This window comes from Ochotona curzoniae, unplaced genomic scaffold, assembly GCF_017591425.1.
Source record: "Ochotona curzoniae isolate NIBS_2020 unplaced genomic scaffold, NIBS_Ocur_1.0 contig_4612, whole genome shotgun sequence".
Taxonomy (NCBI): Eukaryota; Metazoa; Chordata; class Mammalia; order Lagomorpha; family Ochotonidae; genus Ochotona; species Ochotona curzoniae.
The window spans coordinates 13,048,050-13,120,138 of NW_024466343.1; the positions used below are offsets into that span (position 1 = coordinate 13,048,050).

The following is a 72,089-nucleotide window of genomic DNA, read 5'->3' on the forward strand; positions in this document are numbered from 1 at the left end:
ATTCTATACAGTAACCTATCTGGAAGCTAACATAAAATTGTTCACATGATAGTTTATTCTTTAGCATAGTGACTTGATAACATCATCACCAGCTAAAATTTAAGCCACAGAAGGTCAGAGGCTAGCATTTCACCTGACAGAAGATTCTTGGTAAGTGAAGAATAAACAAATCAAAGAATACAAATGAAAAGAGTTTGGTCTACTAGAGTATCTGTAAGTGTTCTGAATCCATAAATGTGACAAGACTGATTGATTCTGAACTTACAGATGCTGTGGAATTCTATGGTCTAATTACCCAAGATCCTAACATAACATTTTCCAATAAGAAAACGCATGTCACATTGAGAAATAGAGAACGGAAATTGTCACTGCCCTCACTTCTTTGAGAGAACAATGACAGATTATGTGCTACATTCTAAATAGAAAATTGTATCAATAGGCCAAGATTCCTGGGGGAGAAAGGATGACAAAGCATAGTGTCAACATGGCTTTCATCTTCAGACTCAGATTAAAGGTCAAGAGCATACAAGTTGTGCTCAATGTGCTCTATGACAATGGGACTGGATGCTGTCACTGACGAGACATACAGATCCTCCACCGTTCTCATCAGAATGCCCCCTTGTGTCATATAATTCAAGTCAAATACAAACTTGAAAATGGCAGCAACATGGCCCTTGAGTCACACCATCTGATCTCATTTAAGTCACTAGGACTAGAAATGAGACTATTGTCCTAGACATATACAAAAAGACAGAAGAGTACAGGAAGATTTCAAACAGTTCTAAATCGCAAGCTGAGAGTGGGTAGAAGTCCCCTTACATCTACATAAGAACTCCCAGTAAAACAAAGAGCTACTCTTTGATGGGAATTAGTGCTAAATTAGTGCTAAATCCTGGAAGTTAAAAGCTTCCACATATAGTCTATGCTCTCCAGAAGATTATAAGGGACAATGAAATGTTAAGTAAACCATTTTGATTAAAAATGCTGAGTGTCAGGTAGGGGAGCCCAGCGATGTAGAAGTTTGAGTTAGGACACCTAGCAATGGTGACACCAGGGGCACTCTCTCAAGCCTTTCAAAGAATAGTTGCTGTCAAGATCTCAGTGAAACTTCTTAATGAGGACCACAATACCAAAACCATAGACTTTTTATATTCGTATGTGTGGGAGATCACCCCTGGATCGCTGGCTGCTTGCCCTATGTGGGAGGTCAAGGGCACATGGCACACTGTATTCCTGGGGGAAACCTCTGACAATGGTTTCAGCTAACTTATACCTCAACCTGGCCTGTTTGCTGGTCATGCAGGAGAGGGCAGTGGGCTGTACCTCAATCTCTTTTCTCTGTTCTTGGACAAGCTGTGCTGGGACTTCCTTGATAAGCAACTCTAAGAAGTGAAATGCCACTCACAGCCTATCTGCTAGCCACATATAGTAAACATGACTGAAGCATACCTTCCAGCCTGTGTGTTGTACATGATTCATGCTCTACCTGCTTGTGACCTGAAGATATGCTTGCTAGCTGTGCATGTTGAACATGACCTGTGACTTGATTAGAGAGTCCAGAGAGATAGAAATGCCTTCTAGCCAATTATAGTGTCGTTGTTGGATAGAAGGACTGTCAGGAAGGACTTTCTGCCTTTCCCTTTCTAACCTATGTAAGCTTGTGCTTGTGTTACAATAAACAGACCTGCTTGACTAGACGGTCTCGATGGTACTTGTGGCCAGAGGATATCATTTTCTCACCCCTTCAGTGGTTTCAAGGACCTGTTGGGATGAAAACACCCTGAGATTTATGGTTGCTTAGTCACTTTGTATTTTAATTTGGAAGGCATATAGGGGGTGCCAAGCACCATGCTAAAGAACCCCAAAAATGTTTGTTTATGCATATGAATCTGCAAATGACTCACAGTCTCCATTACCAAAGTTACAGGTCATTCAAGAAAACCTGCAGGAGAACCATTGATTAGATTTATAGAAAGATAACTAATTAAGAGAGGACTTTGGGAAGTCTTGCCAGTGTGGAGCCATGGCCACTTGCAATCCTATCAGAGCCCTCCGTACTTGATATAAAGTGCACAGGCCAGGAACTCCTTAATCCTCGGGTCTAGATAACACATCAAAGAGAGGTGCTTCTCATAGACAGAAGTGCGGGAACTCCCATAGCCTCAAATCATCTCCCTTTCGCTGATGATATGTAAATTCCTCAAACCCTCTTCCCTTATGCCTGTCTGACCCTCAGTCTCTCCAAGTCTACTGACCATCAGTCAGTAGTCCATATGTATGATCATCAGCTCTGTGTGCCAAGCCCATATATACTAGACAGCAAACAGAAACCAATCATGAACAAATAACCAATTAAGTAAATAAGAGTATGTCTAACTGTGTCATAAAACAACTTTTTAAAAGTATGCCTAAATGATTTTATAGTATGACTGATTTGAGACTCACATCAAGACTGAGGCAGTAGATCCTTTGCTGCATTGTATAGGTAAGAAAATTGTGGCCCCATGGGTTATGTAATTGTCCACAGTCACTCAAGTTGATAGCAAAGCTGGCATTCATTCCACAGCTCACCTAGCACAAGTTCAGCGTGTGCTCATGAGGATACTCTAAGCTTCAGTAAACATGCCAACAACTTCTCTTGTGACTTTTCCCTGGAACGTTGGTCTGATTATTGGTGTCTTAGATTGCTTGAGTTTCCTTTAAAAAAATAACATAGACTTGGTAGCTTCAACAATGAAATATTTTTTTTTTCACAGTCCTGGAGGCTGAGAAATCCAAGATTGAAGTGCCACCAAGGGCTCTCTTCCTGACCAGTAAACAGCCACCTTCTCACCGTGTTGTTACAATATAGAGATAGGGTGTCTTTTGTTGTTGTTGTTGCTGTTTTTTTCTCATTGAATTTTGTTTTAATGGACTTACAGAACTTTGAAAGATTTTTGACCAAAACATCTGTTTCCATTTAAAAAGTACTGATTTTAGGGCCCGGCGTGGTGGCGCAAGTGGTTAAGGTCCTCGCCTTGCACGCCTGGGATCCCATATGGGTGCCGGTTCTATCCCAGCAGCCCCGCCTCCCTTCCAGCTCCCTGCCTTGCACGCCCGGGAGAGCAGTCAAGGACAGCCCAAGGCTTTGGGACCCTGCACCCGCGTGGGAGACCCAGAAGAGTCTCCTGGCTTTGGATCGGGATAGCATCGGCCGTTGCACTCACTTGGGGAGTGAATCATTTGACGGAGGGTCTTCCTCTCTGTCTCTCCTCTCTGTATATCCGCCTTTCCAATAAAAAAATAATAAAAATAAATCTTTAAAAAAATTTTAAAAAGTACTGATTTTAAAAATTAGTAACTTCAAACTGCCACACCAAAAAAAGAAAAGACAAAAAAAAAGCATTCTCCTTTTCTTCTGGAGGTCTTACAATGCATTGTTATCATTAACCAGTCTTTTACTATTAAACTTAAATGACCAATGACGATGAAACAATTTTGAGACCATTCTTCCACCACTGGTTTGATGGAGGTGGCAGATATTAGGGATAATGCTCATTTAGCCTTCTGAGCTTGCTGGGCAGACTTGGTGACCTTGCTGACTCCAGCAGCCTTCTTATTCATTGCTTTGATGATACCTATGGCGACTATTTCATATCCTGGACAACAAAACAACCCAGAGCAGGATAGTCAGAGAAGCTTTCAGCACACATGGGCTTGCCAGGGACCATGTCAACAATGGCAGCATCACCAGATTTCAGGAATTTAAGGCCATCTGCCAACATCTTTCCAGAATGATGATCGCTCCTTTCCTTCAACTCAGCAAACTTGCAAGTGGTATGAGTTGTGTGACAATCCGGCACAGGGGCTTAGCCAGCATTGATTTGACCTGGATGGTTTGGGATGATTCCCTGAGCAATGAAGCCAGGGGTTTCCATTGGTGGATGATATTTGCTGTCACCAGCAACCTTGCCATGACAAGCATAGTTGGCTTACATGTTCTTGACATTGAAGCACACATTTTAACTGGAAAAAGCTTCACTCAAAGCTTTGTGATACATTTCAAAAACTTGAATTCAGTTGTAATATTACCTGCAGCAGAGTTTACCACCATCCCAGTTTATAGAACATCAATCTCCACTTGGCCCACAGGGACAGTACCAAAATGTAGACATCCTGCAAGGGTAGACACAGGGGCTTGACGGTCAGTCTAGTTGGTGGGAAGTTGCAATCCAGGACTTCCAGCAGTGTGGTTCCACTGGCATTGCTGTCTTGGCAGATGACTTTCCATCCTTTGAACCTGGGCATATTAGCACTTGGCTCCACACTGTTGTCATCATTCCAACCAGAAATTGGCACAAATGCTACTGTGTCAGGGTTATAGCCAATTTTCTTAATGTAGGTGCTGACTTCCTTAACGATTTCCTCGTATATCTTCTGGCTGTAGGGCAGCTCAGTGGAATCCATTTTGTTAACACCAACGATTAGTTGTTTCACACCCAGCATGTAAGCCAGAAGAGCATGCTCGCAGTCTGTCCATTTATGAAGATACCAGCTTTGAATCCCCCAACATCAGCAGCAACAATCAGGATAGCACAGTCAGCCAAACATGTGCCTGTAATCATGTTTTAGCTAACGTCTCTGAGTCCTAGGGCATCAATGATACTCACAGTTAGAGCCTTGCTGTTATAAACTCATTTAACCTTAGTTATATCCAAAAGAACCTACCTCCAAATAGTCACATGTGGGTTAAGCTTCAACATAGGGATTGGAGGTGGCTGAGACACACAGTTCATTCTGTAACAGCTGGCTCCTTAGAAAAATCACAAAATCCCTTAAAACCAGCTGGCTGGTCCCAAGGTCAATCTCCTTCAATCCAATCTGGCTTTCTCCCCTTTTTGTATCAAGACTGCTCCCTTGTGATTGTGTATTTACAGAGCGAGTGCTTATAATACCATCTTCTAAGAACAGATACGAGAATTTGATGGTAAGCTAAGTAGATGTAATGTTATCCCATCTCTCCTGAGATCCACATATGCTTACAGTCAAGGGGAAAGTAACAAATAAAGGTGAGAGGCCATAAGGAAATGAGAGATTTTGCAAATGTTCTGGAAGTTGAAGGTTTTGAAACAATGCAGAGGAAATTGCAGCCTTCTTGATATGAGGGTCACAGTAACCAACAAGGCAGCTGACATGCCCAGAGGAATCCTCACGTACAAATGTGACCATTGAATTGGAGCATAGAAAAAAAGAGGGGGATAGAGAAAAAGGGAACTTCTCACCTCCCTCCCCAATCTAGGTACACAGAATGATTGGAAGACATAAGAATACATCCAGTTTTGTTTTGTTTTTTTTTGATTTATTTTTATTATTTTTTCATTGGAAAGGCGGATATACAGAGAGGAGAGACAGAGAGGAAGATCTTCCGTCCGATGATTCACTCCCCAAGTGAGCGCAATGGCCAATGCTATGCCCATCCGAAGCCAGGAGCCTCTTCCGGGTCTCCCACGCGGGTGCAGGGTCCCAAAGCCTTGGGTCGTCCTCCACTGCTCTCCCGGGCCACAGGCAGGGAGCTGGAAGGGAGGCGGGGCTGCTGGGATAGAACCGGCGCCCATATGGGATCCCAGGCGTGCAAGGAGAGGACTTTAACCACTTGCGCCACCGCGCCGGGCCCAAGTTTTAATAAAACATGAAGCCATACTCTACATCCATGGGAAAATTTTCTAAACAGAATTAGGATGGCTGATGTAATTTTAACTGGACCAGAAATTCTGTAGCATTTTGGCTCCATCGATTGACATCTGCAGTCACATATACAAAGCTCCCAGCCAGCCTTTGTGTGGACTTTCTTAAGTATGAGTGGAAAGCCAAGACATCTGAGAAAATGCAAAAGCATGAAGATGAAGCACCATGACATGAAAACTAGAAAGAAAAAAGAGAGAATACAGAAGGATTCTACGAGCTAAGAGAAAGTTTTACAATAGCTGAATTTTGACTTCAGAGTTTTGGTATCACAACTATTTTGGGTGGGGCTGCTCTAACAGAATACTGTAAAATATAAGGGGGAACTAATTGGAATTTCTCAAAACTTTGGAGAATACAAATTCAAAATAAGATGCAAGCATTGTCTAGTTATCATCAAGACCCCATTGCAAATTTTCGGATTGGTGAGTTCTTTGTATATTCACGTAATAGAAAGTAAGGAGAAAGAGAGAGAATGCCCATTATGGCTTCTCTTTCAAGAGCAATAATGCTGTCAGGAAGAATCCCCTCACATTATCTAATTTCTTCTAAGGTCCATCAAATATTATCACATTGGATTACAATTATAACATGAACTGGAGCACAGAGTACATAACAATGGCATTCAAAACTGCATTGCCTTTGCAAAACAAAAATAAGCGTATTTAGAAAAGGAATAAGGAGGAGCTTTTGGAAGCTGAACTATGATTGTTAGAGCACAAATGCTCACCATAGTTTATATTTTATTATATTTTGTTTTCTTGATGCATTTTTTTCTGAAATCATGTTACTTACTTATTTACTTCTCTATTTTCTGTATCTACACTAAATTACAAAGTGATCAACAAGCATTTCTGGAATTAAGTTAAAACAAAAAAGGGTATCATCAAAGAAATGTAGGAGTCAAAGGATAGTCAACATGTGAGTATTAAGAATTTCAGAAGGGCCCAGTGCAGTAGCTTAGCAGCTAAAGTCCTCTCCTTGTTCATGCCAGGATCCCATATGCGGTGTCGTTTCATGCCCAGCCATCCCACTTCCCATCCAGCTCCCTGCTTATGGCCTGGGAAAGCAGTCGAGGAGATCCCAAAGCCTTGGGACTCTGCACCCACATGGGAGAACTGGAAAAAGCTCCTGGCTCCTGGCTTCAGATTGGCTCAGCTCCAGCCATTGTGTCCACTTGGTGAGTGAACCAGCAGAAGGAAAATCTTTCTCTTTGTCTCTCCTTCTCTTTGTATAACTGCTTTTCCAATAAAAATAAATAAATCTAAAAAAAAAAAACTTTAAAATGAATTTCAGAAAAAGTCACTCAAGAAAGCAAACAAAGTTTCAATGAAACAATTCTATGTGTATCTCCCAAGAAAGTACTGCGACCAAGGTGAGTAAAAAAAAGGCTGATTATTGTGGAATTCCAGACTGATAATAAAGAGGATATGCTAACAGCAACACATGGAGAAGGAGTAAAGAAAAGAACATTCATACAGGAGCAACAATCAGAGGAGTATTAGACTTTTCATCAGCAGTGACCAAATCGCTCTCAGTGCCTTGAAGCACTGAAACTAACTCTGAATCTAATAGGGATGAATAATTTTGATTGAATTAAATCAATCAAGATCAACTGCAGTAAATTCTATTGAGGTCGATCCTTCCTAAATGCGTAGCTACCGCACAATGTAAGGTGGGAAGAATAAATACTTGTCTGAATAATAATCACATTATAACAAAAATTAAAGCAAGTGTGGGGAACAGAAAACGATGCGCCCAAAACCAGGAGAACAAAGAGGACAAGTTACATGCTAGTGTCTTTACAACAGACTTGTAAAACATGAAGTGCACACTGCAACATAGCCTGGGTGGTTCTAGAAAGAAGGACTATAAAGAGGAATACTTTCACAGAACAGAGGGTCCATCGGAGATAGTGGAAGAACTATAAATATGACAAATAACTTAGAATGATGATAAGGCAGACATTGTAACGGGGAATTCTGAAAGAGTCAAAAACTTTTACAACAAAGAAATGAAATCATTGCACACTGCTCTATTATTCACCATAAGTCAACATACGGCCATCACAACCTAACTGCTTCAAGGTGACCTTAAGTATTCAGACTCATTCTATAGATTATACATGAGAATAATGTTTGCTATAGAACAGAGTATGAATTGTTATCAACGCTGACAATCTAAAAATAAAAGCTCAAGATCCAGATGAAAGGGAGAAAACAGGTTTAAAAGAAGGTGAGGCGGTATTGGTATCCTTATAAATTTGAAAGTTAAGAAAATTACAATTAGTTGAGCAACAAGCTCTAATCAACAGAGGAACTAGAATAATATATTTATTTAGAAAAAATAAGGAATAGAGAGGGAGCTGTATGTGAGCTAAACACTCAATCATGTTGAGGGGAATCAAGAGGAAACATCCAAATTAGATACAGTATCAAGAAACAAGCACACAAACATAGTTTGAAGACATTAAGGTTATTGCTAGAAAACAAAAACTGAAATCCTCAAAGGTTATATCCTCAGGTGTGATGAACATGGAATTTAACATTGCAACCAAGATATTTTGTAGTGAAATAATAATACTTAGTAACACATAATAACACAAGACAACTTGTCCTGGACCAGATATAAACCAGGCCTGTCCAGTATATGAAGCTATACTTGTTAAAGGGAGAGAATTTCAAAATCTGTCTATTCAGAAGAACCATTAGGGGTGTCCCAGGAAAGCCATGGCTGAGAGTACAGGGGTTTTTCTTAGATTGTGATAGTTTAAACAAATACATGTCATCCTCTGATGACCACCAAAGTCACTCCAGAAGTACTGGCATGGTATAGCCTAGTGGCTAAAATCCTCAGCTTGCATGCACCAGGATCCCATATGAGTGCTGGTTTGTATACTGGCTGCTCCATGTCCTTTATAGCATCCTGTTTGTGGCCTGCAAAAGAGTAGAGGAAGTACCAAGGCCTTGGGACCCTGAATCTGCACAGGAGACCCAGAAGAAGCTCTTAGCTCCTGGCTTCTGATTGGCTCAGCTCTGACTTTTGGGGCCACTTGGTGAGTGAACCAGTAGATGGAAAATCTATCTGTCTCTTCTTCTCTTTGTATATCTAATTTTCCAATAAAAATATGTTTTTTTAAACAAAATAGAAAGGAATAAGTCACTTCCGAAAATAATAAAGTCAGAAATGTAGTGTAGAAAGTGCCCTAGGAGAATTTTTGAGAGCCAATTCTGCCAGGAACTTCCTTCTGCATCAGGACAATTTCCCATGGAGTTTTTAGCTTCTCCTCCGATTGTTTCTTCCTCCCTTTTCATCCAACTCCAATATGGTTCATTTCAACCTCACAATATGAGTCATGCTTAGTGTGTTCACTACCCCATGTGAGAGTGTAGTCAAAAGCAACCCTAGAATTGGAATCTTACAGTGTCGCATCTTATCACTAGTGGTGTTTTACAAACCCTAGTAGAACATGCTCAATTTAGGCAGTGCACCGACTTCTTGGACAGATAAATAAGATCAGAAGTAGGCACTATAATTAACCTTTATGCTTATAGTAGTGAGATTTAAAACTTCCAGAAAAAAATAGGTAATTCTGACATTATTGTGGACACAACAAAAACTACAATTTAAGCATATGACATGCCTCTGACATATTTACATTTTAAGTTCAATATTTCATGGTTTCAAACTTTTCATACACTGGTTCCAACATAAATAACTTTGAGTTAGCTAACTGACTTCTTCCAGCATTATTGAAGTCTGTTACTTACGTGTATTATCTGTTCTAACAGGCATGTTTTTGTTCACATTTACCTAATGATTAGTGAGTCTCAGTGCCTTTACATTATTTGTGTAATCCTCTGGGAAAATGTCTTTACATGTCCATTGTCCATTTTTCAGTTGGGCTTCTTCTTGATATTCAATTCAATGAGTTTCTGATATATTTTGAATATATGTGTGTGTATTCCCTATCAAATCTGTACATTATAAAGAATTCCTCCCATTCTGTAGATGTCAATTAACTTCTTTTCTTGGTTATGTAGAAGTTTGCAATTTGCTATACTCTCATTGGTTTATTTTTCATTTAGATCCTATGGTTTTAGTGTTATTGTGATAACTAGTTTTTCAAGAGGAAAATTTGCAACAAGTTTACTCACTTCTAAGTTGGAATTATGAAAAAACACTATAGCACCAAAAGCAGACATGTCAGAGATATGAACTCACTCTCATGATGAATTCTGAAAACTTGAGAAGCTCTCTATGCAAAGTCCAATCACCTGTGTGAAAAAAGCAACAAAGAAGTAGACCGTGTGTAGCCAGAAGATCTAACAGTCACCCACACTCTTTCAAGTGTTTCCAAGGGCTGACATGAAGCTCGTGATTTTACAAATAGTAAAATCATGAGCTCGCTTGGCCTAAATTTCCAGCTTGACAGTAAGGAATCAGCACTTTGGAGCCAATGCTATCCTGACTGGTCTGAGGAGCTCTGATTAAGGACTCCTTTTCCTGTACAGCACATCTGGTCCTGCTAGTTCGGAGACCAATATGAGATCCATGAGATCTGACAGTCCTGAATTCTCTAGAAGCAGTCTCCTCGCCTACAAGGAAAGATCACAGCAGCTCTTCTGTCCCAGGCTTATTGTGACTACCAAATGAGGTTCACAGATTCAGCCACTTATTTAGCGCTGAACATAAAATGTTTAAGAAATAGTTCTTAGTTCTTTCCTTAATATTAATGATAACAGGTTATGTGGTAATATGCCTTTCTTGAATTTCTACTGGTTGAGTCATTGTCTATTCTGTACCATCACAGATAAGAACTGCTGCTGTTGCAAAAAAAAAAAAAGGCCCTTTGAAACTCTGAGGTTAGATACAAATAGTTAATGAATCAATCAAACTGCCTTAGCTATGAGGCTTGATGTCGTATCTTCAATGAGCTATTTGTCAGTTTTGGGACTTTAGGTGAGTTTTCATTTTCTCTGAAATTAGTATTTCTCACCTGAAAACCAAAAATAATTACATATACTCCACAAGTTGGTTCTAAGAGTAAATGATGTGGAGCCAGTGTGGTAGTTCATTAATTAGGTTAAGTTACTAGCTGGGATGCCAGCATTCCATGTGCGGACTGTTACAAGGCCTGTCTGCTCTACTGCTATTCCAGCTCCTACTAACTCTCTTGAGAAAGCAGTAGAAGGTAACCCAACTACTTGGACTCCTGCCACTCATCAGGAGACCCAAGTGAAGTTTTAAGTTCCTGCCTTTAGCTTGGCCCATGCAGTTGTCCACTGAAGTCATGTATGATGCGTCAAAATTCTGAAGCCCAGGCCTCGCCAACAAAGATGGTTTCAGTTGACCTGGTATTGTTTTTTTTTTTTTGTTTGTTTGTTTGTTTGATTGGTTGGTTGATCTTTGTTTTGTTTTTTACATTTCCGATGAGATTCTAATTTTCAGCCAAAGATGATAATGCCTGATCATTGTCTATTTGCATCCAACAAAACCAGGATGAAGACTAGGCTGGGGAGGAGGAAGTATAATTCTCCAAGAGATTGCTCCCCAATAACTGGTTCTAGCTGTCAAAATCAAACTCTATTTAAAGAATATTATATCCCCCAGTGTAAGCGGCATATTTATGACCATTTCCTCTGTTCATTGCTAGCTCTGAGTCTTTGCTGAGTGCTATGGAATAGCTGTTATGCTTCTCTCCAGGTGGGTAAAATGATTCTGAAATATAATTTTGAGAGTACAATAAGGCAGAATACATTATATATGTATAAATTAGTAGCCGTCATAATAATAATGAGACTTCAGAAAGCACTTACTAAAAATGGCTTGACTTTCAAAGAGGCCGAAATAGTTTAATTTAAGGGTATATTTCCAGTCTAGTGTGGTGATCTGCTCATGTGGCTTCTATTGATGATAGTGCTACTTGGGAGTTCTTATTCTGTAGGCGTGATAATCAAACACTACATTTAAAGGGTGACTTAAATATTGGCCTGCACATCAGTTGGGCAACACTCTCTTTCTGAGAGTTATTCATCTGCATTACGATGCTGAAGAACTAGAAATCAAGAAATTTTTGATCTCTCTAAATTCAAGCCAACGTTTTTTGTCCTTTCTGCCTTTGTCCTATTCTGCTTGTTCAAGAGAACAAGTTACAAGAATGGTGGGCATTTTTTTTTTTTTGTAGGTTTAATATATTGTGTTACTCGGATTCATTATGGTGCAAGAAAAAAAAAAACGCTCAAGGTGCCTTAAGTGTTGTGAGTAAGGTGGGAGCAGAACCTTTCGCATTGTTACAGCTAACAGGTCAGGAAGCTGCCTAGCCCAGTTTTTAAAAAGAGCCACCGCAAACTCAGCAAGCAGGTGCTGTGGGAAAATGGAGCAGGCCTTGCTGAGTCTGGTGGGCCTGGTGAGCAGAATCACTCAGAATCCAGTACTGCTATAGAGCTCAGGACTTTTCTTGAGGGTTCATTCTGGTAAGATTCTGTAGTCAGAAGTCTTATTAGGACTGAAAAAAATGCACTCTCTCATACCACCCTCAGCAAAAGAACTGCCTACAATGAGACACATGTGCACCGCCATGGAAAAGCTATGCCAAATGGTGGCTGCTTTAGCAATCAGTTCACACATCAACCCCTCAGGGACCTCTGCTTTTTCTTCAGGACTATTGCATTCTCCTTTCATCACTGACTTGCCAATCCAACCAAAAATAAGCTGGTCTGATTGATTAGGATACTATATTCTCAGTCATTCGACTGAAATCTTTACATCAAGGAATTCTGTGAATTGCCAGCCAACCTGCAGATGAATTTCCTCGTCCAATTTCATGGCTTTCTCTGCTCCATGAATTTGGATTTGTGATGAGTTAGATGGGTAATAGGCAGTTAGGTCAGACTGAGAAAATGGCAATGTTCCTTTAAGAAAAGACAAAGTACTTGCCTCCCCTTTCTGCCTCTCTGTAAAAATATGTCTTTCCAATAAAAATAAATAACTCTTTAAAAATGGAATAAAATATTAATTAAAGACCCAGAACTGGCAAGTTCTGCTGAGCAACTTCTCTCTTGAAGCTCTAACTGTTTTCACTTTGGTTCAATTTTGGTTTTTTACACTGTTCCTGCTCATGTGGAAGTTTTCAACACAAGAACTGAGATCATCTTCATCATCCCACATCAGCATGGTACTGTGACTCAGATCCAACTCAAATTCAACTAGAACCAGTGTCAAATAACCTTGCTGGATGAATAAGTAGATTGCTTCAACTTTTATTTTTCAGAGAACACCACTCTCTCCAACAGCAACTTTCTCTCTCTCTGTCTCTCTCTGTCTCTCTCTCTCTCTCTCTCTCTCTCTGTGTGTGTGTGTAGGTGTGTGTGTGTCTGTGTGTCTGTGTCTCTCTCTTTCCCTCTCAGTAGCTCCATATCATGCAATTCAAAGAGATTAGCATGGCTGTTTATCCTAAGATACAGCAGTCAGGCTTGTTGACTAAAGCTGGAGCAATTCCCTGGAGCTGATATTCTGTTCCCATTTCACATTTTCTTGTGTAGAATATCCCTCTGCAAGGGAATGGGAGAATCCCTTGAGATGACTAATGCATCTTACCTAGGGTACACAATGAGGCTTTCTGAAATTCTCTTGGCTGGTCCCCAGACCTTAGCATCTTAGAAAGGTGTTGGTCTGTGAAGTCACATTAATTGTCACCAACTCAATTTTAGGAAACCGAGGATAACTGTTTTTCTTCATAAATGGGGGCAAAGCAAAGCATGCATCTGACCAGGCAGAAACCCAATGCTATCATCTCACCAGTAAAGGGAAGTGAACACTCCTTGGGCATGCTGTTCTGATGAGCATCTCATGTTACAGACATGGAAGTCTGAGTAAGAGTGGGTAATATCTGATAGTCCCACCTGTGTGATCTTCCTTCCTTACGGGCTTCAGTGAATGTCCAGATGCCACAGGTAGTACAAGACTTTTAGAAAAGTCTCAAACTCAGGAAAGTTAAAGACTGATGGATGACTCCATTTTAATTTTCTTATTCCATTTGGGAAACCAACCATCTACTGTACACACGCCCTTGGGTGGCATCCTTAAGCACTGGGATTCCTTTGACCCACAGAACTTAAAGGGAAAACCCCTGATCTTTTTGTGTACCTATGACTGGCTTGACTATAAGCTAGAGAACAGAGAAAGCTGACATTTGAAAGGACATATTAAGTACAATTCTTTTCTTCAGCTAAATCTCTTCTCTCATAATCAGGGAAATGGGATGAGGCTCCTTATTCAAGGCTTTCTTAGTACTATGAGACAATGCATAACTTTATAAAACTTGCCAGGTTGACTTGCCTATTGTGGTGATCTTATCTCCATTAGGAACATAACTGCCTCTTGGTAATTGTCTACTTCCTCTTGTGCCCTCTGTGCACTTCCCAGGAGACCTGGGAAGTTTCACAGATGACCAAGATCGTTACAAAGAAAACTTCCCAAACTTAGCATGTGTGTAAGAGTTTGCTTGAAATCATGTAGTGCTACTCCCCAAACACTGACATGTCCCAAAGACATGTCAGCTTTACAGACAGCTGCAGAATTTAGGGATGAATTCAGTACAGCCCAGCACACTAATACCAAAATTATAATCCATGATTAAGAGGTACCTGTCCTGGAACTGCAACGTAGCAGGTAAAACTGCTGCCTGTGACACAAGCATTCTGTATGCGTGTTGTTTGGAGTCTCAGTTGTTTCTCTTTCAATCCAGATCCTTGCTAATGTGCTTAGGAAAACAGGGAAGAATAACTCAACTACTTGGGCTCCTGAATGTAAAAGCACCTGATGCCTGGTTCCTATCTTCAGAATTGCCCAGCTCTAGCTAATACAGCTATGTGATAAGTAAACCAATGGAGGGAGGGATGGATGCCTTTCAAATACATTAAATAACAATCCTTGGAAAATAACACTTTTTTTTAAACAAGATAGGTGTATATCCTATCCAGTTGATAGGAAAATCCCCAGGATGACTCTAATTGGACTCCTAATGATCTCTTAGATGTTTGAGAAGTCATTGTGTTATCTGTGATCTAGAGCGCTTAAAAGAAAACTGGATCCAAGCCCCTTAGTTTCTCTAAACTGCCCTTGATAGATTAGAGAACACAGAAAATAGCTTTACCTTCTCATATCATCTGAGGGAGACTTTAAAGAAATATACCTATTTAGATCCTGACTCTGTAGAACAGGTAACCGTACTACTAACAGAACAGTAGACGCAGTACTAACCCAATCTGACTCAGACATCAGGGGAAAACTCCAAAGGCTTGAAAAGCACCCAAGATAACCTCTAAAAGGTGGCCATCATCATCTTTTATAAACAAGATCAGGATGGGGCCAAATGACAGAATAAAAAAGATTTGAGTAGAAGTATACTCCTTGGGACAGCTCAGCTCCAGCAAGACCCCTGTGGATCTCCCTAGTGCTTTAACTACATGTCCAACAGACGCTTTATCAAAAAGGACCTCCAGGGCCATGTACTATTCTTAGAGAATTTCATTGGAAATTTGATCACCCTTGAAAGCCAAGAACTAGGGTAACACATTTCTGATAGACCTCCCATGTGTCACTGATGGGACCCAGGGCTCTCCTTACAGAACTCCTATTTACCATCAGGCAATTGATCACTTGCTGTTCTCAGTTTCTTCCCCATGAAAAGGCAAATACAATGGAAGGAACACCCAAGGAGTCATAAGAAGTTATGAAGGGAAACTCACTGGAAGACTTGGCTGCTTCTTCAATGGCAAGTAACACTTCTACTGCCAAATCACAGAGGATACTCAATCTGGAAAGAATTGTCATTAGAAGTTCAACCTCTAGTATCTCTGGAAAGACTCCATGAGCACTTACTTGAGGTTGTGTTCTGTAGCCTAGTGAATGGTCCCAATGTGAGGGGGGATAAATCAATTCCCTGCCTCATGCCAGTTGAAGATTCTTATAACTCTGCACCAAACTTTCTACTTAAGACAATACAAATGGTTCAGCAGGTTTTTTTTTAATTGGAGAAGGTTTCCAAAAGGCAAAGTTTTGGAGGGCGTGTGAGCTATACCTCAAAAGCAATCCTAGGAATCAAAAGTTCCCTATCCAGGAGAAAATTTGCAGTTGGATTTTACTCACATGCCTAAGAACAACAGTGCCCAGTACCTCCTAGTCTGGGTAGATATTTTACTGGATGGGTTGTGGCATTTCTCAGCAGAACGGATAGGCAGTAGAAGCAACAGAAACTGTTCTTTCAGAAATGAGCTTGTATTATTATTTGCTGTTTTTGTTGAAAAGGCAGATTTATAGAGAGAGAGACAAAAAGATCTTTCAAGCACTAGTTTATTTCCCAAATGATAGCAATTCCAGAGCTAAGCCAGGGGAAAAAAAAGGAGCTAGAAGCTTCTTCCAGGTCTCCTATGTGGGTACCGGGTCACAAGGCTTTGTGCCATTCTCAAATGCTTTCTCAGGTCATAAGAAGGGAGCTAAGTTTGAATCAGAGCAGCTGAGCCATGAGCTAGTGCTCATATGGGATGCTGGCTCTCCCAGGTGGAGGATTAGCCAGTTGAGTAATTATGCCAGCCCAAAGGGCCTTTCATTTAAGGTAATGGTGGCTTACGGCCTCTGATACCATCTCCATTGTTTATTAAGACCCGAATCCCCAAAGAAGTTAGGAAAGACTAATGATACACTTAAATGACACCTATAAAACCTATCTCAGAAGACTTTCCTACCCTGGGTAAATCGGTTACCTATGGCATTAATGCACACTAGAAATGTCCCCTTTGGATTTAGGACTAAGCCCATTTGAGAAACTATATGAGACACCTTTTCTTAATAATGATCTAGTGACAGTCCAAGTCAGACCAACAAAGTATTAGATAGACCAACCCTGTAATCAAATTGGCTAAGTCCCAACAAGAACTTCATTGTTACCCGAAAAACTGCAAAGTACTTTAAGAATTTCTAAATTTAACTTTGAAGACATAGTGCTAATAAAAAACACGCCCCTGTCCCCAACCTCTCTCCTTTTCTCTGCAATTCCTGGAAGTGCATTTTGACTAATATCCCATCTACTCCCTCTGCAGTCAAGATATCAGGCCATAATTCTTGGATTCATCATACAGAGCAAACATCTGAACCCTTGATGCCCCAGAAGATCAGACTCTGGAAGGCAATGTTGGACCTGACTTGAACAGGGACAACGACTAGTCCTGTGAGGCTATCCAGGGACTCAAGCTGACATTTAGAAAGATTCCACCCTCAGATAGGTAACTCCTTTTTATAAAAATTGTCACTACCAATACAATTCAGCTGTGGACAGCTGGAATTCTGGGTCTTCTTTTTCCCCTTGTTTTTTTGCTCTTCATTATCCTAGCACACATTTGTCTTCCTTCCCATAAGTTGCGTTTATTGTGCCACTTTTTCCTATATTTTTATTTTAATTTTTAATTATTTTCTAACAGTTATATAAACTTTTTGTTATTTTATTATATTAAATACATTTTCATGTACTATATATAATCTCATATGAAAACTATTACTATGTTGTGATAGTTTTCATATTAGATTATAGATCTACATTGAAGAATACGATGCATGTCCCTTCTCTTTTACATCCTCCCTCCTTCCGTTTTTTTTTAACTTTTGTGATAACATACTCTAGACTTACACCACAGAAAAGGTTTAATATGTGATAAATAAGGAGTTTAACAACTAACAAACAAAATAACCATTTCACCTATATACTGAAGATTATAAAGTTGTCACAGATCATTACAACTACAGCATATAACATCCTTAAACATTATTTGACAAAGCTATAAAACAAAGTTTTACAAAGCTGTATTTGCAGCAATACTAATGTAGATAGTTTCTTTTTTCTCTTACTCCCACATTTAGCTCTTTTATTTTGTTTCATTCTGGTTTTTAATCATACAAATAGGTTAGACAAGATTACTGATCCCCACCCTATTTATGGGTTTTTAGTTTTACCATGAGCATGCTATGCAGGAATAAAATTCAAGACCTCTAATGGATTTTGTCGATGCCCCAATTGGTTGTTATTCCAGACTCCTGACAGGTTATTATGCTGTCCCTCCAACTGGCTGTTAGCTATTATTCTGTTCTTTCCTCATGAGCTAAATCTAGGCAACCACTTTTGTGTATGAAGATCCAGCATTAGTGAGTTTCACAAGGAAATGGTCTTACTGCCAGCCCCTCCTGACTGTTAAACCAGGAGGCCTCATTTTACAATCAGATTTTGATATTCTCACTCCCTCTGTCAATGTGGAAATTCTTCTGTGTGAAACAAGAACCAAGATTGGCTTAATCATCCTGTTACACTCTCATCTAGAATAGCAGGGGGTTCAACAGGCATTGCGTTTGATTTTCTCTTAGCACAATTAGTGTTCTTCTAATCTGCTTCCTGCTAATAACAAAGAGCATTCTGTTCTACATGAATTCACATTTCTTGAAATTTTTAATTATCTGATTATTTGCTTACTTGAAATCCAAATTTAGAGAGGGAACCACCTCCCCCCCACACACCCCGACACACACACACACACACACACACACACACACACACACACACACACACGTCTTCCAATCAGTGACTTCCTCCTCAGATGTCGTAATCATTAGGGCTGAGCCAGGTCTCAGCCAGGAACCAGGAGCTTTATCAGTCTCCCTTGTGAGGGGCAGGAGCCCACATCCTGAGCTATCTTCTGCTGCTTTTTCCAGACTATTAGCTGGGAGCTGGACTAGACATGAAGCAGCCAGTGTTTGAATCAGCGCCGATGTAAGCTGCTGGTGTCCCATGTGTCATAACCTGCTGCAAGTTAACACACAGTTACTATTCTCTGATTGGCCTGATTGGCTGCCTTTTACTTCCGTAACTTTTTCATATTTTTTTAAGATTTATTTATTTTTATTGCAAAGTCAGATATACAGAGAGGAGGAGAGACAGAAAGATCTTACATCCCATGCTTTACTCCCCAAGTGACCACATCGGCCAGTGCTGTGCCAATCCAAAGCCAGGAGCCAGGAGCTCTTCCAGGTCTCCCACTCTGGTGCAGGGTCCCAAGGCTCTGGGCCTTCCTCAACTGCTTTGCCAAGTCACAGGCAGGGATGTGAATGGGCAGTGGAGCCACCAGGTTTAGAACCGGCACAAATATGGGATCCAGCTATATTCAAGTCAAGGACTTTAGCCGCTAGAGCACTGCGCCGGGCCCAAAATTTTCATTTTCTATCCTATCAATTGTTTTAGTTAAAAGTCTCCATACCTGCTGGTGTATGTGAAAACTAGGCCTGTGATGGGCTGGGCTGGGCTAAGCCACAAACACCTATCAGTTCACATGACAGATGGGCCTGGGAGCAGAAATGACCAGGCAGCTGCATCCTCTAGTATGTGCATTGGCTGGTGCAGCTGACATACCAAACCTGACCCTCCACTTGCTGACACACACAGGAATTAAGTCTGAAGCCACTCCACACAGTTTCTTGGTGGACTCTGCCACTAGATGGCTGGACTCAAACTCAGGCACAGAGAAAATCACAATTTCTGTGTTATGACTTTAGAGTACGTTTATCAAGAATGGGCCTCCTCAGTTGTTAATGCCTGTGCAGTGAAAACCATGCCAAGATACACATGGAGGGTGTGACAGCCAGTTCATCCAGGCCAGCAAAGGAGATTGAGTGTCTCACCAGAGGATGGAGATCAGAACAAGTTGGACCACTCTCCTGGCCAAGCTTTGCCACCTGTTCCTGGACCTGAGCATGCACTAACATGGACCTGGACAGCCAATTGACCTTGATAAGAGTTTCTCAACAATGGTGCAATGAAGCCAACAATGTCTCAGAACTATCAAATTATTCAAAAACTACCCTTGGAACACTCTTCCCTACATCGGGATCTCCAAAGTGTCATGAAAAGACCATCCCCTATCTGCAGGTGCCAATGTGGTTTGACAGCAAAGAGTGGCCCCTATTTTCCCCTACCATCACCTACGGACACAGGATTAAAAATATATATTGAAACATTTGTTCCACTCACCTTCCTCCATACTTCTACCCTCTCTACCCTAATTGGAGACACACATGGGTGTCCATCCCTCTCAACAATGTAAACAATATTAAAATTTAATTCAATTTAATTTAATAATAAAAGTATTTGTAAAAGATCTGCTTAGTCCAGCTTGTCATTATTGGTTCTGTTTGGCAAAGATCTGTTTTAAGGCCCACTTTAGGCTACTAGTTGACCAATCAATGTAGCCCTTCAGGTGAAGTACCCCACCTTGATCCAATCTGTTATATCATTATTCTCATTTTCAGGCAACAAGAACTGTCTGACTTTTAGAAGGACTTAGATATTAGGTATCTCACTAAAATTTCAGGCAGAACTAAGAAAACTAGAGTTGGATAACATACCATCAGGAACAGAGCAGCCTCAAAAAAGACCATTGCACTGAGTCTGCTGGTTGATACTTAAGTCACTTAGATGCATTCTATAAAAGGCCCTTTGCCTCCCTGAAGGACTACATGCTTCTATCCTTGACTTACCTGGTGATTGGAGCTTACCTCCAGTGTCTGCCTCCCTGAAAGTGCTTGTGATCCCTTCCAAGTCTTGCAACAAGGCATTTGCAACAAGCCAAATATCCATGCCTCCCGAAAAATCACGTGTTGAAATTCTAATCCCAACTCATTGGTATTTAGAGGTGTGGCCTGTGGAAATAGTTAATTAAGGCTTTAGGACAGAGCCCTCATATATATGATCTTATAAGATGGGGCCAGAAAATTATCTCACTCTGCCACATGAAGAGACAGCAAAACTGAAACCCGGAATAAAATCCTCACCAAGATCCTGCTAACCCTCCACAGAAGGTGAAAAACATATGTTTGTTTAAACAAAGCAACCCATGTTACTCTATTATAGCAGTCTGAACTAACACTGTAAATATTCAGGAGAAATTAGATCATGTATGAAACTCTAGCTGCAAAGGATCCAGGGAAATATAAAATTTCATGTTCTAACCTCTTGGATTAAGAACCAAGTGAGACAGAGGTTTACAATGGGTGCTGAAAAGCCAGAATAGAGTTTGTCACAGGGGAATGCCGAAATCTTGAATTTCCCATTACTCTTACCTTAGTCTCTACAGCAAACAGCATCCTTATTTGATAATATTCAGGGTCCCTCATCACTCAAGTCAATCTCCTGGATGACTCAATTTTTTGTGCTTTTTTCTGAACTCTTTCTTACATTCTAAGAAATTACTATGAATTATCACAAAAGTGTGTGCCATACCAAATGTCAAAATCCAGCTGACATCTCTCCAAGGCGTCCATCTTCCTTAAGAAATGCTGAAATGGGGGCCGGCGAAATAGCCTAGTGGCTACATCCTCACCTTGTACATGCTCCAGATCCAATATGGGCGTTGTTTTATGTTCTAGCTGCTCCACTTCTCATCCAGCTCCCTGCTTGTGGCTTGGGAAAGCAGTCGAGGACAGCCCAAAGCCTTGGGATCATGAACCCAAGTGGAAGATTTGTGAACAGTTCGTGACTCCTGACTTTGGATCAGCTCAGCTCAGCTCAGCTCTAGATGCTGTGGCCAGCAGACAGATCTTTCTGAAATACTGAGGTTACTCCTTCAGTCCCCAACTCCTCCATCTTTCACTTCAATGAGCAACCCTGGGTTCATGAGAATTTGCTTTTTTCCCCTCAAGTGTTACCATTTTCTTGTCTTCCTGCTTACTCAATGGAGGTACACATAATATTAACGCAAGACATACTTATCTAAGTAAGAGAATAATGACACTTTCTTTGTAAGCTAAGAAGGAATTATAGTTTCCATTGACTTAACAATCAAATAACTTAATTCATATAGAAGTCTTTCACATACCTTGCAAATTATAAGAAAAGAGGTTAGTCATTTAGAAATTAGAAATAAATATGTCCACAGTAAGCTGCTCTGCCTTTCAGTGAGTTCCTGACAACATTTAGGAACTTTTCTGTGTAAAGAAATGGGGCCTTTTGAGGATGAGAATGGAATGTGACCAAGGCAACAGGTTGTGACCACTTGCGAGGCTGAGCAAATCTGGAAAACAGGCTCATTCCTTCCTACACAACAAAGTCATTCATGACAATGTGATGGACGGATATTAGTGTGTTCCACCCCTTTGTGAAATTCTGTCCAAATGTATTGCAGAGGAAAAACATCTACAAAAAGCAAAATGGGTAAATTCAAGTAAAGTGAGTACAATGGAGACATGGACACCATCATCTATTACTGTATTCCATCCACAGCAGCTTGCCTAGAGACATATCTTGAGTGATCAGTGCATACTGACCAACTCATGAGCATAATATGTGGTATTTCCATGTAGCAATTGGGAAACATTCTTCATCAAGGAGGCAGAGAAGTAGAAAGTCATCCAATATGATGAGCCCCTTCATGTCTCATGCATATGCATCCTCACCAAACTCTTCCTGCTGTCATTGCTAACCCAGACCCCTCACTCCCACCCTATTTTCTCTAAGCTAGATGCACCTGCTACCCTGGGCACACACTGCTGCTGCCATGTCTTGCTGTGTAATGCCATTGTCAACCTCTCTGCCTGGCATGCGTGCCATTCTCCTTCACTGGAGGAAGGAATGCTTAATTATTTTTAATCAGTGGACATGGCATCTTGCTAGACAGCGACACTTGGGAGATCCAACACCATCTGCCTTCCACAAGGCGCCAGCTGCTCTAGTAGATGTCGATGGAACACCTTAGGACATGGCCTTGCGCTGCCAGGAGCCTATGAGAGGCTGCCACTCGGCTCCAAGGCAAGGCTGCCACTTGGGCGCTTTCCCTGTCATGATTTGCCTCACTCCTGCCCCCCTTTCGGGGAGGCATTCTACGGTCCAGCTCTGGAACCGCTTCCCAAACAACTCACGGGCCTTCCAGTAACAAAGGGTCCAAACACAAATGTCACCCTCATCCAAATGGTCCCAGATGTTTCCGTTATCATTAGTCAACCTAATGGCTTTGCTGACTTCAATCCCACAGAGAACAGCCACTGACTTCACAGCAGGTCTATCTACGGAGAGCAAGGGTCAGCCAGCTACTGAGTGCTGAAAACAGCGGGAAGGCAGTGAGAGGGATGCCTCTAGGATAAACCACGGAACTGTCCAGGGTAAGTGAGCTCCTGCAAGCTTCTGTCACAAAGTTGATCCTTCCACCTCTTACCCTCAAGGCAGTTCCGGCAGCTCTCACAGCTGTGCCCACACTTTCACTCCTGCAAAGTACGTTTCAGTTGCTGCAATTGTTTTAGCGGCTCGGGGCGGCCCCTGTCGGGAACATTTGTCACCTCCTTCCAGAGGTGCCGGCAGCCCGGGACCCCCAGTCTAATTCCTACCTCTGTGAACCGAGTCCCTAAGTCTCTTTACACCCGCATCCCTAATCACTCCACTCCTCCCTGACTCTGAGAAGAACCCAATTACGCAGCTCGGGTCTCAGCTTTATTTTCATGCAAAGTGGAAGAGATTGCGCGCAGTCCCGGCTGAAGGGTAGATAAAAGCCCCAGCTGCGCCTTCTCTGGGAGTCAGTTTCACCTCCAGCAGCAAAGCAAACTGTTTTTGTGCCTGAGGGAAATTACGGAGCCTCACACTTTCATCCAGAGACGGACAAAGGGGAGGTCAGGTGCTGCATCTGCCAGAATTGGGGGCGTGTGAAATGTGATTAACCCAAGTAAAAGCCAGACGGAGACCGGTTGAGGTCTCTACTGTCCTGGTTTGTTTCCCAGGGTCAGGAGCAGGAGGAAGGGTAAACAAAAGCCTTAAATAAATATTGTTCCATTTAACCCATGTGCTAATATGGATCTTTACAACCTCCATAGCACTGACCGAATCGGCAGTGCAGGCAAGGGACTAAATAATGAAAGGAGTAAATGTGCATCGGTTGAGTTTTCTGCATTTGTGAAGGCGTAGAAAGGGGAGGGATGGCGGGGTGAGAAGAGGAAAGCGTTCCAGAACCAGCCTATAGTCAGTCACGTAGCACCCGGGGTCCATCTACGGCACAGCTCATCACAGTCACTCGCTTAATGTGATTTCTCAGGCTAAGTAGAAACCGCCGGTGCCTGTAGAATTAAAGTCATCAATAGCTGAGTTTCGCATTTACAGGAAGACACAAATAAAATCCCGACTCTGTGCCCATCCGCGGAGGAAGTTCTCCGTCCCTGTTCCCAGAGACTCTATAAGAGCGCCCTGTGGTAAATGCAGCTACAAGTGCATTAGTCTCTTTGTCTAAATAAGTAATGTCAATTTCATTTTCCAACAGTGTGCTTGAGCCGTATTCATTATTGCGTTAGGGTTTTATTTCCGCCAAGCCATCTCTCCCCAGTCCCCTGCCTGGGCAACTGTCGCTGGTTAGAGATGTGTGTTGAAAACAGATACTGTTTGAAATTGGCTGGAGACGTATTAAATAATCACAAGAGAAATTCCAGTAAAAATAGAGTCAATTATCAAAAGATTAACACTTTTCTTTGTTCTGTGAAGGGGGAAAGAGAAGCAGGGAGGGGAAGCAATTTTCAAGACAGGCACTGACGCTTTCACAGGATTCTTCATAGGTGAGTTATTTAATCCTTTGTGACTAAGGAAATCTTTGTGTGCACTACAGGGTGGGGGGAGTATTGAGGGAAAATGAGCAATATTGAAAAGTAAAAATACAATATGTGGCACAGTGAGAACATATACGTTAGGAGGCCTGTCAGGTGGTTGATACCTGCATCAAATCTTGATTACTCTCCTATAGGAAGAATCTGCCGTTATTTTCTTGAATATCCCTAAAGGATTAACATAATCAGCTATCGAGTGCCACTGCAGCTACTTCTCAAAAATGTAGTTAAGGAGGTACTTATCTGGCAGTGGGAAATTCAGCTCTGAGAGAAGGCACTTCTTATATTAAGGCTTTAAATAGTTTTTTTTCAGGGCCCTCTTCTCTCAGCAAGAGCTGTTCTGGAGGTGAGGAGGGGTCTGGGACACACAGGGCTTTCCAGACCTGGGAAGAAGGGCAAATGGCAGCCAGGCATAAGAAGGTTCCCCGGTGCCTGTGACAGAGCAATGCACCCAGAAAGGAGTAGTCACCAGGGGGTTAAGCTGGCAGGGGATGGGGGAATGGGGGATTGAAATGCACCAAAGGAGATTTCCAGAAAAAAAAAACAGCTCTATGGGATTACCTTAGTGAGAGAAGGGCTTAAAGTCTAAGACGCACTAATATTGACTTTCAGAATCAAGAATGCCCATGTCCCCAGGGAAACCTTGAATGGGCTAAGCAAAATTGCTTCTGATCAATAGTCTCTTGCTTTCTGTAGGACTCAACTCCAGCCACGGAGACTTTCTGGGGCCTCCACGCCGGACCAAGCTTTCTCAAGCAGATGAATCAATCAACCTAGAGGAGAGTTAGAGAACTTATCCCTGCAAAAAGGATCATTTAGTCTCTCTGATGGACTGGTGACCCACAGTTGGGACAGAAACAGGAAAGTCAAGGGTTTGGTAAAGTTGGGTACATTTGAAGTGGAGAGAAGCATGGCTCTAGGAGCAAGATTTTGTGCTTCAAGTAGTTTTAAAAGTTTGACTACTTTCCTTCTGCTCATTTTATGAGCAATATATATTCTGAGTGATCATCATACATATTCTGCAATTTTTCACTTAGAAAAATAGCTTTTGCATTTCATACAGCTCCTAATTCCAAAATTAGTCCAACATCTAGCAGTGAATGTAGAAATATATACCCCTTTTAGAGACATACTTAGGGCCTCTATTGATTTATGCTATATCATGATTTTAGTCTTGTGGGATAACCACCTTTTCAAGTCTGTATTTATTGTTGTGGCTACTAAATCACATTAATTCCTTGATGATTTCACCAGGATAAAGTATCATAGACTGCAGAAGTGGCAGAATTCAGTTTTGCTCTCTAAATAAAGCCAACACAAAGATAGACATGTCCTAGTTTTTCAATGGCATTTCCACTTTTTTTCTTTTGCATATCTTACCTAGTATTACAACTGCAGCTTGTGCATACCAGTTATGAACTCTGGTGGAAAGGTCCCTAGAGGTCCAGAAACCTCTATGGAGACAAGTGCTAATGGCAACACAGCACAGAAGCAAATCAGCCTTCAAAAAGGACAACTTAGTGTCACAGAAACATTTGTAGGAGAAAATGAAGGGTAAAACAGAAATGATCTGATACTGGCTGCCCTTGATCAGGCTCTTTCAAGTGTACTTGTACAGGATGTGGATTCTCTCTCATATTCACGGAGTTAGAAATAACACTGCCTAGACCCAACTTGTCTCAATCCTCTTCATATCTTTCTGTGAAAGTAAGAAGACAAGGTCTTGGTGTTGTTGGAATTTTGTACACTGGGATATGAGTGCATCAGATCATTTGAAAAATGTGTATGAAATCCTTGGAAGCAAAAGTTGATGTCACTCCTGGGTGGACTCAGAATATACTAGCAGGTGTCCCACAAGTCCTGCACAAGTTCGGAGAAAGCATCCTTTGAAGGAGCAAGGACATTCCTTTTCCCCCAGGAACCCAGGCTTAGTATTAGAATCAGCCTTAATCAGCACCTAGGAACTCGACCAGAGCAGTCATGGTGAAGCTTGCTGACACACACAGATCTTTTGATATGATCCTATTTCCTCTGTATTTTTAATAAAGGGTAAGATAGCATCTCATCTAAACTGGATCACCCTTCTTTCTGCCTCCAATATTGATTTCAGACAAAAATTTCAGACAGGCTTTTAGCATGATTGAAGCAACTGTCATGACCAAAGGTCTTCTTTACCTGCTTCTTGTGTTCTTGTTTTTATGAAGGCTCAACACCTTTCATCCACAGACCTTATCTTAGCAGAAGTCTCCAGGTCGATGAGGAAACGAGGAAATAATGAACAACAGGAACAACGCACACTGATTGTTCTGTTTTCTGTTATTGGCTCATTTTGGACCAGTAAACTGGACCACAGTTAATGATGCGCAGAGTTTAACTGCAGTAGAGTGATAATCGTCGTGTTTTAACATACAGATGCCTCCACTGAACCTATTTATTAAATCAGAAAAAAATCTATCACTACCTTGCTGGCCAGTCACGGGGTTGGGAAAGGAGAAAATGAATAACTCGTATCTCATGCAATTGCTCTTTAATTGATTACTATCTAGTCTTTGTTCTTTTCTTTCCCTTACTTTTCTTTGAAAAGAAGTGCAGTACACATGAACGATGAGATTTATGCTTTTGTTTTGCCTCCTGCAAAGTTGGAAGTAGCAAAGCTGTTTTGGCTTAAAGAGCTTTGCATGTTTAACATGTACCTTCTCTACCATTGAACACATCCTCACTCTAAGACATGCAATCTGCTTTGCCCATGGCCTTTCCCCTGGTCATTTTTTCATTTCCAATTCTCCTCTTCCAGGCTCTTCATATACAGCTTCCAGGAAATTCTAACTGCAAGGGCTTGTCTTTACTATTTAATATCGCAGAAGATGCTTACTGAACTATCTGAATACAGAAATTCTAACACACAGCTCACCAATAATACTCGCAAAGTAGGTGTCAGTTTTTATACCTATTATTATCACCTACATAGTCATATTAGGAAGCAAGTCAGAATTAGTCTCCCAAAATGTTGTCCTTCGGCCACAGCAGCTCTAAAATCTCTTCATTGACTTTGGAGAGTGGAATATTTGAACTCTAGGTTTCCACAGTTTCTCCACCTCATCCTTCCATCACTGTCTCTGAAATACAAAGGTCTCATTCCCTCTCCCACCCATCTCTGTGTGTGTGTGTGTGTGTGTGTGTGTGTGTGTGTGTGTGTGTGTGTGTGTTAAGGCTAATAGGGTCTTGCCTTGAAATTTTTCCACACAGTGGCTAAAAGCAAGCCGTAATGCCCTGTTCTGGGGTGCTGACGCAGATTTTCTCTCACCTAGTTTCACACTTTCTCCACCTGTTTTTCTTGGTACTCAAGTTTTCTGGGAAGTTCATCAAACTTTCACTCAAGCTGTTCACGTGTGTATTCCTCCAATCTGCCAAAAGGCTCTCTGTAGGTGGGTTTTCCCCAAGTCCCCAAGTACTTTTGCTAACGAAACTGCTGAACAGGAGCTAATTTATCACTCTGTTATCACCATATTAGGGCAGGAGAGAGTCATACCTGGGCTGAATTATGGATCCATCCAGTGTCCCATGCATCCTGTACATTAGGGTAGGCAAATGCTGTGTCCTGTTAGCTGTCAGCCTCCAAAACAGCTGACATTTGTTATCTTAATGAATAGTTTACTTTGCTGAAATAAGCTTCCATGAAATGCTCAGGCTTTTTATTAAATCTTCGCTGCAGCATTGTTTTCCCCAGATTGGGAGACAAAGGCTCATTTTCAAAACTGCTTGATCCTGCAAGGTCACACTCAACAGCTTGTGTGCATATGCCAGGAAAACATCTGCTTCTGTGCCACAGATATAAGTAAAATTTGCTTTATTTTGAAATTTAGATTTACTTGGACTTGCGGAAAAATGATGAGTCAGTCATTAAAGAGCTATTAAGTGATGTTGATGAGGAGAGTCTTTTTTAGCTAGTCATTTTGTCTCACAACTGACACTGAAATTTCCCTGACCTCAGCAATCCACTTAGAAGTGGCGGGGAACTGTGGTCCCTGGCACATCTGGATGTGGACCAACTTGTCTTTTCATTAATGCAAATCATTATTATATAATTACTCAGCCTGTGATGTAGAGATCATTGATTTCTTTTGCCCAATAGCAGTATTTTCAAGTCACTGATGACAAAGGGAACTTTCAGGACTATCCAAACTATACAAATTAGCTCCACTTTAAGTAAGGCAAACTTCCTAAAAAGTTCCAACACTAAATTTAGTTCTGAGATTTTCTCTTTGCTTAAAATAAATTAACCAAGAAGAGTTAGTTCCTTCATGTTGTTTTAATTACTTTTGGTAATGCATTTTACTCATCACATTTCTAAGTCAATAACACTTAAGTGTTCTTTCCCAAAATGGACTTGTGTTCAGCCCTCACACATATTCCCATATCAGGTTTCCAACTCTCAGGGGAATCAGTTGCTTTCTGAAACTACCAGTAACTCCTTTGGAAGGAGAAGCTGTTAAAGCAGTCTTGTTTTCTTTTTGTTGCTCAGGATCCTGTTTCTTTAAGGCAAGAGTTGTCTTCAAGCACTTCATTTCAGAGATGATACTACTGAATCTGAATTACGACACATGCATCTCTCCAAGGCCAGTGGCTGCTAGTTTCTTACATTTTGGCATAGATTGAATAATTGGACACAATTCCCTACTGTTCTGTTCATCTATATCGATATTATTTTGGTTCACTGTGGAAGAAAATATCTCCCCAAATCCTGACTTGGGATCTATTATAGAACATATTTTTGAAAAGTGACATTAAGGTGAAAATGATGATGAGGCAGATTGAAGCCAAACCCTTAGTTAGCATGCATGCTTCTGTTTGTCCTCTTGTGCCCCTACCATGACTATGAACAGAAAGTCATGCCCAGTCAGCAATAGGTGCAATATGACGGGAGATACTTGGAACAGAACTGTCTCAGCTGAGCTCCTATGACCTCACAGTGATATGGACTATGAAAACAATAAAGTTTATGTTGAAGGTAGGAAAAACTGATAGCTATTTTAAGCCACAGAGCTTAAAGCATTTTGTTTGGCAACAATAGCTGATTGTCTTAAAATGTATTATCATTTCTCAGCTTTACTGAGGTACAATAAACCACACATATTGAAATTATACAATTAATAAATTTTGACAAGTGACTATTTCCATGAAATTATCACCACAATCAAGATAATGAGCATATCCATCACTGTCAGTTACTTCTTCCTAACCTTTTATAGTCTCCCCCTCCTGCCATTTTTTCTTTTCCTGACCTCATTCCATTCTCAAGAAATGGGTTCTTAGAGCTGATTTTGTATTTCTTTGCTGACTGTATCTAGCTGCTGTCATGTAACTTTTTTCTACATCCCTAATTCACATAAAAGCATTGTGTTTAGATTTAGTAGTTACTACCTGGAAAGGCCAGGAGTTTCACTGTTCAGGAAATGATCAGTAGGAAGATAAAAATTTAACCCAGGGTGCATGAATTTAGGAATTATTCAAGGTTGTTGTGGATCTGGTTCTGATATTCAATTTTCCGTGACTTTGAATGAGAAGGCTTAAAATCTAATTCACTCAAGTTGAAAAAAGGTAATATATGCATTTATGATTGTGGGTTATTCTGATGATTAAAGAAGATAATATATGAAAAGTGCTTAGTAACTGGCATCTTACATATTCTCAATAACTAGCGACTGCTTTGTGTCAGCAAAATAGCTGCCATTTATGCATACAGAAGAGAAAAGCTGTCAGACACCGCCTGGCCCCATAGTAGTCACTCAGTAAATGTTGGTTCAATAATTGAATGAAAAATTTATTCCAACATTGAGGGCATTCACTTTGCAAAGTAAAATAGGAGGCTTATCATACTGGTGTTGAGCTATAGCTGGTCTCTCTCGTCTCACCCTTTCTCCTAATACTCTGAGTAGCTTATTCTGAAATGTTGTATCTAATATTCTGTACCACCAACTCCAGGCCATCCGTAAGGACTAAATACATAAACAGTGACAATTATCTTTTTAAAAAGTGGTCCCATATACATCAACATCTGTGGCTTTTCCCCATGGGATTGTGATGCCCATGGTCACTCAGAGTCTTCCCAGGACTGGCAGTTACTTCAGGTTGCCATCATCCTTCTTACAGTTTCACCATATTTTCAGAGAAAGAGAGAAAGGGAGAGTGAAAGAGAGAGAAAGGGAGAGAGAGAGAAGAAAAGAAGAAAAGGATCACCTGCTTCATTGGATGCACGCTACCTGCACCCCTCTCTCAAAACGCCCCCAGCCAGGTCCCCCTTCTCCTTGCTCACAGTAGAAAGAAGTTGGGCCAGCCTAGGGCCCCCACCCTTCTTTAAGTGGTCTATGTCCACAATATCTAATCCCCAAGGGTTACCCAGCCTTCCCCTGGCATCTCTGTGTGAATCTCTGGACATCTTCTCCCATGTCACGATGTTCCACACCCGTCGTGGATCCCTTAGGAAATTGCAGTTTTTGTTCTGTGACCCTTTATTGCTTACTGTGCCAGACTCAGGCCTGACACCTCACTTTGATGATTCATTTTGCCAGCTGTGACTCTTGGGTCTTTAACCACCAACATCTGGCTCTGGGAACTGAAGTTGAGGGCAGGGAAAAGGAGGCGGTTGGATGCTCCCTTTTAACTTTGAGTCTCAGATCGAGGTCATACAGGAAACCAGGCCTTTTTTGGTCCAAATAGATTGAACAGACTCCAGGACCTGAACCCCAGCAGCCATCATGTTGCAATGTACAACAGATACACACAAAACTGCTCAACCAACAAGGGCAAGCTTCCCTGGGAATTTCTTCCATTATTAACCTGCTCTATGGACAGTGACCAGGCTCTAGATCCCACCTTCCTATAACTCATTTTCGTAATACTGGTGCTCAGAAAATTACAATGCGAATCTGTCAGTCGATACTCTGTTACGTTCCCACGATAGTAATGTCAAGGGAAATATTGTTTGAAGCAGAGTTGTGTCCTCTCCCCAATTCATATATTGATTCCTTTATACCTAACCCCTCAAGACATGACAATATTTGCAGAGGGGCCCTAAAAGAAGTGATTGCGACTTCATGAGAAGAAGAAAATCAGACGCACAGACACCAGAAGGGCCATGTAATGACATATGGATGAAATGGCCATCTGTAAAATAGGGATGGAGGCCTTGCGAGGGCTTAAACCTGCCTACACGTTCATCTTGGAATCCCAGCCTCCAGAAATAAATATCATTTTTATTTTATTATTTAGAGATTCATTCATTTACTTGAAAGCCAAAGTTGAAGAGAGAGATCTTTAGCCTGTGGGTTCACTCCTCAAATGGCCAAGGCTGGTTCAGGTCACAGCCTGGAGCCAGGAACTCCATCCCTGTCCCCCATGTCGATGGCTAGGACTCATGTACTTGGGCCTTCATCCACTGGCTTCCCAGGACTATTAGCAAGGAGCTACCTGGAAGTGGAGAAGCCAGCCAGGTCTCAACCCAGCATTCACATGGGATCCCTGCGTCAGATTGTGATTTAACTACTGTACCACAGCACTCCTCCCCCACAAACAAATTTCTGTGTCTGAAGCAGCTCAGTGTGTGGTGTTTGGTTCTGCAAGTCAGAAAAGACTAACACAGAGACGAGCACAAGGAGGTTGGTGAATGGGAGTCACTTGTTCCTGGGTGCTTGGTGCTCAGCGGTTAACCTCAGCTCCAGCCCTTTCACTCCCAAGATGAAGTGCAGGATAGCACTGAGGTAGCACATCCTGTCCTCCCAGAAGAGTGTCCTCCCCACTGTAGAAGAGGCAGCATTCCCCTGCCTCACCACCCCACTCAATGTCTGCTTTCTCACCACCTCACAGCATTCACAGATGCCTCCTGGTCTCATCCTTCCCCTCAGCAGCCCCCCGACCTTGGCCCCAAGTATTTGCCGGAGCCCACTGGTTTGGCAATGTCTGCCAACAGTGAGAACTACTAGCTGCAGAGGTGCAAGCTCGGACAAGGCTGCTGCTGCAACAGATGCCAAAAATGTAAGTCATTGCAAATATATTTTATTTTCTCAAATTTGTGCAGGATAAACAAGCAACACAGGTCACTGGGTTAAAATCAAGGTGCTGTGAGAGTTAGAGGATATAGCAAATTTTTTTTTCTTTCTAGCTTCCAGAAACTGCTACCTTGGTCCATCTTTAAAACCAAGTCTAGTCTTTCTTGCTTCCTTTTTGCTGGCTCTTGTCAGCCCTTAGAAGAAACTTTGAGAGGATTTATGGGATTAGATTGGCAAAACCTGTATAATCCAGTGTACTCTCTCCTCAAGACCTTTAACCTTAAACATAATAAAAATCCCTTTAGCCATATGTCCTAGAATAGAGGTGTGCACAACTTCACAGCCCACTGTTCTGTCTGCCTAGATCGTTCTTTGGATGGTCCTGTGCTATGAAAGGGCAATGGGAACAAAGAGCTCCTGTGATCTGGTTCCTGAGTGTGAACCTGGGTGCTGACCATGCCACTCACAGTACACCCTTTGTCCACCTGTGGGTTGACTCTGCACCTGTCACAGAGCCCCTCCAGGGGCACCTGTGCACTGCGTCTACAGCCCCTACCCTAGCTGGCCCTGCCACCCCTGGGCTGACTCTGCACCAGTCATCATGCCTCCTTTGAGACTGTGTTTCTCAATCGTGAATTGAAAGGGTTGATATTAAAGATTCATTTTAGTTGTTAAATATTAGGATCCTGTATTTCGCTGCCAAGATATAGCTGAGATGGTTGGTTACAGAGACTCTATGATGGACTATGTAAATCAGTGGATTCTTCGAAGACCTCATAGTGCTTGGAGTGGCAAGATTGACAGCGATTCATAACTGTGGCAATATCAAAACCACTTGAGCAAGAACCTCAGAGCATACCCTATATCCGGGACCTGGGGAGGGTGGGAGATTGGGTGGGCCTTCTCCCTTAATACCCCTCTTTAAAGATGAAGGAAACAATATGGAAAAAATAACAATCTTACCCAGTTTCCTGTAGCCCTTGAACCTTTTCACCCTAATTAACTATGTAAAGATTGTCAAAATATAAAACAAAAATGCAAAATAAAAAAAAATATTAGGATGCTAAGGAAAGGATATGAGAGACCCCTCCATCCTTTAAGAGGAGGAGAAACAGGAAGCAAAACTGGCTGGCTGGTTGCTGTGTGCCAACTCGGGTATTTGGATGGCAGCACTGTACTTATTCCTCACCCACCAAGTACTTTCTGTTTATTTTTTTTCTCCATACTGCTTTCAATCACTCTAAGTAGAAGCAGAACCTCCACTCACCTGGCTCCTGCAGTGTAGCTTCGGAAGCCCTTCTGCAAAGCTTTCTTAGTTTCCAGCAGCTATGAGAAGTTGAATATGGAAATCCTGTTTTTGGGACTTGTGTGTTAAATTGAAGACCCTCCTAAAAGGCCATTGTTACAGGGACTGGCCTCAGAAAAAAAGAGATTGTGTGTGTGTGTATAGAAATCTGTTTAGGTAGATTTTCCACTATTTTTTTTTTATTTCATTTGAAGGGCAGAAAGAAAGAGCCAGCTTAACAGAGAGACTGTCTATCCATTCCTTCACTTCCCAATTCCTTCAAAAATCTGGGATGCACCAAGCTATAGGAAGTTTCCTGGAAATTTAGCTCTCCCACCAAGATGACAAGACCGCATTGCCTCATCCATGTGTCTGTTGTAGCCCAGAGAACATGTTAGCCAAAATCTGGATCAGAAGCAGAAGAACCAGCACTTGAATCTGGCATTGCAAAAGAGCTGCAGGCTTCCCAAACCGCCGCTTAACAACAGCACCAGACTCCAAACTGCTATGTAGTCCTTTTTGTTTATTTTTGGTGTAGGAAACAGCAATGGAAACATTAACTAATCCCATGCAGGATTCTCGGGCTCATTCCAATACTCCATAACCCTCTTGTGTACTTCAAGCCCAGGTGATCGCTCTTACCCCCTGCGTGAATGAGTGTTTAGCCATGAATCTCCATGAGGGCATGTCCAAAGGATGTCAGTGTCGCTGCACGTTGCTGGATTTCCTGTGGGAAGACAAGGCCGGGCAGCAATCACAAGCTGCTCGCACCTCAGTGTAGGATTCTTTGCCGTTTATGGTCCCATCCCCCTTGAGTGCGTGTGGATGTGGAGTTCATCAGTAGTGGAAGAAAAGGAAAAAACTTGTTTTCTCCATGATCTATGATAGGTTTGCACATATTTTCTCTTTTTTAGAGATTTGTATTTTTTAGTGTCAGGCTTCATTTCAAAAGGCATTGGGCTTGGCTCTGTGATGATTTATTTCTGTAAAAGAAGGAGGTTATTGGTTTTTCCTCGTTTATATGTAGGGCCCCGCACAGGGAGATATTTTTAGAAACATTTTTATTTCTCTTCATGTTTTTTTTTCCAGTTGCAGTGCATTTGCTTGCTTTTGGGGTCGACTGCCTGCATCCCTTTGGTACACAAAGTGAGAAGTATTTAGACAACAGATAATGCCATGGTGCCTATGAAGATGCGGTGTTTGTGGGTACCCTTTGAGTATTAAGGGAAGGGTCCCGAGCTTCTACTGGAAATATTGTAGCTCTCCTGGCTGGACATGGTAACACACACGCTTAACACAGAGGCTCCACAGGCCTCTCCATGCTCTGCTGCCCATATACATTCACGGGTGAATTGCACTGTTGACAGATCTGATTTCCTTTCTGCCACAGTCACTCTATTATCCTGCCTCGGGCTTGAACCTGCAGCAGCTGAATCTTGTATTTGCTCTGCCTGAGGCCTTAACCTGCTGCTCTTCCCTTCATCCTTTATTTGTTCCTTCCTTGTGCCACCTGTTTGTCTCATCTGGCACTCTTAGAAGGCATTCCTCCATCTCCTTATTCCACCCCTTATATTTAAAAAAAATCCCAGGTGGTTTCCTTTCACCTTGTGTGTGCTTGAATCTGCCCCTGCAGCTGTCAAGACGAATTTTCTTCAGGCACATGAATTCCAAAGCTGATTTCCATTTGTTCTAAGAGAGCAGACCTCGCTACAAGGCATCAGAAAGACACACAAGTACTGTGCACACTTAAAAGAGAAATTAACAAACAGGAATGGTGATCTGTCCAACACCAATGACACCAAGAGCCAAAGGCCCTAGGAAAATCTGTTTTTAAGTACAGATCTGAAACACAGCTCTCACTGAGCCAACAAATACCATCCTGCCAATTCTCTAAAAGCATAATCCCACCCCTATTCCATGTCTTTCTTGAATTAGGTGGAGTGTTCTAGTAGCCACTTGCCACATGAAGATACAACATACTTGGAATGTGGCAGCTCAAGTTGATGTAATTATACATCATGATTTAAAGACTTAGTATGGAAAAAGATGAATGTACAATGTTTCTTTGGTTTCTTAGGGGGATTAAATGTGAAATTATATTTTGAGACCTTTAGGTTAAGCAGAATATATTATTTAAAATTAATTTCTTCTAGTTTTTTTCTGGCTTTTTGTTAATGTAGCTGATACAAAATTTAGAATTACAGTTTGTATTATATTTCCTTGACACATTAATGTGCTTGAGCTTGGTGAAAGAATGATACTTATAATTTTTGTTTTTCTACCTCTAAAAAGAAATTTTAAAATCATATAGTTTATTTGACATGGAACTAAGTTATTAAAATGAATTTTTATAGAATTTAGATGCATATTTTTAATGGATTTCATTAACTGATTTTTTGAAGAGTACTTTCCTTTATAAGTCACTTGTTTTTTCCCTAATGAAGGCTAGTGTCTTTCCTTTATAGGAATTCAATGTGTTTCAAGGTTGGTTTAACATTTATGAGGTGTTCTCAGATGGCATAAGAATTATAAAACAATGCACTCCCTACCTTCAAGGAGAACACACTCCTCAAGAGCAAAAGCTGGCAAAGCTGAATTTGTCTGTTTATAAAAGTTTAACAGCAGAAAAGGATATGGAATAGATTATATGTTCATTTTTGTTGTTTTTTCTTTTTGATGATGGCCTGATGAAGTTTAACCACAACAAATAATATGACTTCACACTAAGAACAAAAACCCAGTTATTGACACAGATTTGTGAGTTCCCCGGAATACATTTTCTAGGCTTTCAAAGAATAATGGTGAGTATTTGTATAACATTTATCATGTGCTAAATGTCACTAAGTCATTTAATACTTGTTTAATACAAGAATTCTGGGAGGCAGAAACTATGTACTCACCTTATGGGGGAAACTGAGGCATAAGGAGGCTGCATAGCTTGTTCGAGATCACACAGTGAGTAAGTGCAGACATATGTCATCAACATGAGTCTTCTGGCTGCCAGGCAAGACTTCTGAGCTCTGCAACCACGCTGCTTCATTGCCAAGGTGTCAGCAACTCAGGATGGCAACTCTCTCCTGGCTCTGCTGGCTACAGAGATTTAAGGTTTTCTCTTAAGTTTTGTTTTCACCTTCTTATTATGCCACCACATCTTTTGGCAGCAATGAACACCTGACAGAACGATTACCTTGAATCCATTCTTTTTCATTTTTTGCAGCACTATCTGGCCCTTAATAACTACAACATGGGAGACCACCACACCTGAGGATGTGGCGTAAGTGATCCCTGAAGTTCTTCAAATTTACTGTCTGTGTTTTCTTTGCAGCTCTTTAGTGAACTAAGCGAAATCCCACCCTTGTTCATGGATTCTATTGAAAGCCTATTTGCATATCTGAAGAAGGAATGTGGCTTTTAATGATTTTAATGGAAACCAGAACTATATCATTTTCCTGATAAGTTGTCATTTCATACGTTCATCCTGCTGGCACCAGAATACAAGCATGTAAATCCATGAACTGCTGCCTGTTATTAAAGAAAATGATGTCTGATGTGACAGTCCCAGCTTTTGCAGCATATTCCCATACTCAATTTTTGTGCTTCATCCTGTTTTAATTTCATTTTTCCCATGAATTTTAGTTCCTAAAGGCTAGTTTCCAAAGCCAGTCAATAATAATTCATGTCATTCTCAACACAAAAGCACATTATTTGAAGATTATACTCCGTGGTTCAACCAGGAGTTCTCTTCCAAGGAAGCTTGTGAACTACCTTGCTAAATCTGTAACCACATTCCTGGAACTTTCTGACATTATGCTTATTTAAGGTTTAGATATTAATACTGAACAATAAAATGAGGATAGCATAATAACAGAAAAAATAGAAGTAATTAGCAGCAATGATACTTGTTCGCTGGGTTGTATCTTTGCCAATTTATAACTTTTTCACTTATTAATTACAGCTTCTGAAGCAGTATATTTAAAATACTTCAGAAACCATCTCCTACACATCTCTAGTTTTAATGAAAAGCTAGCGATTATTTGTCTAAGGAGCAGAGATGCCTGCCAACCTTAGAAAAATTGTTAGTCTGTAAATTCTCTCTTCTGAGAATGAACGACTAATATGTCTCATGATTTTTCTGAAGTTCATTGCCAATAATACTATTTTGCTATGTTTACAAATCCCTTATAACTCAGGATTTTTCTTTCTTTTTCAATTACTTTCTCTTTCTGTTGTTGCTATAAAACAATAAAAACCATCTTCTATGATTGAAAACTATTAAAACAAAACCTAACATATATTTGAAAATAGAAAAAATTGTTCCTAAATGTGCTAGCAAGTAGGGGGGGAAATGCAAGGTGTGTGAGAGACATAAAAATTACTTTACACATGTCCTTCAAAAAAGTTTAATACATAGTCAGGTCACATTACTGCACATCAAATTCTCTAGGTCTCTGGCTGCCAGTAGCAATTATCTGTAAAAGAACATGTTTTCCCCGGTGACTCGCTATCGGGAATTTTTGAGTATACCTAAGCATAGCCTTAAGCAAAACTCCTACAGGGCATATTTGGAATACAGGATTTCATTTGGATGCTGTATCAAGGCTCCAGTGCAATATGTCTACCTATATGTTTTTACATCTGTTTTAACATATTGATGTGTTTATCTGTTGGCTTTAATTACATAATGTAAGTATATATAAATGTAAATAGTATCCCTGAGCTTCCACTCTGCTGTTGTCATGAAATATACAAAGATATTTCCCTAGATATCTGGATGATTTTATATTATAATGATAACTCCTGAATTTTCATGATGGCATTGCTCAAAAGGTGGTGAGCACTTGCAGATTGCTAAGGTAGAAGGTCTCGTTCTACCCAACCAAGTCCCATTTCATTAGTTTTCAGTGACCAGAGATCTTGCCTAGTAAACTCCTAAGTATAACCCTAGCCCTAGACTAATCAATAATAATATTACTTTCTAAAGGCCATTAAAACATGATTCCAAATATTTTAAAACATTGTTATGTCATTTTGTAGTGCAGCTGAGAACCAAAAATGCAGGAGTTCGCCACTGATAATATCAAGGATTATAAACAAGATTCAAATATTTCAAAGATGTGCATGCAATGATGTTTATGGGAATTTCAGATGTTAATTGTTCCAACTTTGCTGGGGATAGGATGCTCCAATAGTGGGTTGAAAGTTTCCAGACTCTGTTTTTCAAACTCTAAGAGGCCAAACATTGGAATCCTACTAAATTAGAATTTAGAATGGAGATACTATGTCCTCGGTTCTGAAAACAGACAGGCAAAAAAAAAAAAAAAAAAAAAAAGGAAAATTAAGGCTTATTCTCAAAATTAACATGGGTGATCAGTTCACCTCATTGGAATAGTACTGGGCAAATACTTCACTTCTTCCATGTTTGAGAAATCATGCTAGCCAAAATAAAATTATTCACTTCTATATCTGTTTTCTCCTTTTTAAACCCTCATCAACTCACTCAGGTAACCTAATGAGAGTACAGTTATATCCAAGCAATGATACATTTGTTGTAAGGTTAACCAAATATTTCACATGCAAACAGATCATTGACGGGTCCCTGACATTGCCTAGTGAGCTCAAATGGGCAGGCAGGGTGGATAGCATTGTTGTTGCATTCTGTGTTGAACCGCATATACACCAAAACTAGCTGACAGGTGATTGAAGAAAGAACTGCTGGATCAACTCTTCAATATGAGAGCTTCTCTTACAAGATTTATGAAGAGTAATAATCTTGCAGGTATCTTCATAAAAATCCTGGGGTTTATCAGGTATGTAGTAGAGTTTTTGGTGATTCCTTTTCTATGTAAAACTTCAGAACCAGAGCGTTGCCTACAAGTCCACATTAGTTGGGCGAATCTGGAGAACATTAGTTGTTAACCTAATACATTAGGTTTGGTGTTTGCAAGGGCCATGTAAACTATATGAGATTTTTTATAGTCATATGCACTTTCATTACTACAAAAGACTACAGTTTTACAGTCATGATAAATAAAATTATCTGCAGGCCTTTGAAGCTTAAGCAACCCAAAGAAACTGAATTTTAACCTCTATAGCCACAAAATGTAAATGAAGTTGAAAGAGCAGAAATTTCATCATTCCTACATATAGTAATTCTCACAGAATCATGAATGCCTTCTTTCTTCTTCCTGGATCTCTGCAAATAGATCCCATTTATCTGATTGGATTTCTGTCCCATCTTTCTACATATTACAGCTAATTAGTACCCCCTGATGAGAAACAGTCCACTGATGGAAAAAGCAGTTAGATAAGATCTGCATTAACAAATGTAGTTCATTTAATATCATTTGTGCTGCTGCATTATTAATAATACATAATTACCCTGCACAGGCTGGAAGGGGAGAATAAAACTGTTCTTTAATTTCTTGGCCTTTACTGAGAAACAGTATATTAGAGAGAGTAAAACAGTATTGGACTATTGGTTGTCATCCATCATCGAGCTTTATATGTCATACAAGTTTATTAACTTTGGGTCCAGCTAGGATTTCTATATTTCAACACAATTGCAGACTACCCATATACAACCATTTTGCCAAATTTGGAAAAGGCCAACTGCTTGTTTCAGGATGTTAAATTGGAAAGACCAACTGATGACTACCAGAAAGTTGTTGGGAATAATTTACTGCAAAAGAGGATAAATGTCCTTTCACTCGCTACTATAGCGTTTAACACAAGGACCAAGCTTGACTGTGTTCTCCAGAATCAGGGTGTGCTTGTTTGAAGAGAAATTCTGGCATAAAGCCTGTTCTAAAAGAATAAAACAAGCCGTGGTGGCACTGTCCAAAGACTGGCCAGTGCTGATTGAATGCCTGCTTTCTAGCAGGTTTTATACAAAACCATTTGCATGTATTCATTCTCGCAAGCATCCTATGCTGGGAGGTTGCTATTTTTATGTTGGAGGTCATCCAAATCTGGCAAGACCTCACAGACTGTCCTGAAAGAATAATCTCCAGAAAGAGAGGCCGTGCCCTGCTGCATTTCTCTTTGCTGTACTTTTTCGCTAGCCCTGCCAAGCCTCTCAAATATGGTTTGCCAGATGGGGCCATTTAAATGCCTGTGAAGCTGCCACAAGTACGTTTGTTTGCACAGGTGAGACAGGCTGAGATGCCGGCTTTGCAGCTGGCTCAGGAAACTGTGAATCTCCCTGATCCCAGATTTCGTACCCAAAGGCAAGAGGAAGTTGAGAAGAGGGCAGAAACAGTGCTGAACATTGGGGACATTAGCTTATTTTCTCCAATTAAAACCACATATAATCCATTTTCTTTCATTCATCATTCCATTCATTTGTTCAAAAAATATTTATCAAGTCCCTACCATGGTAGAAATTTAAAAGAGGGAACAAGGAGCATTCAAATGAGGACTCTCAAATGAGGAAGACAAATGACAGTTCTGCTGTCATCAGAGGATTCATGAGATGTTGTGGAGAGAGATAGCCCAATAAACTAATACAGTTTGGTGGATTCCATTAACAATGCAAATACAAAGAGCAATGTCCAAGTGGGTCAAAGGAGCCTTGACGAGGACTTCATAAGCCAATTCATATGGAATAAGTGTGATTTCTACGGATCCGAGTGGCAGGTTTTTTCTCTCCTTATCATATTATTGTTATTGCTCTAAACAATGCATTTCAAATTCTGTACCAATTGGTGGTTGAGCACATAGAAATTCTGTTGCTTAGTAGCATAAGACATTCAATATTCCTTTGAAATGCTTTCAAACCTGAAACACAAAGGAATGACTAGTATGCATGAACATAATCATGATAAGAAGAGAAGCACTTTTAAATAAAAATAAATAATCCTTTAAAAAAGAGAGAAGCTGATTGGATAGAATGTGGCCTGGTAACAGGATTTATACTAACTAGCACCAGCCTCACAGGCATATCACGGTGTTGAGTCGCAAATGACTATGCTTTTCTTTCTCTCAGACATGTTAGTGCTTATAAGATATAGCTTAGAAAGAATCTTCTCTGCAGGTTAAAACAACATCTGTAATGTTATAATAATTAGCTCAGATCTTATTCCATCCAAAGTCATTTTTTCTACAGTTTCCTGTGTTATCCATTTCCATTAAAATGTGATCAGCTAGCTCCCTGTTTCAAACTTAAGGCATTGCTATAATCTGATTCAGATATTTCAAAGTGACAGCAATAGGGTGGTGGAAACTGCCAAGTAGTCACTGAAACACATTCATTTCTGCCATCCTGGGCAGACGACTTCACTGCATTTCCCACTCTTCTTAAGGTCACATAGAGCATGCCATTGAATTCTAGCCCAGGAAACATAGGGAGTAGTGATGTGCCCTGTCCCAGGGTCCAAGCCTTACCCTCTCCTCATTCACCCTCTATTATTTTGCCTGCTCTCTGCCTAGAAATCAGCTGGAGCACTTGGAATCCTTGCAGGACAGCAAATATTCAATATGGAAGGAGCTGGGTCCCTGAACCACCACTTAGAGTACAGTCTGGGAGAGCATCAAACCAGCAGCATTTCTTGACAACAAAAATAAGAAATAAATTTGCACTATGAAAAAAATTGGTGTTGTTTGCTTTGACAATTGCCTGCCATAAAATGCAGAAGCTCTTCAGTTGCATACCCCAAACAAGTAATATATGAAGGATATATGAACAGAAGATAAATGAGAACTTGAAGAAAATACTGCTGCCAGGTAACGTGTATTGGGGTGGGAGTGGGGGAGCGGCAGGGAATGCGCTGAACACCAGCTAAAGCAAAATGGAGGTGAATGGCATTAATCACCAATATCATGGAAAGTGGGGGGGGGGTGATTGAGGGCAGAACCAATCCCTCACATGGGGCAGTATCAATCTCTGCCTTAATGCGGGTTAAGTGTTTAACACCACTATTGTGCAGGGTGCCGGAGCTTTCTGTTTAAATGTCATTCTCTGTTGCAAGCCTTCCCTAATCCTGCCTTCTGCATTAGGCCTCCTGATGTATGCCTCCTTAGAATACTTTACTTTTCCTCTGCTTCTTTATGCATTTCATTAAATCATTGATCTTTGTTCCTCTTCTCCTATCCTGTAAGTGTTCCCTAGGTCTCGGACTGCTTCATCATCTTGACATCCCCCTGTCCAGAGCCGTCCCATGCAGATACACAGCTTCAGTACTTGTTTACTGACTTTCATCTTTTGTTGTTTATTCCAGTTTAGTCTTACACTCTCCCAACAGACAAGAGACTGTGATTTTAAAAGGTTACAACCAATGACCTATAAAACCCTTTCTAATTATAAGAGATTATGATGTTAAGGCCTTGTTCCCAGTAAGCACCTACTGCTACACCTGTGGAAAACAAATGCATGCACTTTAACTGCTACCGTTGATGCACTCAGCTAGCCTGAGCAAACTGCACTCGGCCATACCCTTACCACCTAGATAGACATAAACAAACACTCAAAGGTGCACAATAAATAACTAGGGATTCCCAGGTAACAGCTACACTTCAAAGACACATCCCTGTTACCCAGACGCACTCAGGCAAGCACACGTGCACAGATTAATGCCATTTAACACCTGTCATTTTGGTGACATTTATTCTATGCTTTCCCATCCAATAAAAGAGAGATGCATGAATTCAAAATTAAAATGACATCTCACCTCTATTATCTATTCGATGTCAGGAGCAGATTTCCTTAAGTTAGGGTCCCCTGGGGGAAAAAGTACATGGGATATGGAGGGGAATAAATGTCTCATCCAAAGTTATCCATTATTCTATCATTTACATTGCAAATGGCATCAAAAATGCAAATACATGTGACATCTCTAATTGTTTCTCAGTCTTATGCTGCAATAAACATTGGCATGGTTAAATTGTATTTCCAAGAATAAAAGAGTGGAAGGTTTGTTGTCATCTATATTTAGAGATCCACAGGAGAAAACTACAATAATATTGTTTTACAAAGGTATACCTCCAAACTGATATGTTCAGAACTCAAGTAACACAATATTTTGGATTAAAGAATGGAATAGGCAGTGTCACAAATTAGCAGTTTAGGTAAGTTGTTCCCCATATACTTAGCTCAATGCTGGAGAACAATAGAAAATACATAAGAGGACCAATAATAATTTTTAAAATCATCATGAAATGCCATATGGGAAGCCTCAGTATCAAACCAATGGTAAGTTCTCCTTTTTTCTGCCCATCTGGAAGTTTAGGGACACTTTTTCCCTACCTTGCTGTAATAGTTACTGCTCCTTCAACTACTCCATTTATCCCTGGATGCCCCAGTTCTCAGTCCACAGACAGAATAATACTTAGCAGCGCATGGCCAATCACTTTCAGATGCTGAGGAGGCAGTTCTTGGCATCATGAGAAGGACCAGTAGCCAATTGTGCCTGGTCTTTTGCCCTAGACATAGCTTCTTTTTTTTTCCCTATGAGTCTCATCCATGCATTTCCTACAGTTGACTAGGCTGGAGGCCAGAATCAGCATGACTGGAACATGAAGCAAATCACACAGTTGTTTTTGCATTACAGCTATACACCAGCACACACACCCACACATTCACATTTTTATGTGGGAAAATAAGGCTGCAGTGAGCATTGAGGGCAGCATTTAAGCCGAGAGGAGACAGCCTTGCCTTCCTGATGGCTTGAAGGCTAACAAAGTAAGAGACTCAGTACTGTATCTGAGCATTAATTCCTGTAGGCCATCTCTCTCTAACGTCTTTATCCATCATTGTTCAGCAATCTTAGTTGCTTAGAATGTTGCCTTCCAGTGGGCTTGAAAACATAAACAGAAATGGTACTTCACAAAACATAATTCAGTGTTTTAATATAGTAGTTAAACTATTGGTCAGGAACCTCCAATCCCAATCCCAGTGCTTGAGTTCAACTCCAACCTCTGTTTCCTGGTCTAGGGAGGCATAAGTTCAAGTATTTGGACCTTTTCCTCTAGGGAGACCCAGCTTCTGATTTCAGAGTTTCTGTTTGCAGCCTGGTCTAGCCATATATTTTAAGAATTTGGGGATTGCAACAGTAAAGGAGAGAGGTCACACTTGGTCTCTGTCTTTGTTTACCACTTTGTCTCTCTTCCTTTTAAATAAGTTAAAAAAATTACTAAAAATCCTCACAGAAAATAGATTTAAAAGTTCTTTTCAGTGCAAACATTTTTGAAATTCATGCAGTTTTCTCATCACATGCCTTTTTCATGAACATTTTAAAGTCCCCGCATATTTGCTGCTAAAATAAAGTTATCCACAGACACTCAAGGGAGAACTGACTCTTCATTGATGGAACTTTCAGGAGATGTGACGAAAGCCACAAAGTCCTCTTTAGATATTCACATATAAAGACACATGCACATATATGCATGACATTTTAGGGTGTTATTTTTATTCCAATCTAACCCTTCAATAGACTTTGGAGAATGTAGGTGAGATCTGTCAATCTGCCACAGTAGCCAAGCTGACTGTTACATCATGTGGAAATAGCATGGAGTTAGAATCCAAGATCTGATGCTTGCTGACCCCATGAAATTAAGTTGCTTAACTGTTCTGCTGATTTCCTTCTCCATTCTGTAGATAAGGACAACAATATTCACCACTTGCAGCTTTTTATGGTTCCCTAAGAACAAACTTTCCCCCCACTACAGCCCTGGTAGCTTATAGACTGGAATATAGCAGAGGTTTAACGATGTACCCTGACTGACTACATGTAAACTCCCTATTGCAGTGCCTGGGAATGAAAAGGTACTCAACACTCCTTTCTATGCTTTTCTCACAGAAGCAGCAAATAAATTCTGATTCCCAGCTATACTGAAATTTTAAAACTTATCCCCCTTCCCTTCTTGTAAGCCACTGTAGGGCACATGTCTTAAGTGCTGATCCAGTTGAAGGTAGAAAAAAAAAAGGCAGTCTTAAATAACATTATTGTCATTTGTACAAGAATAAATTTGAAAATACTTTCTTATCTATTTTCATCTCCCATCTATCCTGTTCTCTTGTGAATTCGTTTCATTGAACTAATGATATTTCTCCATCTGAGGGTCATCATTCAATGTCATTTCAAAGATGACTTCTGTTTTGAGCTGACAAGCTACAAATAGACTTGTGACAATCAAATCTGTGAGAGAACAGATTCATAATTTTATAAAATTTCTATTAACAAACAAGCAGAGTCAGACATGAGCAACTGGATAGTAATATGTTACATCAGAAAGAGAATGAAGAAGAGACTGTGTCCCATGTGGTCAACAAAAAAGGGAAAATGGGAGAGAAAGCAGAGAGTGGCCTTGAGAAGCATGCAGCTGCAGGCTAACCCATGGAGGGGATGGCACAGCAATAGATGAACAGCAGAATTGAGCTCAAGCAGAAGCAGTCTAGCCCCTTTCTCAAGATTTGCCCCAGTCAAGCATCTGAACAGCGGCAGTGTGGGTACCCAAGGCAAAGGCATGAGGGTAAGTTGGCATTTGGGGCTGCACTGGGCCCTCCTGCAGTCTGAGAACAACAACAAAGACCTAATAGATACCTGGGTTTATTTTTGGTTCTGTCTCTGATTTCAGTTTCTGGTCAATACAGATTTCAGGAAGTTATAATTAATGACCAACCAACTCCACTACCGCGAGAGACATGGAGTGTATTCTTTGCTTCCAGCCTCACACCAGTCCAATTGCAGCCATTGTGGAAATCTGGAGAGTAACCACTGGATAGAAGATCTCTCTCTGCCTCTGTATCTCCGTCTCTTAAGTAAAACATTTTTAACACTTAAAAAGATGTTTATTTTCATGTAAAAAGGTTTTTTTTTTTTTTGCAATCGGTGTTTTTTTTCATAATGCCGGTTTTTGTGAGCTTTTTCTCAAGCTCCCTGATATAAGATATGTCAAGTGTTTTTGCACTAAAATAAATTATTTTTAATTCCATTTTCCACCTTTTAAACCCTGTGAAATCCAAATCTCAGTGCTTAAGACAGCAAATCTATTTCTTGCACTGGATCTGAGGGTCAGCAATGGCTCAGATCTGGCTCAGGTCCTATCTGATCCCATTTTTCTTCTCATTTTAGAATGCAAATTTAGGGAGCACACCAGTGCAAAAAAAAAAAAAAGGCACAGTTAAAGCCTCTGTTCAGATGTGAATGTTGAGTTTACACACATTCCATTGTGTGGCTAAGTGCCTACCCAGAGGTCTGCACTTGAACAATAGAAAATTTCATTCTCCTATCAAAAAAAAAGTTCTTTTTTTTTTCTTTTCCTAGTTTTTCCCTGTGGCTGAAAAGCAGTGAGAATCAGAGAAAGAGTGAAAGACGACAGAGACAATAAGACAGAGATCTCCTATCTATTGGTTTGCTTCCCAGAAGCCTGAAACAACCAAGGCTCAAGTGAAGCAGAGGACGGGAGCACAATAGTCATTCCAGGTCACCCACGTGGGCGGCAAGGACCCCAGGACTTGAGCCATCACCTGCTGCCTCCCAGGGGTGCATAAGTACAAAACTGGAATCAGGAGAGGGGCTGGAATTCAAAGCCAGGAACTCTGATACCAGATGCTGTCACTCCAAGCAGTAAGTTAAACACAGCCTCTTTTAGAGTGTCTATCGCTAGGCTACTCACCGCTGATTTGTTTCCTTTTACTTGTTTGTTTCATTACTTTTTTTTTCAAATGAAACTATCAGAGGCAATGGCAATAACAAACTACTCTGGAATAAAAGGATATGTGAAAGAATGGAAATATTCCCACCGTCTAAGCTTCTATCCTATGTTGAAAGGATATAACTAGATATTGCACCTTCAACTATGGATCGTTATTATTTATTCTTTTAAACTTTGGATATAACCATCATATTTATGCCTCAGGGCACATTTATAAACCCTTTAAATAAAAGAATTAAGAAAACTGTGCTTTCTATTTATTCTAAAGGAAATTTACTTGTGTTATTTGTTTATGGATTAACTTATTTATCCATTTGCTTTATACAGCTGGGTCCAGTATAAAGCCCCCAGGCACCCTCACATCAACTAAAACCATATGTAGAAGCAGAATGCTGAATACAAACAAAATCAACAATTAATGGACTATCCCCCAATTGTAAAGCACTTCAGCAGAACCTTGAAATAATTCCTCCCTACTGGCCCCTTTGTAAGGAGGTTGGGTTAAGAGATGGTTAAACAATGTTAAGAGAAGAGAATACAGCATTTGCACTATCAGCACAGGATAGAAGAAAGGCTGTGCAAAACCCTGTGGGACAACACTTCAGTAGAGCAAAAGGTTGAATCACCGACTTGGGGTGGAAATTGGAAACAACAATGAACTAACATAGGTGAACCAGTTCCACAGTTGTAACCAAGGAGGAATGATAGGCTGAGAATCATGGAGCATAGATAGAACGAAAGCTATAAACCATGTACATAGGAATATTTCATTCTTCTGACTCACTGAGGGTCTTTGCAATGTGAGTGTTCTGGTCTGGATTATTCTGTCGATAAAAACACAATCAAGCTCTTGGCTTTGCCTGAATCATGTGCTACTGCACTTGCACACAAGCATCTGCTGTAGATGGTAGGATATTTTATATAGAGGTTAGGATTTTGACAAGCAATTTTGATCTTTGATATCATATACTCATGAAAATTTTTAAATTTTAATGTGAGATTTTCTAAAATCCTATAATCTTTTTGTTGAGGTATAATGTATACTGCAATGCAAAAATTCTAACAGGCCAATGGATTTTTAGTAACACATCAAATAATCAAGATCAAAGTATTCCCACCATCAGCAAAATCTCCCTCATGCCCTTTCAGAAATAATATTCCACCCTTACAGGTAATCACCATTGTAATTTCTTTCACCATAAGTGAATTTTGCTCTTTCAAACACCACGTAAGTGGCATACCATATACATTTGGATCATCCTCTGCTGCTTTTGCAGGCACATAAACAGGAAGCTGGATCTGAGGTGGAGCAGTTTGTCTTCAACTGGTGCCAATACTGGGTGTGAGCATCTTCAGTCATTAAGGCACAATGCTGGCTCTCGCTTTATAGTATTCTGTTATAGGACTGTCATATAGTTTATTTATTCATTCAGCTGTTGATAGACTTTTGGGCTGTTAATTATTTTTTGCATTTGTTATTCTAATGAAAAGAGCTGCTATGAATATTATCAAATCTGTCTTTGGGGATTTTTCTAAGAACAGAATTGTTGAAGTATAGTAAGTACATATTTAATTTCAATGTATATATTGCCAAACAAATTTCCTAGGTAACTGTGTCAATTTATACATCCTCAAATATGGGTGTTCCACTTGTACCACAGTTTTGTCAATATTTTCACTGTTGGTTTGTTTGGTTTTGCAGATTATGCTGCTCAACTTTTTATGACCCTATTGACCTTCTTGATCTTCTATTCTGTGAGGTTCGAGGTTTTTATTCACCTCTTCACTGAGTTGTCTAGTCTTATTTTTTTCAAGTGAATTTACTGTGTGTCATGAGTGTAAATTTTAATTAAGCATATGTATTGCCAGTGTCTTCTTATTAAAGTTTATATTTTTACTCTCAAAAATACTTTATTAACAATTTTTGATGTTTTGCATGTCTGGTTTAATTGATCACTGGCTTTCACAGTTAGTGAATTTTTGTGTGCTTCTTAAGGGATTGTTGCCTATCCTAAGTTTGTAAGATTTCCTGTGTTTTCCTCTAAAAACTTTATTTCTCTGTGTTTCACATGTAGGTCTATCCATTTCAAACCAATTATTTACTATACTGATATCTAACTACAACCTTTAGTAAAAAAGACCATCTTTTTCCCATTTTTCATTAGTGTCCTTGTTATAGACCACATGGCCATTAGATATGAACATCATATATATATATACATATATATGCACATACATGTGCATACATACCTGGATATATAGTATATAGGTGTGTACTGGATTATTTAATCAGTTTCATTTAGCCCATTTCGGTGTATTGGCCCAATCTTGCATAGAGACCACACCATAGTCTTGATACTTGCTATTGTAACTGGAATACCAGGAATCTTAGTGTCTATGTGATGAAATTTCCAGGCCTTTGTTTTTCATCTTTTATTTTTGTCTCTATTATTTAACTTAATTCATGTTATTTATTTTTTCTTCTTAGCTTTTTTATTTTTATTTTTGATGATGTTTACATAGTTGATCAGGGTGGGAAGGATTGAGAGTTAGGGGAAAGTGGATGAGACCACTGTTTCCAATATTTTTTTCTTTTTGTATCTGGGGGAAAGAGACATAGATGGGGGAAAGCTGCATCTAGCCTCCCAATTGCCCCAGTACCCAGGAATGTATAACAGTCACCTGATATCAACTCAGGGTCCCCCAACATGGAGCATGCTCCACGGGTTCTTCTCAGGTGGTATTGATAGTTCTGAAATGCTTTGATCTCACCAATCCAAAGTTGAGGAAATATTTCCAAGATCCATTGATAGACACAGTCCACCTTAGAGGCTCCATTCACCTAGATATTTGCTTTCATCATTTGGCTGAGGTAGTTGTCCAATTTGTTCTGCCCTCCTTCCACTGCTCTGGTACCAGATGTCCTCTGCAGGTCCCAATGAACTGCTGTATCCTCTGCCTGCTTCTGGGTATGCCTACCACTACTCCATTTTCTCAACTGAAAAGACCCAGTTCTGACACATGCACTCTACCAATCCTGTAATTTTCTCTATGGTTGGAGTTCTGAATCAACTAGTTCATTTGAGAGGATTCCCAAAAAGACTTCATCAGAGCTGATCCCAGACATGACTCTTGTGTGTGCTTGCCAATATAGAGTCTGGCTCAGTCCGTTACCTACATCAGCCTACACACATTAATTGCAATTGCTGGGTCAATTGTTTCCCAACCCCAAGTCTTACACAAACTAATGGATGCTGCGACCCAGACCAGCCCAGCCTACTGCATGCTAGGCCCCATATAGAGCAGCGTGAGCTACAACCTAGTTGGTGTCACTCCCAATAACCCTGACCAGGCCCGCCCCCAACCCTGGTTCTTTTGCTTGCCAGTATATGCAACAGGCTGGTCCAGGCTGTCCCATATCTCATTCAGCTCTCATACATATTGATGGACATTGGAGCTTAGTTTAATCCAACTGGCCCCACTATCTAGCACATACTCCTGCTGGGGGGGGGGGATGTCACCACTTTTTTTTAGGCAGCCCTGCCCTGCAGCCCCAAATCTCATGCTCAACACTGGGAGTTGCAGCCCATCAGAGAGGTGCCCACAGTTTCCCTACAGGGCCCATCCTATTCCAGGATCTTGCACTCTCTGTACGGTTCTGCAATCTAGCTTGACAGGACTTGTTCCCAGTCCCAGCACTTGTCAGTTGATGATGCAGCAAAGCCCAATCAGCCTTCACTTACCCTGGCTCATGTCTGCCCCAATGGATACAGTTAGTTAGCCCAGCCTGGCTCTCCCCCTAACCCAATTCACATGCAAGCCAATAGGTGCTGTAGCCCTGCCTGGCCTGGTCTGCCCTCAGTCCCAGTTCTCATACTTGCCAGTGACAATAGGAGAGCCCTGTCATCAGGTTCATACCCCTCCCATCAGGACTCAAATGTACCAGTGGATGCTGAAGCCCAGTCTGTAATGGCCTGCCTCACATCAGCATTTGCCAGTGACTGCTGCAACCTGGCCCAGCCCGATCTGTGCCTGATTCCAGGTAATGTTGATGGGTGATTCAGCCTAGCCCATCCCAGTCAGATCCCGCCCAACCAATTCATGTTATTTCTGAGGTTTAACTAAATTTTTTTCTATGACTATAGCTCTCTCTACTTTTTATATAAAAAGGTCTGTTTTCTGCATAGCACAGATAGAACATCAGGTTTATTATGAAAGTAACTTAAAGGCAGATAAGTAGCAGAAGGCATACTGCCCTTCTACAACATAGACTGATAATTGATATTTTATGACTACTATAGCTAAAGTTTCAGTAAAGTGGATCCTGGCTTTGGCCAGCAGGCTGGTCTTGCTCCCAGGAAGACCTCCAAAGAAAATAAGTTTTACTTCACACTGTGGTACTGGTTTACTGATTTACCTAGAAGGAGCTAAAGAATGCCTGGCTTCTAAAAATTGGGTCACTAAGAAAACTAGGAAAGGATCACCTCCCTTGGAGGCACTGCTAAGGGTCAACATCTTCATTCTTAGGGCTCTGGGAATAGCTCTGTTTTCCAGCACCAGTGACATTAACCAATGTCCTTGTTTTCACACAGGGTGAAGCATATCTCCTCTAAGCCACCGCAAAATGAAAGAAAAGTATCTCCAAGGCTCTTTAGATACATCTTCTATCATGTCTTACTCTACACATTCCTTTTTTATTTATTAAATTATATTGGTACAAATAAATTTTGAATGGCTACTGTGTGGTTGACCCGCCAAGCTTCCAGACATACAGTTTTACAATACGGCAATGGCATGAATGAGTTCACATTCTCAACAGCAGTTACATGGAGACAGGAATCTAACTGTGATAATAAGCAGGTAGAGAGGAGGGAAAAATCTCGACAAATGGGACTTAAAAATTCCATTCTTCTAAGATTTCAAAAGTGTTCATGACTCATAAATTTGTAACAATAATACAAGTACACAGTATATTAAAAACCACTCACATTGTCTATAATATCCACTAAATTTAAAAAGATATGCATATCATAAAGTCTAGAAACATTCTAAATATTTAGTAGCAAAGAAATAATTAAGTTTTAGTCAGCTAATACGATAGAAAAATGCTGCATTAAAAATGATCATTGAAAAGACTGGTAGCAAAAGAAAAAGGGAGCCTAATTGCATGTGTGCAAAATTCTTAGTATTTGTGCCCGAAAACTTGATAAAAATGCAAAACAGGGTTCAGTGTAGCATTTTGGCAGGACAAAATTGTGTTACCTTAAAATGTTATTTAATGTTATTGTTTTTATAATAAAGCTAAACCTAAGAGAAAAAATAAATCAGTTTTTCTTTTTTCTCTTTCCTCATGTATGTCTCCACTGTGTAGCTACAGATTTATTTATGCAAAAATGAAGCACATGAATATAGGTGTTTTATGTATGTCTGTTGCCATCATCAAAAATAGTTCCCATCAAAATGGACAGAGCAGCTCAGCTCAGAACAGGTAGCAAAGGAATTCATTCCAGAGCCTTGGATGCAGGCACTGAAAATTCTCTTTGTTTTTGTGCTTTCCATTCCTAAGAGGACAGAAGGCAACCCCGCAATTTCTTCTGAGTACACCTTCAAGAGAGGCAGATCTCAAAAAACACATTGGCTGCCCTGTCCCTAGGGATCTCCCAGCCAGGCCATGGGGCTGCCTGATCCTGTTCTGCCACCAGAAGCTAGACTATGGTTATTCAAGCTGTGAGGAGCTGCTGCGCAGGGTGCTCAGGCTCCTGCTTCCTTCTTTCATCCCCACCAGGGTAGACCTGTATTGGGAAAGATGTGGCATCCTGTATCAGGAAAGATGTGGCATCTGGGCATGTCTTACTCTCCCTCCCTTTCTCTCACACTTGCTGTATCTCTACAAGAGCAGGTTTTGTCAGCCTTGCCCAGCCTCCTGCTGTTGGGGGAATAAATGGGTGCCAGTCTAGTACTTGGAATGAAGCGTGAATACCCACAAATATGTGCCACATTTCCCAAAAATTAGCTTTTTCAACAATAACAGAAGCATCTTTGTCGCCCATTTCTCAGTTTTCCACTGATAAGACAGGGTGGTACACAAAGAGAAGTTCATTTGGCCCATAGTTGGGGAGGTAAAAGCCCAAGACCAGGTGGCCCATCAGTCTGACCTGTGCTTGGTGCATCAAATTGTGACAAAGCATTGTCATCACAGTGTGAGTGTATAAGCAAGGGAAAAGTTGTATGGTGGAACAGACAGAATGCCTGAGCCAATGCGAAGGGTCCAGTCTACTCTTTTATGACAGCCTATTCTGTCAGGCACTAACTGTAGTCCCACAGCAACTTAATTCCTTTTGAAGACAGCAAACCCCAGAACCTTTTCTAGTGACTTTTACTGGGCTCCCCTTTTCAAGGTCTCGCTTTTTCTTAATATTGCAACAGCAAGCACCAACTTTCCAACACATAAAGCCTTGAGCAGCAAACAATCTCCTAACTATAATAGCTCTTGTCTTTTACTTTTGCCTTACTTTGGGTTATGCTCAGGATAAAGCAGTGCTTGAGTACTGCTTGCAGGGCTCCTCTGAAAAGTTCCTGCATGGCAGTTTCTACATGAAACCAACTCTAACACTGAGATGAGTGTACAAAAACTAAGAACAGGGTGCTAGTAGAATGTGCCCTGTTAGTGACAGAGTGAGGCAGGATCAGGGAGAGCAAGGACTTGGATAGTCACAGCAAGAGCTTCAGCCAAACGAATGGACAGCGCTGGGCCTCAGATGGTCCTTCAGAGTTGGCCCAAGTGGAGTGAGGGATTTAAGTCCCTTCTGTTTCCCCTCAGAACATTAACCAGTCATTAGATGCTCAGGACTGGGTGAGTGACCTTAAGTGAGACAGCTCTCTTCAGCTGAGAATACTTCACAGAGAGGGTTGGTACCCAAAGTGTTCAGTTAACAGGCCTCCTATTTGGTAGCTGACAGTCAGTCCTTAGTCATGAATGAGGTGTTGAGCTTGACACAACATTCACTGCCAGTCACGATAGTTTCTAAGGCTGGATAGTCTTCCTATTAACTTATAGCTTATCTAGTGACTTTGTTTTTAAGGACAATCACAAAGCATTTGAAGATCCTGTACCATATGTATTATCACTCAATTATTTATAAGTATACACATGTAATAAACAGCTGTTATACAGCATGTAAGCTGATATGAATAAGCAGATATTTGGTTTTATTTAAGATTTATTTTGTTTACTTGAAAAGCAGAATTAGAGTGAAAAAGAGGGACACAAATACATATAGAGAGAGACAGAGGGAGAAGGAGATCACTTCCAACCACTGGTTCTACACCTCCAGATGACTACAAAGGCCATGGCTGGGTCAGGGAGAAGCCAAGTGCCAGGAGCTTCTTCCAGGTTTCCCAAATGGGTGCAAAGGTCCAAGCATTTGACCTAGCATCTGCTGCTTTTCCAGGTGCATTAATACGGAGCTGGATGGAAAGTAGAAGAGTATATTTGGAACCAGCATCCATACAGAATGCTAGCATTGCAGGTGAGAGCTTAGCCTCGTATGTCGTAATGCTGCACCTACAATTTAAGTTCTGGTAAGTTCCTCAAAATGCCACAGGTAGAATCCAGTTAACCTATTCATTCATTTGTTCTATCCACATCTTTTGAGGTGACTGCTGGGTATTATGTATAGGAAGATATAGTTGTGCACATTTCTTTTTGCTGCCATCAAGAGTCCAGGCTCTTGGCTTAAACATTTGGCACAAAATATTCTCTCAAAGCCCAAACCACCATACTCCTCTTCTTTATTTTCTCATATAAGATGTACTTCACCATTAATTTAATACGTTCAAAATTATGTATTCCTCCAATGATTGCTATTGAAGACCAAATCTATGCTATTTGAAGTAGAGGTAAATAATATATTGTGCACACAGTATGGACAATAAGCTTAGCAGTTAAGATATCCATGTTCCACTTGGAAAACCCGAAAGGATTGTGCAAAACTTTTACCAATTTCTTGCCACGTGGTTGAATATAGATAGTGCTATGATACTGCTGGTCCCTATCCATATCCTTTCAAAAATTGTGTTTGTAAAAAATGTCCTGAGGTCGATAGGTCTATTAACTGCACCCCCTCTTTTTTTTTTGACAAAGATCACTTGAAAATGCATAGTCAGGAGACCTCTCACAGGAAACTCTACAATCAAGAAGAGAATGGAGTGACATATTCCAGATTCTAGAAGAAAAAAATTGTCTGCCCAGAATAACATATCCAGCAAAGCTTTTTTTTGTCTTTGAAAATGAAATAAAATTCGTCCACAGTAAAGAAAAGTTAAAAGAATATGCCTCTACCAAACCTGCCCTACAAATGATACTTCAAGATGTTCTGACGGAGAAGAGGAATAGCACCAAGGGACAAAACCAAGGGCAAATGTGAAGAACATCCCAGTAAGATGACAACTGAAGACTAAATCAATGAACAACCCATTCCTAAAATGACAAGACCAAATTACCACGTATACATATTAACCCTGAATGTAAATGGCTTAAGCTCAATCAAACGTCATAGATTAGTAGACTGGATTGAAACCCATTGAAACAAAACCCATCTATTTGTTGTCTAGAAGAGACACATTTCACCAACAAAAATCAGCAGAAGCTATATCTCATGGATTTTGATTTTTTGTTTTTGTTACTCTTCAAAGTTTCTGATTAAATTCTTCTAAGACTCATAGACCATACAGTAGCATCATTTTCTTCAAGAAGTTTCTTGATTTTCTTTATCATTTCTTCAGCGATACATTAATCATTCAGTAGCATGTTATTTAACTTTATGGTGCTGTTAATTTCTTTTTTCTTCCTGTTGATTTTGGTTTTGTGTCTTTTCGTTTAAGGAGATGTGTAGTAGCTGTGTAATGGAGGCTGTCATATCTAAAAACATGTTATTTAACTTCATGGCATTAAAAATTTCTATTTTTCTTCCTATTGTTGATTTTGCATTAGGACTTCCAATTCTCTTAAACTTCTTTCCTTTCAAATGTTTAGGTGGGGTGAATACTTGACACCTACGTTCCCATATCAAAATTCCTGGGTTCTAGTCCTGCTGTGTTCCAGATTCTAGCCCCCTGCTAATGCACACAGTGAGAAACCATAGGTAAGGCTCAAGTAGCTGAGTTGCTGCCAGCTACGTGGCAGAGCTGGGCTGTATTTACTGCTTCGGTCCTCACCCCAGCCTGGCCCAGCTCCACAGACTGCGCATGCTTGGGGAGTGAACCAGCAGAGGAAGTTATGCCTGTCTGTCAGTCTCTCTCCCTTTCTCTGTCTTCCTCTCAAATAAATAAAAGTAGATAACATTTGTAATGAAAAAGAATTTTTGCTGAGGTACGTGGTCTCTCTGTCCTCTTAATTTTAAATGCCAGACTTGCTCAAGTGCAAGGTTACATCTGACTAGGTTCAACCTATGAAATTCTTGGTTTCTGTTTTATGATGAATGGTGTGGGCACTTTTCCTCCCAGGATTCAATCACTTCTACTTCATCAACCAATTTTCCTTATGGTTCAGAATTAGTATCAGACTATCAGTCTCCCCATCCCCTCTTTTTACCCTCTAGGAGGAAAAATTATTGGAAATTGTGGTTTCCTTTAGTCATGTGGGCAGCGAAGTCAAAACCCATAATCTCCTGGGGCTTAAAGTGTCTCAGTGACCATCCCTTATCAGTTGAATGGGAATGAAATTGAACAATTTCTAACTCCTGGATTCTCATCAGGACAAATCCATTAAAATATTAACATATAAAGTGGGGCTCACAGAAGTTTCTGAGCAGCTGTTTCCTTCCTCTCAATGATGTATGTCAGTTGCGGCTGCCTGCCTTTGCTTGACATTTCTTGCGTCTAGCACAGACATGCAGGTGGATGGGAACTAGCACCCCTGAGACAGCTGAGAGAGCTCCACAGCTGCAAAGGTAGAAGTGATTCCCAAATACTTCATTATGTCCTACTTCTCAATATCCCCTCATAGTACCAAATGTAATCTCCACCTGGGTGTTCCAACTCACTTCAAATAGAACATGTTCAAATAATTCTCTCTTCTGATGTTTCATTAATGTTGCTCCTGCTCTCCCATTATCTTAAGTTAGAAATGTTGGACTATGACTTTCTTCTCCTCTATGATTTTTTTTTTCAGTAAAGTTCATTTGTTTGATGATTAGTAATGGGTCATGATCAAATCCTGCAATTCACTACAATTCTTCAAACTTTAATTTATTTTTAAAAATGTACCAAATGAAGTGAGAACTACGGAAATCTATGAGGAGTAGTGTGCATTTCAACTGCTTATTTTACTTTTCATTTATTGAAACGCAATCTGTAGGTTAAAGAATTTTAATTACAGAGGTTGTATGATAAAACGGTTTCTCAGAGAAAGAGTTTTGAGTGCTCGTTTGTTCATTTTTAATCTATGCCAAATGCATTAAAGGCTTGTCATATTTTAAGTATAACATAATTAGTATAAATCCTAGAGAAAAGTCCGCAGTATGGAAGTTTTGACTCCCATTTTCTTTTTTTTTTTAAAGATTTATTTTTATTATTTTTTCATTGGAAAGGCGGATATACAGAGAGGAGAGACAGAGAGGAAGATCTTCCATCCGATGATTCACTCCCCAAGTGAGCGCAACGGGCCGATACTATGCCGATCCGAAGCCAGGAGCCTCTTCCGGGTCTCCCACGCGGGTGCAGGTTCCCAAAGCTTTGGGCCGTCCTCGACTGCTTTCCCAGGCCACAGGCAGGGAGCTGGAAGGGAAGCGGGGCTGCCGGGATTAGAACCGGCGCCCATATGGGATCCCGGGCGTGCAAGGCGAGGACTTAACCACTTGCGCCACCGCGCCGGGCCCCTTGACTCCCATTTTCTAAAAGAAATGAATGTTACAAATTATTTCCAAATTGATATTAGAATCCTGTACAAAATCCACGTTCACTGCCTCACATGTACTGATTGCGGCTCATAGTGGAAGTGGCCTAAGAGGGAGATCCAAGTTCAGCTTCACGGTGCTCAAGTGTATCTGTGTGAACCTCCTGCCATATCTTTCCAATGGAATGTTGAATTATTCTAAATTTCATACTGTGAGAGGTATACCAAATAGGAAAGATTTAAAAAAAAAAAATCAGCCTGCAGCAGCAGGTAAAGATGACTGCAGAGAAAGAGACCACAAACTGGTTTCAAGCATTTTCCTTGCTTGCTGGATTCACTGGGAGCAGCTTTCCGAAGCACAAAACCTCCTTTGGTTACTAAGCCCAAATTGTGATACAGAACCATGCACTCCCCGGAGGCAGTGTAGATTGGCTGGAGAAAACTGAGGTGCCCAGGGCTGGAATAAAATGTGCACTTCCCTGGTGAGAATGATAGGAACCAGAGCTCATGCCATTTGAACTTACAGAGACTTGATAGATCCTAATTACTGGACTCAGACCAACATTTAAATAGGCAAAATGATTTTTGCTGCCCAAAGGGAGGAGAGATTCTTCAGGATTTGCCTGGGCCAGCACAGACCTGACTGAGCTGGTGGCTTCTATTTTAAACCTAGAGCTATACCTCTGGATACAAGGTATGGTTTAACGCCAGAGGAGATCTTTTTAAAAAAAAAGTTTCCATTTATAGAGGACTTAGCTTCTTTTGATGTTATTTATAACAAAAAAAAATCTTGGTTTTTGGAGGGAAGAAGATGCAGGAAAAATTCACATTCAGGGCTCAGGGTTTGCCGTATTGATTGTGTCTCTTCGGAGACAAAATGGTTAATGGCAGTATTTTTTCTTCAAAACATTGGAAATGGGGTCCCACAAGACAGCGTAGTGGTTAAGGTCCTCGCCTTGTACGCACAAAGATCCCATATGGGCGCCGGTTCTGATACCGGCAGCCCACTTCCATCCAGCCCCCTGCTTGTGGCCCGGGAAAGCATTGAGGACTACTTTGGGACCCTGTACCCTTATGGGAGACCTGGAAAGAAATTCCTGGCTCCTGGCTTCACATTGGCACAGCACCGGCCATTGCAGCCACTTGGGGAGTGAATCATCAGACAGAAGATCTTCCTCTCTGTCTCTCTTCCTCTCTGTACATCTGCCTTTCCACTAAAAACAAATAAATATTTTTTTTTAAATGGAAATGATCATAAATTCTATAACCTACTCCATTTTCTTTTCTCTGCAGAAGCTGCATTTCTGTGAGAGTGGACCATGCCTTTAGAAGAAATTAATAATCTGTACATTAAATCTATTTTTATTAGAATGGGGGCCAGTGTGGACATTAGATAAGGCTCTATGGGAAGAAGAGTATATATATACCAGCAGAAGAGGCGAGACTTCCACGGAGAGGATGCATTCACTTACTCTAGTTTTCATTTGTTTTGTTTTGTTTTCTTATTTTGGAAGGTTTTGTTTGTATGTGTTTGTTTTCATTTTGATTTGTCCAGCAAATGGAAGTGGGGCTAGGCCTGTTGGTCCTCTGCCAGCATCCTGATTCTCCAGCCACAACACCTTTCCAAGCTGCTGTGCTTGTTGTCTGTGAGTGATTCACAGCTCCAAGACGACTGTCACAGACAACAAGAGCCCCCGCCCCCAGCAACAAGATTAACTCACCAGCTACTCAGCGGCACTGTGATGTTATGGTGCAGCCCACAGACAACCATTGCCGTTGAATAAGGGGATTTGAAAGGCTTGTCCATACGCTGAAAGCCGGACAGCTCTGTGGTAAGAGAGCTTAGGCCCTCTCATTCCCATAACTTTTATTTTTCCCCCCAAAGAGTATAAACACACTCACAAAACCAAGGGCGCAGAAACTATATCAGTAAGCCTGCTTCCTGCAGACACAAACTAAGACAGACGCTCTGTGTTTTACTATCTTGTTATAGACTTTGTTATCTCCGTAGTGTAGGCGCATTACTTCATAACAATGAAGAAAGTAAATCAGATTATCATTTAAGGACTTCCTGATACATTGACTCACTGATTTTGACCCTATGGGAAATCATTGGAAGATGCAGTCATAGCCCACATCTTGATAAAATTTGATTGGGAAAGTTGTGTGAGTGAGTGTGAGTGTGTGTGTGTGTTCTATAAGCAAGCCCACAGGTGAAATTATAGCCGACACAACATCACCTATTAAATAATTAGTCTCCAAATGTACTAAGAAAATAATGGCTACATCAGTTGTTCCCATCTAGTCACACAGGCTGTTTCCATTACTTACTTGCTGTGAGAATGGGTATAAGTGGCTCATCTCTCGGGACCTCCGTTTTATCTATAGAATGAAGGTCAAGGAGTAGTTGGCACTGTAGTAGAAACATACAATGAAAGTATTTTGATTTCATTGCTCAGAAATATCAAACTTAACCTGTAGAATAAAATGCAATCTTAATAGTATAAAAACAATGACACCCAAGTATTGTTCTTGTAGTAGGCTGCCTACCTATCTCACAACCTCCACTGTGCTCATATGCATTCTTTGCAGCCATAGAAGCTGTTGGAGTTTTTGGAAAATGCAAGGCCTATTTGCATTGGCTATTGCACATGCCATCCACTTGTCAAGAATTTGCATTTACTAACCCATTCCTCAAAATCTAGTGTGATCAAGGTTCTATATAAATCTTCCCCTCCATCAGGTCCATGAGGTAAATCTGTTCACTTCTTCCTTAGTCCTCTCCCATTTACTGCATTGAGTTGCAATTTATGTATATGATGTTCACTTTTTAGATCTTACATTCTCTGATTGCAAGAGTTGAATCCTCCTCATTTTGTCAAATGTACAACTTGATTCCATTTTGCTTATTCCTCCTTACATATTAGTTAGAGCACAGTCCCTGATAAATAGCAAGAAGCCAATCTTGATAGAATGAGCAAGTCAGGACTGAGTTATGCCTTGTGGCCCTTGGTCACATGTATCTTCCTGGGCCACTTTCTCTTCAAAAAGTCAAATTCTATGTTTTAACTTTTTCTAAAGATGCATGAAAGTCATTTATCCTGCTGCTTTAAAAATAAGTACTTCCATATGCTCCAAAAGTATTCTGGATCCTACACATTGTGCCTGCTGAGACAAATGGAGAAGGCAACCCTGGAATGAACAGCTGAATGTATTCATCAATTAAACTCATTTATTGGATAACTGTTTTACTTACATAGGTTGACTTAGGCTTATTTCAACTGTTTTGAAAAAGAAACATTCTGTTTTAAAAAGAAACTGTTTTAAAAATTAAACTGTTTTAAAAAAGAAACATTCATTATATACTCCATGACTTTATATTTTTAAAATTCCATGACTTTCTTTATTGAAAAAAATGAAGCTATTTTTAAATCCATAGCAACATCATGGGACATTTAATAGAAATGTTCAGGTAAGACACTACTCAGTCCATTTTGAATAATAATTTTTAAATGACTGGTCAAAATTATCACTAGGAGAGCACCCTACTGTTCTTTGAATAGAATAAGAGAAACATATTACAAATCAAAAAGAAAAATTAATTTTATACTATAACATAAGGAATAATGATTTCAAACAGCTTCGTACATTAATAGTTCATAACTACTATCTACAAAATGTCAGGAAAATTAGATTGTGGATGGTAGATGTGGTTTGTCTCACTGAAAAAGGAGATTTTAATAAATATTAAGCACAGAAGTATTTGGGGATGATGAAGGTTTGGTAATTAAGCATTGAACATGCAGTGATCCATTTGACACAAAAAAATTAAAGGCACAAAAAGAATTGCTTAGCTAAATGCAACTGCCAAGAGGTTTGAACTCCCCAGTTTTGTGCTCTGAAGAATGACAATTCATCTAGTGGCACATTTTTTGTCAACATTTACGAGTTGTTATAAATACTGCACATTAGCATAAGTAGAATTTTAGAGACACAGATTCTCAGAAATGAGGCAGGTTCTTAGCAATGCATTTCCTTTTCTAAACCAAAATAGCACCTCTAGACTCCTTGGAAAATGTGGAATAGCTATGACTGCAACATTCTCAAGAGATGAGAAGCTCAGTACTCCACAAAGCAACCTGGCCCGCTGCTGTATCATTCTCATTTTGCATTTTAAATCCTGTTCACGTCAGCAGAACATTTCTGCCCTATCCTCCCAAAGAAAGACACAGAGTTTAAAGATTCACTTACAAGATGCTTTGAGAGGATGATGGTTAGAATAGGATTGGTTCAGTTTCCAGATGGGCAAAGAATATCCATCAGCATAAACACTTCTGTTTTGTTTGTTTGTTGGTGTTTTTCTGTAAGCAGATGTTTTAATAGTCATCTTTCTGATAGTATGGAGTAGTGAGTGGAGAGAAGAGTTTTCCGCCAACAAAATCTGAGTTTGAATCCTGACCCATAGGTACATTTATTAGCATATTGAGACCTTAAAGAAGTGGTTTAAACTCTCAAAGACTCATTTTTCTCATTTCCAAACCTCAAGGATTGAGAGGATTAGAAATAATGTATGTAAAGCATGTAGCACAGCTCGGGCTACAGAGTAGATGCTCATGTACTGGGGTTGCCTCTGACAACCCATTGGTCTCCTTCAATGTGCTGACCTTATTTTGACATTTTGCATGATTCTGTAGTGATAATTAGGAGTGTTAATACTGTATAGCATTTTGAAATGAGTCACGAGGCTTATCATCACCTTAAAAGAATCCAAAAGCTATTTTCTTAAGCCCCATGTTTGCATTTATATTTTTTTTTTCTTTATTCCTCTTTGCTATGAGATAATTAGAGTTACCATTGATGTGCCAGCCTCTCACTACCAATTCTTAGGCTTTTTTCATTTAGTCTGCTCTGGTCTTAGAAACAAACTTGTTAGTATTACAGTTAATTATAATGTGTGTTCATAAATTCTGCATCAAATGTTTAGAGTCCTCTTCAAGCATTAAAATTCCCATTTCAAAGCTGGGTTTATTTTGTTGTTTCTTGTTTGTTTGTTTGTTTTGAACATGTGCTCCATCACAGCATTTTAAACAAGGTCGAGGCCTTTTCTTTTGCCCTATCTATAGGGTTCTACAAAGTTGTGCCTGCTAGATACTTGATCTTTAGATAAAAACAGAAGTTAATGGAAGAGTATGGGAGTGAGCAGATGAGTGGATGGGCAGGTAGATTAGTATCAGAGGGAACAGAGGGGAAAAGGACAGACCTGTTTTATGAGGTATGAACTAACAGTTTCCAATTGTTGCAATGAGAGGATTCTGTCAACTTACATCCCAAGATGATAGAGTCACATCTGTGTTTTCCATCTAAAATGTGGCCAAGAAATATTATTTGATGTATTCAGAGCTGAACTATGCCACATATAGGACAGAACCCTCATGAAAGATGAAAAACAGACATGAAAGTGCCCGATAAATTCAGCTTATCAACAATACTACATATTTTGCACCCACTTAAAAAGTATGTGCAGATACTTGCAGTACTATCCAGCAGAGTGGAAATTAAAAGGGTCTGCTTTTAGTCACAACTCCTTTCCTTGAGATCTGCATTTTAATAGTTTCTTCTGACATTCTTTCAGTAGCCAGAGATCCACACACAAATTACATCTGTTGAGCCTTGATTCTAAATTATGTTGTGATTTATTGCTGTGGTACTCAACATTCTTTTGCCAGAAAGCTTTTTCCTTACTAGTAGTGAAAAATAAGAAATTTGCTTACTTTTTTATTTTATTAGGTATAACAACATTTCACTTACTGATTCTACTAATTAAAAAATATATAAACTTGCCCTTTTCTTATTTATTAGTGGTTTTGTTGCTTTAATGATGTGTATTGTTAGGGTTCTAGTAAAGAAAGAAAACATATATATATATGTATATATATATATATATCACATTGTTGAGATACTCAAGTTGGATGAAGTGTGAATATTTCTGTTCTTGGGAAAACATACTTGGTCCATGTTGAGTTTAATCATTGTATGTCATTACACAGAAAAGTACCCCCAAACAGCAGGTTAGAACAACCAGGATTTATTATCTCAGATTTCTGTGAGTCAGAAATCTGAGAGCACTTTAATGGGTGCCTCTGGCTCAGGTGTAATCGGTCTGTTGGTGCTGCAGAATCTGTATCCAAGACCACTTAAGCCCTGCTGGCAAGGCTTAGAGGATCTACATCCAAGCTAAGCTCACTTGTGTTTTTCTCACTGTGGTTTTCTTTATAGCTGCCTGGGTGTCCTCAGGACATGGCAGCTAGTGATGAAAAAAACAGAGAATGAGGTGGAGGCTGATGACAAATATACCAGAAAGGAAAGGATTAAGATGAAAGTTTTTTTCTGAGTCTCAGATGTGACACCTCATCACTTTTGTTCTATTCTGTTTGCTGGTGGGGAATCACTATGTCCAATCCCCAATAAGGGAGGGTAGATATGGAACAACGATACCAATATCAGGGCACATAAATCACTGAGGGACATTGTAAAGGTGGCCAATTGACGTGGAATAAATGGGCTTGAAATTACTCAAAAATTTTTACCTCATAGAGACACCTGACTTTATAAAGGAATTATCCTTGCATGTTTTTGCCTGTGTCTGAGGAAGCACACCATGTGAGTTTCCTTAAGCTAGTGATCTCAATGAGCATGAGCACTACCAGCTCTTCCAAAAGCATAGGCCTTATGCTAGATGAGTCCACACAGTCTTTAATCTTCGCCAAAAATTGCTTAAAAGACTCTCATCCCCAATTTGCAAATGAGGAATTTGAAGTTAATTAACTAACCTAGAGCTATATTATTGACACATGAAAATGGAATAGCCATTAAACCATAATTTTCAGTCCAAAACCCACACTATATTTACTGCCTTACCACACAGCATCCCTACATTGTGTCTTGTATTAGTATTGGCTTCCACCTAACCCCCCAAAGATTTAACAAATAAAACCTACATCAGAAAGTCAAAGGAAATTGGCTATCCCATTTATCTAAAAGCAAAAAGCCAAAAAAAAATTAGTAATGATTAATATTCACGTCCATGAATTACAAAATTTTGCACCAAAATAAACATTTGTTTCTAGTAACATTCTCCACAAACATTAAACTATCCTTGTTTGTGTGAATGATAACAGTAGTAGAAACAAAAATGATTATAAAGATTTATGTGTGCTGTAAGCTGAATTGTGTCTTCTACAATTAATATGTTGAAGCTCTAATTTCCAATACCTAAAAATGTGACTGCTTCAGTGTAGAGTTACTTAAAAAGTGATGAATTTAGATGAAGTCTTTATGGTGAGCCTAATCCAGTGTGACTGATGACATTATAAAAAGAAGAAATTCAGACACACCAAGACACACTAGGGAAGCACACACACACACACACACACACACACACACACACACACACACGAAAGTGTATTTGCAAACACTGTAAAAAGGAGGCTATCTATAAGCCAAGTGAGATGCCTGAGGAGAAATTTGCCAGCACCTTAGTCTTAATTTTCAATTCCTAGAACTTTGAGAAAATAATTTTTTGTTGTTGAAATCAGTCTGTAGTATTTTGTTACAGCACCTCTAGCAACCTACTACAGTGCACGCACACACACACACACACACACACACACACACACACACACACTTATACATGTGCCTAGATATACATGCACTTCAGTATATGAGGGAACCTGAAACTTTTCTTGGGAAATGATATTGAAAATGTATATAAGAAATATATTTATACTTCTCAACATAAACCCATTAAGTTCAAGACAATTTTATGTGATGGTACCAGCCATTTAATCCATCCCTAAATCTGAGCATCCTGGATATTTAACTTGTCAAGGCACTCTTTCTTTCATTATCAACTGAAGAAACATGATAACAGTAAAATCTCTAAAAACAGTAAAAACATAAAAACTCTTTAAAGAGTTTTTAAAAGAAGTTTTATATTATTTATTTGAATGACAAAATTCCAGCAACAAGGGAAGAGAAAGAGTTCTTCTATCTGCTGGTTTACTCCTCCATACTGCAGCAGGTCAGCTGGGGCTAAGCTGGAACTCCACTTGGTTTTCTGACATGAATGAGAAGTTTGACATTCTCCACTGCTTTTCCTGCAGGGAACTGGATCAGAAGTAGAATAGCCAAAACCGATACAGAATGCTGGTATGATAGGCCATGGCTTGGATTGTTAAATCATAATGCCAGGCCCCCTATAAATTTTAAGCAAAGGCAACTAAAATTATTAGTAAATGGCCAAATCAGCTCTATAAGTTGAAAACTTCATAACTTTCCAACAAAATTCTTGTAGAGTTGTTGCGCCTTCACTGCCAGAATGGGCAGGAAACATTTCTGCAGTGAGGTGGAACGCTCTGGTGAAGCTTTTCCCAAGTGTCTTTCTGTTGAACACTGGTGAACACTCTTACAAAGAGAAAATAAGATGCTTCTCCATCTCTCCAAAAAGCGATCATAGAAAATGCATTGAATAACCCCAGAACAGTTGGCCATGGCCTCTGCATATGTAAACATTCACCTCTCTGCAGCCATCACTTTAATTGTACTTTGTCTTTAAGGGTAAAGCCATGTTTCAGTTCCTAGTCCAGTCCTTTCGGAAAAGACTTCAAAATTATAATCTTATCTATTTAAGACTTACATTGAAAGCTCTGCTTTCTCTACAGTTAACTTAATTGCAATAGTATTAGCACCAAATAAGTAGAAAATGTGTGCTACTTCAACGTTTTGGTCACATTGTGCAAGCTGAACCAGTCAAGCTTTCATTGATGTTGGCTGTTGTTCTTGCTGTTAAACGTTAATCCTCAATCAGGACATAAATAGCGTTATTTTACTCACAAGTTGCTGTGTGTGGTCTGCACTGAGTGCTTCAACTTCAACATTGTCCCACCCTTTATTTAAGTGAGTTATCCACCTGTGAAACATTGATTTCCTTGGCGTCAATGTACCCATTAAGTTTTTGTAAGCCACCAAGGATTTCACATTCTGCATCCAAGCTGCCCCATTAATTTGATGCTTGTGATTCTTTTTTATTTCAACAGAATTGATATTTCTCTGATAAATTTTCATTTTCAAACTGATATCTTATTGTGCATCAAATTAGATCCCATTCAAATGTTATGAAAAGTAAAATTTTATTTTGGTACAAATAAGTTTTGAAATACAATCAAAGTTTTTCGTAATGTGTATTTTCCATGAGCTTTTTGAAGATCCTTCATCTAAGAATACAGATATATGAGGTTACTTCAAAAAGCTTGTGAATATTGAAATCAAAATACTAATCGACTTGATGCTAACCATTTTAAAATCCATGCATTGAGCCCGGAACGGGAGCTTAGCAGCTAAAGTCCTCGCCTTGAATGCACCAAGATCCCATATGGGCGCCAGTTCTAATACCGGCAGCTCCACTTCCCATCCAGCTCCCTGCTTGTGGCCTGGGAAAGCAGTCAAGGATGGCCCAAAACCTTGGGACCCTGTACCCTTGTGGGAGACCTGAAAGAGCTCGGGGATCTTGGCTTTGGATGGGCACAGCACCGGCCGTTGTGGTCACTTGGGGAGTGAAGCATCGGACGGAAGATCTTCCTCTCTGTTGCTCTTCCTCTCTGTATATCTGACATTGTAATGAAAATAAAATAAATCTCTTAAAAAAATAAAATAAAATCCATGCATTGGCAGGGTTTTATAAAGTTCACAGAAAATGTGCATTATGAACAATTATACATGGATGTCAAAAATTGTATCAAAGCAAACTTACCTTTGATTCCATTTTGTAAAACTTTTTGAAGTAATCTTATATATATATAATTAGGCATAAACTGGTATATGTGTTTCATCACCACTAAGACAAACTCTTATTTTGTATGAAATAATAGTTCATATTTTGCACACATAGACTTTTTATCAGGACTTTTTCTTCAATATTTATTTTAAAGGATTTTCATTTATTTGTTTATTTGAAAGGCAGCATGACGAGAGAGATCTTCTGTAAGCTGGTTCATTTTTCAGGCCAAAGCCATTAGTCAAAGACTCCATCCAGGTCTCTCAAGAAGGAGGCAAGAATCTAAGTAGTTCAACAATCATCTACTGCTCCCAGCCACATTAACAGGAATCTATGAGAAGCTGAGGGCCCGGATTCAAACTCAAAAACTTGATGTCAGCACAGCAGGCCCACTACATTACAACACTGGCCCCATTTGCCTATCATTTCAAGAAACTTCTGAGCTTCTCTGGTATCAAGGTATAAGCAAAGAGAATTAAATTCAAACTTGTTTTAAAGGTTGGTTCTATTTTTTTTTTTAGCTCTACTACTTTGAGCAACAGACTTAAGCTTTTAAAATCCATGTTAACTTATTTTTCAACTTCAACCTGCATTTCTTGAGTGAATATAGGCCTATCTGCACTGATTGCTTTTGCATAAACCATCTCAATTTCTAAAATGTGATAACAATGCCATCTAGCAAGGTTGCTGTGATGATCAAGCAAGATAACAAGCGTGCAGGGGTTTTGTAAAATGAACAGGCTCATTTAAATGCTAGGGTGTATCATTTTTCTGTTTTCCACATAAGTGCTTCCAAATAATAAAACTGTGATTTTGACCTTACAAACAATTGCTCATCTAGTTTTATTCTTTAACTAAATCATCCAGAGGTAATCTAAGAGTTACACTCACCTCCCTCAAGTTCAGTTTTAAACCTATCGTTCTCCTGGCAAGTAAACAAAGCAACTTCAAAATCCATGTAATACCCAGCACGCTGTGTAAAGTATAAATTTAAGGTCATGCCCAATCTGGATTTCACTTGTCTTTCCATTTCTATTTCCCAATCTATATTCCATGTCAGGTTCTCAATCAAGAAAAATGACTAATCACCCCATTGTGTCACTATTAAAAACCAGAGTTTTCTGTCCTGGGCTAGAAATTCTCTTCTCTAGTCATTGTGGGTGATGCCACCTGTGAAACATTTAGCACATAGCCTGGAGCATAGTATGCCTATGGTAAATATTAGCTGGTATTATTATCATGCTACTCTTCCAATCACCATCATCGTTCAGTCTGTTTTGTCCTACTGAAATACTTCTACCCCCATAAAATTTACAACTTATAAATGATTTCACTTTTCCATTACTTGGAAGTAATGTTATCTCACAGACACTGAAGCTACCTACCCTTTTAAGCAACATATTTGCTAAGCTCGTACTTTGTGGTAGATCCTGTTATTAAGAATCCAGTGGGCCTCTTATGGGGAGCCCATAGTCCAATAGGGGAAGACAGATGACACATCCAGCAACAAATCTTATCTGCATCGCTTAGAAGACTCTGATCCACTCCCTTACTCTCTCCTTCAACACAGTAGCAAGAATGAACCTTCTAAAACTACACTGGATTGTATCATCTCTGCTGAAGACAGTGCCTTGGATTAGTCATTTTACTCAGCTTTCACTTGTGGCCTTTCGGGCCTAATGGCAGCTGGCCATTTGACACTCACTGGGTTTGTCTTCCACTACAATTTTATCCTTGAGTATTCACTATTCTGCACTGACCTTTTGCTGTCTCCAAACATTGGCTTGCTTGTCTCCCCTTGCCCTGGCCACCCTCTCTGTGTAGAATAGTGTTCAGAAAGCTACTTGCTAATTCCCTACGTCCTTTAATTCTTAACTCAAACGTTACCTTCTCAAGCCTGTCCTGGACAAACTGCCTAACTTGCAGCCACTTTGAACAAAAGGATCTTCTGTTTCTTTTTTATTTATGGTTGCCCCCTTCTACTATCATTTTCCTTACTATGTTAATAATTATCCCTGGAATTTCCCCTCTAGCTTGATGGGGACAAGGAGCAGGGATATGATTAACTGTTCAGAGTTGTATCCTAGAGCAGTGTAGAAAGTAAAGTAGCACTCCACTTTTATATCCTCTCAAAGTATCTAATACAAATGAGTGAAGCTAAAATGTGTTGGGAAAGAGCTGGCTCAGTAGCTTAACAAGCTAAGCTTCTGCCTGCAGCACCGGCATCCCATATGGGTGCTAGTTTGAGTCCAGGCTTTGCCACTTCAATCCAGCTCCCTGGCAAAGACCTGCACAAACAGGGGAAACTGAAAAAATCCCTGGTTCTTGACTTTGGATTGGCACAGCTGCAATTGTTGTGACCATTAGGGGACTAAACCAACAGATGGTTGATCTTTCTCTTTCTCCTCGCTGAAACTCTGGCTTTCCAATAAAAATAAATAAGTACCTGCTGTTGCTGTTGAATCCCTTTGTGTGTACACACCCAAACTTCAGGTATTATCTTACGAATGTTCAAAGTTTTAAGTAAGAGCTCTGCTTTTACATTTCATAAACATCATGAAAAATATACATTATATGTATTTCATGTCTCTCTTGTATTTGAGATACTGAGATTTATAGTGGGTATTTACTGATAAAATGATTTATTTCAAATATATTAGGAGAGCAAAAGCAACTCAATTTAGCAATTAATTAATGCACATCTTAAACGTAAAATAATTTTGTTCATTTTACAAAGATGAAAAATATTTTCTGCTCTAAAATTGCCCAGAAGCTACTCAGTGAGAGAAAGATCTGGACAGCTCACTAGAAAATAAAACAAGTATAGGAGTAGAAAGAATGATGCAAACCAGGAGAGGTACATCATTGAATTGTGCACATCTTTAAAAAAAAACATTCATCCTTCTGCACTCTTCTGCATCAGCCCTTCTTAGGCAAACTCCATGGACAAATAAGTCAGCATTCAATTAACCTGAAATACCATCCTCAGAATGCCTTGCTTCTTAAATTGGTCCACTAATAAAGGATTTTGCATTCTTTCAATCTTTTGTGCATCTACACTGCGTTGCAATAGTATAAAGGCAATGTAAGTAATAACTGAAACTAGACTTTAAAGCTGATCACAGTTATTTAGTAACTTGACCCCTCTTCCTCATTTTCCCCCTCCCCTTTGATGGATTTAGACAGGAGCTGTTCTGAGCTGAGCCCCTTTGTGAGAACTTATGCTCAGGATGACTGATTGACAAGTGGAGCTTTTTCCTTTTCTGGGGGAAAAGAAATTTCCAGGGTCATGCTCTTTGTATTTGCAAAAAGCTTTAAAAGCTCCAGAGAGTGAAAAGAGTCAAAATTGACTTCTTGCTGATGATCACAAACTTCATGACAGGAGAAAGGCTGGGGTGGGGAGGAAGGGAGATTGAGGCTGTGATTCAGGATGTCAGGATAACAACTAACGAGGACGATTTCAAACAGGCCTGTAGAGAAATAGGAACTTAGATACTCAACTAGCAACTACAGTCACTAGATAGAGGGTACCAAGGCCAAAGAACTTCAACTCCAATCAGGATCGGGTCTGCAATAACAACCTGCCAAGAGAGATGGGTGGCATTCTACTGAACGCCCGGCTTTCTTCAAGAAAAACACAATGCCGCTAACAGTTTCTATGGGCCTTTCTTCCTTCAATATTATACCCATGTCCTAGTACATGTTGCAGTTGTTCCAAGAGTAAGAATTATATTCCTAATACCCATATTCATATGCCTACAAACTATTTCTGTATTCTAATACTCATCTTGATTTATTCATAAGGAACTGCAAAATTCATGCTTTAGTGAGGAAATGTTTTAGCTCTTCATATCTCTTTTTGGTCATTTAAAAATGGAATGACTAGAAGGTGGCAGTTTCAAGTTCCATTTGTTTCTGGAGCAAAAAAATAGAGTTTCATATACTTTAGATCTTCATTTCTAACAACAAAGTCCTGGATTTTGAAGTGGG

General features: G+C 40.0%; 1 pseudogene; it reads right to left on the reverse strand.

Annotated features, from left to right (window-relative positions):
* Positions 1-3,534: 3,534 nt before the first annotated feature.
* On the reverse strand, positions 3,535-36,763 carry LOC121161027 (annotated as a pseudogene).
* Between the last annotated feature and the right edge of the window lie 35,326 nt (positions 36,764-72,089).